Here is a 72,089-nt window from a genome sequence, read left to right as displayed (position 1 = left end):
CTGATTTAGCATGCTTTAACTCTGTTTTGAGTAGTCTTGGTCATATGAGACTTGTTATGCATGGTTGTAGTGCAAAGGCCCTTGCTAGCTTTGAGTTCTAAGGCCTCTAACATGTTGTGAATGTGATGATTGCATGTTTTGGATCATTTAACATGTGATTTCAGTGCTTATAGCTAAGTCACACTCTCACATATTCTCATCTTTCATTACTTTTGAGAGTTGTGTTTTGTGCTTTGTTTGTGAGCCAATACAAGAACATGTTTTTCTTGTTTTTCATGCTACCATCTCAGCACATTTTAGCCTCTATTTTGGCATGTTTGAGGTCTGTCCAAAGCTGGTTTGGCCATTTGAGCTTGATGTTGCATGGTTCTAGTGTAAAGTTCTTCACTAGTTGTAATGCTTAAGTCTCTAACATGTTGTACATGAGTTGTTTGCATGTTAGAGTCTTGTGTTTCATGCCATTTCAGCACTGAAATTCTGCCACCTCCCTCATTTCTTCATTTTTCTATTTGTGTTGAGGGATGGTTAGTCTTAAAGTTGTGTTTAAGCTTGGGATTGAGGCTTGTGCTTAAATGGCTTTAACCCTCTTTCGAGGGTTCCTCCTAGTCAAAGGCATGGTCTCTCTCATGTTTTAAGTTATCTTTTGATTGACCTCTCTCTCATTAGAGGGCTTTCACATTTGGACGAATCAATTAAAGAATGGTTTGGTAACTTAAAATGTGTAAACAAGAAATGAATCAAGTAAAACATGACCAAGATAAGCATGTTATGTGTGCATTGCATTATGTTCAATCGGACATTATATTGAACACAAGATAGATTGGTCCATTTCATACTCAAAGTGATGAAAATGAGCCAATCCTCTTTCTCTGTATTGCCCTTGACCATGCATGATAGGGTAGTGTTCCTAGAGTCTTGTTTTGTGCATTTATTGAATGTGCGCAAGTTGGATCTTTGGCCATCATGCATTCAAAATCCTTGATTGGTGGTCTTGGATTCAATAGCGCAACTCCTTTGATGTTTTGAGATGATAAGGAGGGGCATAGTACAAACATACCCTTGGGAGACCCTCTATTTTCCTCTGGTTTGAGCTCTGTTGCAGAATGGTGATACAACACACCAGTGGTCGGCAGTGCCTCACTGATGGCCGGCACTACTTCATCCTTGGCCGACAGTACACATCTTTGGTCGGTAGGTGGCTGGCAGCAAGCTCCCATGGCCGGTAGGCCACTGGTGCATTCCTCAGCATTGGTTTGGTAAGGTGGAGCAGAAAGTTCCTGGAGACACCCTGCAAACAGAGCCTCTCAAGAGCAAACCGATGGGCTTTTTCGGGCGAGAAACCGAATGCATGCATGTTCAATTTCCTATAGCAGAGTTGAGGCAGCATTATTTAAAGTTTTACTTGTTAGTTAGCATGAATTTGTAATGTAATTAATTTGTTAATTAGTTAAAGTGTTGTAATAATTAGTAAGTAATTTGCTAGTTATTCGTTTTTGGTTTGTAATAATTAGTCTAATTAGTTTAATTAGATTAGCTTAGAGTAGCTTAGCTAATTATTCATTCGGACACTCCTTCGTGAAGGCGCAATGTTGTAATAAGGGTGCGTGTGTGTGCATGTCTTCCAATCCCACTTCTTTCTTCCTTTTAGTTAACCGCTTTCGATGGTTAGTTTTAGGGCATTTTTCAATTAGCATATCTTATGCTTTGCATGTTTGCATCATTCATTTGTTTTGCATGCATCGGGCTCGGCACATCATTCAAACTGCATCGTATTTCAATACTTATTTGAATACGTGTATCAAATTGTCGCATTCATATGCCATCTTAAATAGCCAAGCCTATTAGTTGCATATTTCATGTATTGCATTAGGCATTCTGTATAGTTAGGATCATGCATGATTTCTAACTAGCTTTTGTTTTGGCTTGGAGTACACTGTAAGTGTTTACGCTTTAGCATACTTGCATGAGTGTGAGTGTTGCCATGATAGCATGCTTGCCATGAGGCTATTTGCTTAAGTGATTAACTATATGAATGCCTGTGGGTGAAAGCTTTGTTGCTTGAATTGGGACAATTTGATGATTGTGACCCACTTGAGGGTGGAAAATCCGTGCTTTAGCCCACTTGTGAGTGGCACTTTCAAACCATTTTCAAAAGCAAACATGAGTCGATTTGTTCCAAGTCTTGCAACTTAGTCTATACTTGCTTGTGTGTGCATCACGTAGTAAAGTTAGCTAATAACTAGTTAAGAACACATAAGGTTTATAAAACAACATATCATGCTTAGTAGAGGCTGATCCTTTGATGGGCGAGCGGGGGTGCTCATTTCAGGACCTTCCCCTCTCGTACCCAAGTTCCTAAGCCGAGGTAACTTTGGTGATGACGGACACGTGGCTTTTGGCAAGAGTCAGGGTTTCCTAAATTTTCCAAAAATAAAATATTTAGGTGGCGACTCTGTAATCTGGCAAAGCAGTCCAGTTTTGGCATTATTTGATTTAGAATCTGATTTTCCAAAATGATTTGCCGAATTGGACTCTTTGGTGATTTATCAGTCTTACATTGCACTTTGTGAGATTAGATTCAGAACCGTGACAGGAGTCCGAACTACAGGAGACCAATTTGCACCTCTCCGAAAGGGGGGCGCGCGAAGAAAGTCGAGTCTACAAAGTGAGTCTTAAATTACTTGAGAGCTTACACTTTCATATCCATCTTTTGTGAGAGAATATTTGTAAAAGATGACAGTTGTACCTCTTATTCATGTTCATTATTTTCTGAGTGACACACTTGTAAAATGAGGCATTTAGTTGAGAAGTGCTCAACAGATTGAAGTAAGTTCTTGTAAAAATCCACAAGCTAGGTGAAGCTTGGTGGTGCATCTATTCATAGGAAAGAAATTCTCAATAAGGTGTCTTGCGAAGTGGACATAGGCCGGTGAGCCGAACCACTATAAATCCTTGTGTTAAGCTCTTTTCCCTTTTCTTTTTATTTTCTGTGCATTCATTTATTGTCGTCTTTTTTTTAATCACTAAGTCTTTGCAATTTAATTTTTGGACCAAAATTTTAAATTACCCAATTCACCCACCCTCTTGGGTTGCCTTCATATATAACACAATTGTTCTGTGGTTCACTTTGTTGGTCGGAACACTTGTACATTTTTTCCTTGCCAATACAATGTAAAAACTTATGATTGCGGGACTATTCCGTAATGACAAAAATTTCCAATCCCCATTATTCGTGTTGTACCTTCTTGAAGAACTCAGTCAGACTAAGCCTGAAGCCTCAGCCAGACTAAGTCAAGTAAGCCTCAGCTAGACTGAGCATTACAACTCTCAGCTAGATCGAGCCTGAAGAGCTCAGCCAGACTGAGTCAACTAAGCCTTAACCAGACTGGGAATTACAAGCCTTAACCAGACTGAGCCTGAAGAGCTCAGCCAGACCAAGTCAAATAAGCCTCAACCAGATGTAGACACCCCATTTTGACCAGCCCTGAGACTTGGGCGCTTTCTTTTGATTACCCGATGATGACAATTAGAATGTGTTTCTCACAAAATCCTCAGTAAAAAAGATGAAATTTGAACTTTAATCCCAACCTTCACCATTATGGCCAAATTGTTTTAAACTACTAAATATTTCATTAGTTTAGTATTTTGTAATTTTGCATAATTTTATGTGGTTGTTCATATTTTTGGTGTTTTTATATAAATTAGTATAAATTATATATTTTATATATTATATATATTATATAATAAAAATAATAAAAACATTTGTGATGTCGATTAGCTCAACTGCCGCCATCAAACATATATTATATAATAAAAAACATTTGTGATGTCAGTCGGCTCGGCTGCCGACATCAAACATATATATATTATATATTATATTATATTATATTATGTTGCTTATATAAAGCAAGGGAGATGTTAAAAAAAGGAAGAGGAATGATTCAAGAGAGTTAGAGAAAAATGAGAGTAATTTTGTCTACATTTCAACCTTGAGCCAAAATACTTCCAAGCTTCCATAACTACTGAAATTCCTCATTTCCATATACCAAAAACACTCCGTAATTTCAGATTAAGGATTTGAGAACACACTTCCCACACTTGACGGTGATCAAGAGGGAGTTTGTGAACTAAGGAGTTCATCATTTTCTTGAGAGGTGAATTTCACAAACCTTTCATTTTCTTGCATTTCTTACTTATTTAGCTCTTTTGCTTTGATTTATTGTTATATTGTATATTGTTGTGATCTAATTGAAAGTGATGAATTGATGTCCCATATATGTTGTTTTTAGCATGAGAAAGAGAGCTTCCCTACTAAATGATTTAATCTCTTTGAAGGTTCATTACCCGGGCATTACATCTCTCTCATGCCAAGAACAACTCCTTGTTTGACGCTTCTTTCCATTTAGAGGACTTAAACTCACCATTGGACTTAATGAATTAAATAACGGATGGTAATTTAAAATTGAGTAACTAAAATTGAGGCTAAAATTGTGCAAAATAATAATTTGGTTGTGTTCAATTGGACATTAATTGAACACATGAAAACTTGCTGCAATTTATACTCATTAGTGATGAAATAATTCAAGTTTCCAAGGTCACCACTCCCCTTGATCAATTCATGAAAGGGAAGAAGTTAGAGTCATATTTTGTTACATTTATTGAACTTGCACACTTTGATTCACAAGTCATCATGCAATGAAATTGCTTGAGTTAGTGGTTTGTGGCTTAAGTTTACTTCTCCTTTGATTCATTCATGAAAATGAGGGATGAGTTGTGCTAACAACCCTAGAGAATACCCTGTGCACGCTCTGTTTGTCCTCTGTTGCAACAAGGTGAACTGGGCAACAGTGGCCGGCAAGCTATTTTCCATGGCCAGCAGTGGCCGGCAGACCACCTTTGATGGCCGACGTGTAACACGAGTGGCCGGCCGGCCACTAATGCAAAATTCAGCAATGTGTTCCTTTGGCAGAGTAGAGTCATTTTGGAAGTGGGCAACAGTGTATATGTTCTATTATGCAACAGAGGCTCTCTAGAAGCAAAATAGTGGCTTTTCGGGTGGAAATCGAGCATGCGCATGACCATTCCTCGTTTCCCGAGGCGGAGTAATTAGTTGTTTAGCTTACTTCTTTTAATTATACTTGTGTTGTAATTATTTAATTAGCTAAAGTAGTTAATTAGTTGTGAGTTAATTTATTTCATTTGGTTTGTAGTAGTTAATTAATTAGCTTAGCTTAAATAGTTGGCTAGTTAGTTTATTCATTCGGACTCTCCTTCGTGAGAGCACAATGTTATAATAACGTGTATGTCTTCCAACCCAACGTCTTTCTCCCTTTTATTTAACTGCTTATGATGGTTAGTATAGGGACATCGCGTTTAAATTAGCATTCTTCATGTTTGCATCCACTTGTATTGCGTGCACCGAGGCTCGGTTCATCATTCCAACTACATTGTTAGTTTAATACTTATTTGAATACGTGCTTAAACCACATGCTATCGATTGATTCATATGCCATGTTAAGTAGCCGAGCCTATTTTAGATTGCATATCGCATGTGTTGCATTTGTCATATCGCATAGTTAGTAATCGTGTATTTTTTTTAACTCTCTTATGTCTTTTTGGCTTGGAGTGCGAGGTGAGCCTTTACTTGCTTTAGTATATTGCATGAGTGTGATTGTTGCCATGTCTAGCATGCTTACCATGGGGCTAAGTGTTTAATTGATATACCTGCTTGTATGCTTGCGGATGAAGGCTAATTGCTTGAATTGGAATAATTTGAGTCATGCACATTTAAGCCCACTTTTCTAGTAGGAAATTCAAACTCTTTTCAAAAAACAAGCATGACTCAAGTGTTCCAATTTTTCCAAGTTAGTCTGTACTTGTATGTGCGCATCACATAGTAATGCTAGATTAATAACCGGAACAAGAACATATAATGCAAAGTAAGATTCATATCATGATTAGTAGAGGCCGTCCTTTGATCGGGCGAGCGAGGGTGCTCAATTCATGACCTTTCTCTCTCGTACTTAGGTTCCCAAGCCGAAACAATCTTGGTGATGACAGACATGTGGCCTTTGGTACGAGTCATGGGTTTCCTAAATTTCTCCAAAATAAAACATTTAGGTAGCGACTTTGTATCTAGCAAAGCAGTCTATTTTTGGCAATTTGATTCAAAATCGATTTTCCAAAAGATGAGCTGAATTTGGACTCTTTGGTGTTTATCTATTTCACATTGCACTTGTGGAATCAGATTCAGAACCGCGAGAGTTCGATGCTGTAGGGCTTTTTTCAACTTCTGAAAAGGGGCTTGAAAAAGTCGAGCTACACCAAACTGAGTGTTACAAATCTCAGCCAAACTAAGCATCACAAGACTCAGCTAGACCAAGCCTGAAGAACTTAGCCAAACTAAGCCAAGCACACCTCAGTAGACTGAGTCTCAAGATCGGTCTGGCCAAGTCCTGTAACCCTCAATCCAATTAAGCCTACCACAATTAATTTTATATAACCATGATTGTTTTCAATAACACGATTGTTTTATAAATGATTTTCTTTCTTTCAAGTAATATTCTTTTTTATACAACACCACGCACACAGCTAACTCACCCTTGCAACAAAAAACAAAACAAAACAAACCATGACAACCAACATAAAAAAAATTTAATTCCACAATTAGGCAAACAATCTTTGTAGTTTAAGCACAAACTTCTTACAAACTGTACTAATCTTTACAAAAGCAAAATCAAACTTTACACAAGTAACTTAAGGCAAAAAAAATGCACAAGGCTAGGGCACGTCTTCACTCTGTCCCATCTCCATCTCCTTTGCCCCCGCTAGATGTTAGGTCTTTCTCCTCAATACCCTTATCCAGTGGAGTCTGGGCCATGTCTCCTTCCCCTGACCTCACATGGCTAAAATCCAAGTCTGGAAAGAGTTCCTTCGTCTTTTTCTGGCAGCACATCCACCTATTATCCAAGTACAGGCTCAACTGATTCTTGTAGACGTTAGACTATTAAAAGCTTTTTATTATCTCTGCCTTAGTCTGCCCTTCCACCAGCTCAGCCGCCACCGTGTTAGAAGGACCTGCCCCATCCTCTCCCTCCCTGGCCAGACTAGCGGCTACAACAACATCCGTGGCTATTTGGAACTCTGTCGACTGCTTGTATTGCTCCACAGCTACGCCATAAAGGTCAGGGCAGGCAACTCTCTCTAACAGCAAAGTTCTACTTAGCTCTATCGATTTCTCTCTCTCTTCCTCCAATGCTTCTTTTGCAGCAGCAAGGCCCCTCTCCAATTCTGCAATTTGTGCATCTGTGTTCTCCTTCTCCTTCAGAGTATGATTACACAGTTTTTCGTTATTGGCAAGGGCTGCTTCTAACCTCTCATTGGTAGTGGTGCAGGCATCCTGGACCTCACCAATCCTTTCTTGCTCGGCTGCCAAATTGAACTCCAGCATCACCACCGTACGACACGCCGCCTCTAGCTCAGACTTAGCGCAGTTTAGTTCAGCCTTTACAGTCGCCAATGCTACGGCCATCTCCATCTGCACCACCATGGTTCTCTCAGCCATGAACCCCTGTACCACTGCCAATACCTCTATGTTTTTAGCCTGCTTCGTATACATCAGGCCTCTGGCACAGGCACTTTGTGCCATTTTTTGCCACCGCCCATCTTCTATTTTTGCTGCCTTCAATTGTTCCTTGAGGGGCTCCATGTCCATCCTTGCGTTTACTTCTTTGCCTAAGAGAGCAGCAGCCAACGTTAGGGACTCCATCTGTGATGAACAGAAGGCCCTCATCTGCTCAGCCTCCCCAAACATGGAGACGCCATTCACAGTAGCATCTTCTATGGTGCCCAACAGACGCTCCGCCGCCGCCGCTGCTCGCGCGGTCAATGTCACCCCTGACGACTCCCCTTTCAGCCAGTGACCGACCAACCACTATACTCAAGTGGCAAACAACGATATCCTTGATCCCCACGATTGGGCTTACTTCCACATTTCCCCCTTGTGTTAGGGCAGGAGGTCTATTTTCCACATCTTGCTTTGCTACACCTTTCCTTTCGACTGAAGGGTCTCCTAATTTAAAAAAGGTAAAAGACATTAGGTCCAGTAGATAATTTTTATTAGTGAGAGGTCCAACCTTTGTAAAATAGTTTGGTGAGAAATCCTTTTGTTTATTTTGAAGGATATTTTGTTTCCAATTTTATTCATTAATTTATCTATTGACTTTTTTTTATCTGTTAACTATCTGTTCAAATTTATTTTCTATTTGTTCAAAATGTTTCCTATCTGTTCAAAATTTTCCTCTGTCTATTCATTTTTTTCCTACCTGTTCAATTTTTTTACCCTATCTATTCAAAATCTGTGAGCTTTTCTCTCTATCTGTTTAAAATCTATGAGTTTCTTCATCTCTCTATTGGTATATCTATTTGTTAAAATTCCTTATCTATTCAAATATCTATCCAAATTTTATTATCTGTTCAATTTTTTTTACTTATTAGTTCAAATCTATTTGTTCAAATATTTTATATATTTAATTTTTTATCTGTTAAAAAAAGGTATCTGTTAAAAAAAGTTACTTGTTCAAATTTTCTTTGTGTTCAAATTTGTATCTTTATCTGCTTAAATTTTTATACATACACACAGATCTGTTTTATCATCATCATCATCATCAACAACAACAAAAATAACAAAAGCATGAACAAAAACAAGAACAACAACAAAATTCAAAGCCAAGATTTGTTCAATCTTAACAAATCTGTTACAAGAAGAAAAAAAATCAAAGCTGAAAGTATATAATTTGTCAAGAGACCAAAAATAAGACACTAAATCAGAGATTGAAACCCTAGAGTGCATAAATTACGAAGAAAGCTCTGTCTAAGGTTGGTGAATTCGAAATATACGATTCTAGATAAGGTCTCGTCTTGGCGATTGAATTCGAAATATACGACTCAACGACTTCGACAACTCAGCATTGTTGATTTGTGCAATGGCAGAGTTGTGGTGGTTGAACTCAGATCAGAGGTCAGAGATAGTGACGAAGGTGATGGTGTCAGCAGAGAAGGAAGATGGAACGGTGAGAGAGAGAGGCGACGGAAAAATAGGGCCTATGTAGTTTGGTTTGCTTTGTTTACGGCTTTGGAAATAATATATAGCTGGGTAATTTGATCTTTTTGTGGGAGATTATCCTTATGAACAAAGAAAATTTAATTTTGGACTTTTGGCTTGAGTGTCCAATAAACAATCAAGAGGAGAGTCTAATTCTTTTTAAAAAAATAAGTTAATTTTTTTTTTATTATTTGTCAAAAGTTAAAAAGTCGAGGGCAGTACTCTCAATTTATCATATCTATGCCAGCATGTATGATGTTAATAAAAAATATTTACCTTATTAACTGTCAATAATTTGAAAACTAATAATTTAAATTGATAGTTTGAAAACTAAAATGATACGAGTGTAACAGTTTGAGAGCCGTTAAAATTTTAATTTTTTTACTTAATTTTTTAAATAAAAAATTATGACAATGAGACATTTATAATTTTTCAAACTATAGGGAACAATTTATATTTCAAGTAAATTTCAAGGGTGTATCTATAATTTATATATATTAAAAAAATGATTGGGCCTATCCTAGGTAATGTCTGGTCCAACATAAAAGATATCCGGAGTTGCCTTCTAAAAGCCCAAAGCTTCAATGATTTCAATAGATATGGAAAAGCATCAAATTTGGTCAATCAAGCTCAACACTCAAATTCGAGTCACTGTTTTATATATATATATATATATAATTATTAATAATTATGAAATATAACAATAAAAAAATTAAATGAAAAAAAATAAAATCTAATGCCAAAATTAGGTAAGGATCCAATCTACAAATAAAATCAAAGTTTATAGTGAAAGAAAGGAGGAAGGTCAATGAGAGAGAAATCGATACAGATGACAGGTAATAAAAAAAATTAAACATTTTTTTAATTTATGATTATTACAAAAAATACTTTATTTTTTAAAATTTTAAAAATAGGCACAATATATTTTTTTCAATTCTAATATATTTTAAAAAATATATTTATACCTCCATGGATCCACAAAGTACCCAAAACGTATCCATTATGTACTCGAACAATGCCCATGCCCATGCCCATGTCATATTTGAACCATACTTAACATTCACAAATATATATATATATATATATATATATATTAGATACATATTTTGCATATTCAGTACACGTGCAATTGTATTAGTATTTGTCCTCGTAACGACTAAATATCCAGTACTCGTACAATAATATTTTTAGTATACCCATGCTTGATAGAAGTTGAGGTTGAAGACTAAGTTTGACAAGAGTTTATTTTTCGAATAAATATAAGGAATGAGGATGATATTATATATAATGGATATTATAAACTAATGATAAAGTTTACAGTATGATAAGGACTATATGGTTGAGTTGGTGAGAGAGAAGGGATATCTCACCCAACTCATTTATAATTTTTTGACTAATGACACCATATAAAATAATATTACTATTGTAATATTTATTTATATTTTGGTTATGTTTTTCACTATGCCTTCCATGCACTATTTTTGCTCACCAGAATCAAGTTTTTCATATTGATGGGCATAGTTCAAATAGGTGATCCAATGGGCCGTCCAAATAATTCCTAACCTAACTTAGACCCAGTGGCCAGACAAAAAGAAGAGATAAGCTGGCCCTTTTTGTTCCGTGATTTCTATGACATGGTGACGCTGTCATGGCCGGCTACAGATAGCTATAGACTTATGGCTGATAAGACAGCGTGAAAAGACAAAGACAGCGGAGCAATCATGAGTGGGGGCACGGTAAGCCAAGAGGCCAACAAAGGTATGAAAAACATTAATACATACATACTCTCTTTAGCGATTTCTAAATTCTTCTTTCTGATCTAACTTAATCATCAGAGGGTCCTCAGGAAGGAACTCCATCCCTTGGGTCCTTTCTACTGGACTTGGTGTAGGTACTACGAGAAGACGAAGTTCGGCCAACCTGTGGAGCATCCAAATCCTGTCTGACCCATTTCTCGTCCGACCAAACTGTATCATCAATTGGTGCCATCTCTGGGAACTCTCTGGTTGACAGTTGTGTTCATTGTCGTCGGAGTGAATGGTTATGACGAGATCCATGGCTTCATAACACAATACCGGTAACCCTCAAGCTGAGTCCCTCAACCTGAACAACCCACCTCCATATTTCACATAACTTAGTAACAGCATCAATCGCTTGGCTAAGCAAAACCAAGTTCTAATCAATGTTTTGTTCCAGCGTGATTTACTTACTACGAGAATCCACCGTCGTCAGACTAGCTTCATGTTAGCAAAGAATGAGGCAGCACTATAACAGCAAAGTCAGACCCAGAGAATTCGCAGTGGGAGACCTAGTCTTAAAGAAGGCAACTCTGGGTACCAAAAACCCAACCGAAGGCAAGTTAGCAGCTAAGTAGGAGAGGCCTTAAATTGTCAAATCTCAACCATATCCAGGCACTTACCGTTTACAAGATATGAAGAGCAGAGATCTACCTCATCCATAGAACACTAAGCACTTGAAACAGTACTTTCAATAAAATGAAGCTCTTTTTCCATGTCTCATTTATTTTATTGTCCTGTTCAACTCCGATCACTTGTTGTATTCTGTTTTTTCAATACCACGTGTAAGTTAACCCTAACAAGACTTCATATCAATGAGAAAAACATTCAACTTCTGCTATCTGTGTTGCACATTTTGTAAGTTTTAAATTAACAGAAAGAAAAAGCCTCAGCTACACTGAACACAAAGACTTCGGTCAGACTGAGTCCAAAAGGCTCAGGCAGACTGAGTCCAAAAGGCTCAGCCAGACTGAGTCCAAAAGGCTCAGCCAGACTGAGCACGAAAACCTCAGCTAGACCGAGTCCAAAAGCCTTAGCTAGACTAAGCATGTAGACCTCAGCCAGATTGAGTCCAAATGCCTCAGCCAGACTGATCATGAAAACCTCAGCCAGACTGAGTCCGAAAGCCTGACTAAGCAGGAAGACCTCAACCAAACTGAGTCAAACCTTGCGGTAAGAGCTAATCTATCAACTGGCCTTCTAAGGCACCCATTTGGGGTATGTGACCTTGCGATCTTGAAGACTTAAAAGCAATAAATAAATAGTTCTCTAAGATGGGCATAAGAACAAACGAAGAAGGTCAACATCATAAAGTGGAACCAAGCACTAATATATATCAGACATCCATGTGGAAGACCATGCGAGAGACCTCCATATAGAAGACCATACAAGAGACCCCCATGTGGGAGACCACCATGTGGAAGACCGTCATGTGGGAGACCACCATATGGAAGACCTCCATGTGGAAGACCATGCAGGAGATCCCCATGCGAGAGACCACTATATGGAAGACTATGCGGGAGACCTCCATATAGAAGACCATGCAGAAGACCACCATGTAGAAGACTATGTGGAAAACCGCCATGAGGTGCCATATGGAAGACCTCCACGTGGAAGACCATGTAAGAGACCCCCATACGGGAGACCACCATGTGGAAAACCATGCAAGAGACCTCTATGTGGAAGATCATGTAGAAGATCACCATGTGGAAGACCACTATGCGGGAGACCACCATATGGAAGACCTCCATGTGGAAGACTATACGGGAGACCCCCATGCAGAAGACCACCATGTAGAAAACCGCCGTATGGAAGACCATGTGAAAGACCACCATATGGAAGACCACCATGTGGAAGACTATACAGGAGACACCTATACAGGAGACTACCATGTGGAAGACTATACGGGAGACCTCCATATGGAAGACCATGCAGAAGACCACCATGTGAAAAACTGCCATATGGAAGACCATGTAGAAGACCACCCTGCGGGAGACCACCATATGGAAGACCTCCATGTGGAAGACCATGCGGGAGACCCCCATGCAGGAGACCACCCCATGTAGGAGACCACTATATGGGAGACCTTCATGTGGAAGACCATGCGGGAGACCTCTATGCGGAAAACCATGTGGGAGACCCCCATCCGGGAGACCACGATATAGAAGACTTCCATGTGGAAGACTATGTGGGAGACCACCATATGGAAGACTTCCATACGAAAGACCATACCGAAGACTACCATGTGAAAGACCACCATGTAGAAGACTATGTAGAAGAGTGCCATGCGGAAGACCCTCATATGGGAGACCACCATATGGAAGACCTTCATGTGGAAGACCATACCAGAGATCCTCGTGCGGGAGACCACCATATAGAAGACCATGCGGGAGACCACCATGTGGAAGACCGCCGTCTAGAAGGCCATGTGAAGATCGTCATGTGGGAGACCACCATATGGAAGACTTCCATGTGGAAGACCATGTAGGAGACTTCCATGCAGGAGACCACCATGTAGAAGACCTCCATATAGAAGACCATGCGGAAGACCACTATATGGAAGACCTCCATGTGGAAAACCATGCAGAAGACCCCCATGCGGGAAACCACCATATGGAAGACCTCTATGTGGAAGACCATGAGGGAGACCACCATATGGAATACCTTCATGTGGAAGACCATACTAAAGACCACTATGTGGAAAATCGCCATGTAAAAGACTATGCGAGAGACCTCCATGTGGAAGACCATGCAGAAGACCCCCATACGGGAGACCACCATATGGAAGACTACCTTGTAAAAGACCATCCGGAAGACCTCCATACGGGGAGACTGCCATGTGGAAGACCTCCATGCAGAAGGCCATGCTGGAGACACCTATGCGGGAGACCACTGTGTAGAAGACCTCCATGTGGAAGACCATGCGGAAGACCCCATGCCGGAGATCGCCATATGGAAGACCATGCGAAAAACCACTATGCGAGAGAACCCCATGTGGGAGACCACCATCTAATCAGCAGCTTGAATTCCATCAACATCGAACGGAGACTGAGCAAACTGTAACTTGGCATATGCTATCATACTTGACATTTGCTTTTCTAAATTCCATCAAATAGGGCTATTCCAACAACAACTCGAATATACAAAACCTTAGCAAAAGTGCACGCCAATGTGCTCTTGCTTGGAGTCACCATTGTTGGATCAACTGATTCCATCTCAAAAAAATCATGAGAAATTGATACTCTTCAGTTTTTCTTCATCATCATCACACTCCACGACTTCCTTCGCTCTCCACACCCAAAACCAAACCCAAAAAAATCACAAGTTTCTGGGTATATAGATATAACGAGAGAAAGTGAAACAATTTTGCTTCTCTCTCTCTAAATAAGTCACTGTGATTCGAAGGATTGTCATAGTGGGTCTCTTGAAATCTGAGAAAAAGAAAAGTTTTTATGGACTACTTGACAAAACATCAATCAAGCATGTCATTCAACAAATAAATTGGTAGGGCCAACTAAGCAAAGCAAAGCAGCACAATAACTCCAAACATGGAGATAAGTATTGAATTTTGGAAAAAAGACATGAAAACTAACCAAGCAAAGCAGTCAACAATCATAAAGCTAGCGGGTCCCATAGTGATCATAATACAACAAATATCAAAAATCAGATTCACGTGAATTATTTTCAAACAACCAAACAAAAGTCTTGCATGAGCTCCACCCAAAAATCAATTACTACCTCGAGTGGGACTAAGTTGTTGGAATAATGAAGCCCAACAAATCAACAAGCTTATTTTACTAATCACACACAATGTGCATTATTTTGACCAAGCACTATCACATTAAATCAAGCAATGGACCGAGCGTGTGTCAAATCAGGATCAAGCAATACAAGCACAATTGAGCATAACAAATAAGGCAATTTTGATTCCTTTCGTTGGACTAAAACTGCACTCGGGAATGAGGGACTACTGATGGGCATAGCCCAAATAGGTGGTCCAATGGGCCATCCAAATAATTTCTAACCTAACTTAGACCCAATGGCCAGACAAAAAGAAGAGATAAGCCATAGACAACAAAGGTATGAAAAACAAATAGTTGTTGACATAGCGATGCTACCATAGCCGACTACAGATAACCATAGACTTATGGCTGATAGGACAGCGTGAAAAGACAAAGACAACAGAGCAATCATAAATGGGGCACGATAAGCCAAAAGGCCAACAAAGGTATGAAAAACATTAATACATACATACTCTCTCTAGCGATTTCTAAATTCTTTTTCTGATCTAACTTAATCATCGAAGGGTCCTTAGGAAAGAACCCCACTCCTTGGGTCCTTCCTACCGAACTTGGTGCAGGTACTGCTGGGAAGACGAAGTTCAGCCAACCCGTGGAGCGTCCGGATCCTCTTCGAGCCATTTCTCGTTCGACCAAACTGCATCATCACATATGAAATTCATATTATGTTGTCAAAAAAAGGACATATTATTTAGGCTTTGAGCAAAGCTTCCAAACTTTCACAAAAGAGGTGACAAGTTTTGCTATATAAATGCTTAGCATGCCTATGTACAACACGACCATTTTTTTTTTTTTTTTTTTGCCTAGCTATGTCTTCAATTATTCATAAGATGGCCTTTGCATGAATAACCAAATTACATGCCCATGGCAAGTCATGTATGGTGAAATGTGAAAAAATTTGCAAGGTAACAAAATTAGCTTGTAATTGTTTATAAAAAAAAATTTCATATTAAGAATTTATGCCAAAGTATTTTGTATAACTTCTGATAATGTTACTGATCTAAGGGAGGGCAAGTCGGGCCGACCCATGCTTCCAACACCTTTCACCGGTCTCAGAGCTCATTGGTGATGCTTGCAAAAAGGTCCAACAGGGAATGGGAGTCCCCCAGCGGACCCTCCGACGATCAAGTTAGAAAATAGGAGTTGACTATGTAGAAAGAGAGAGAGAGGAAGAATAAAGAACTTAACCTTTGATGTGTCTTGGAATCCTCCTTATATCCTTTGTCCATCATTTTCTTGTCCACTTTGACCTATCGTGTTGACCGAAAGTCTATGCTCTAGCTTGCATTGTTCACAATGAGGCTTCCTGTTTCGACGTGAAGGGGTTGTCGCATTTAATGCTTTAGGAGCCTCATTAATGGCTGATGTGTGGTGCAATAACTTTGCAGGATCTTCGTCTACTTACGTGGCTGGTTCCCTGCTTGACAAGTGTTTAGATGCCATTGGTTCCTGGTTCAACATTGAGTTCTCAAGGGTGTTGGGCTTTAGTACTTGAATCGTGAATTGGGCTCTAAGTCGTGGGCAAAGCCTTTTGTGGGCCCACCGATGTCAGTAGTCCCTCATTTCCAAGTGCAGCTTTAGTCCAATAAAGGGAATAAGAAGGAAAATGAGAAGTGTGGGGAGCCGAGCGAAAGGCTGATCGTAAAGAGGAACGATCGTGGAGAGGGCTAACCGCAAAAAAGGGGGTCGAGCAAGAAGATCGACCGAGAGGAGGGTCGACTGCGAAGGGGGAGTCGAACGAGAAGATCGACCGAGAAGATAGCCGATCGTAGAGAGGGCCAACCACAAAGAGGGGCCAAGCGAGAGACCGACTACGAAGAGGACCGACCGTGGAGAGGGCCGACCGTAAAGGGGGGCCGAGCGAGAAGATCGACCAAGGGAAGGACCGATCGTGGAGAGAGCTGATTGCGAAGAGGGGACCGAGCGAGAGGCCGACCGCAAAGAGGGGTCGACCGTGAAGATAGACCAAGAGGAGGCCCAACCGTAAAGGGCGGCCAAGCGTGAAGACCGACCGAGAGGAAGGTCGAACGTGGAGAGGGTCGACCGCAAATGAGGCACCGAGCGAGAGGCGGTGGCGGTGCGCGTGGCTCGAGGAGCGGTGAGGCACGTGGTGATGTCAAGTGGAATAGACGGGAAGGGAAAATGGGTGGGGAATCGTGGTTGTACATATGGCATGATCAAACCAGTGGTGAGGGAGACGATGCGTTAGTAGGAAGCGAAAGGTTAGGACTAGGATAGGACGTGGAAAAGGCGGGGGTTATAAAGGCGTTAGGTGAAGACGATGGGGTGGAGTTAGCGGAGCAATATAAGATGGAGAGGTAGGAAGAAAGACTGGCAGAGCACGCGGTGCAACCTCACCCATCCACAATGATCGTGGTGGCGAGGCCAATTAGCCAAGTGGAACCTGAACACTGGCACACCAAGGCTGACAAATCGACGTTTACGGCAGAAGAGTTGGAGAAGGTGTAAGAAATACCAGATTCCAACGAAAATAGAGTTGAAGTTGCCGACGTCGAAGGAGAAGGCGGCGGATGCACGTCCAATGGAGTTTACACTGTACGAGGAGGCGTTGCGGGGGGGGTTTGAGGTTGCCGCTCCCACAAATAATGGTGGACGTGTTGAAGCGGTTGGAGGTGGCGCCCGATCAACTTATGCCTAATGCGTGGAAAATATTATTGGCCTGCGCGATTGCATGGGCACAAGCGACCGGGGGTGCAGCAATGACAGTGGATGAGTTCTTTTCTTGCTATAAAGCCTCCGGTCAACAAGAAACGTGGGTAACCTTGCAGACGGTGGCGGATAGAAGACTAGTGGCGGGTTTACCATCGTCGGTGAAGGGGTGGAGACTAAGGTGGTTTTACGTATAAGCAAATGGCGGTAGGGGGGTGCGCATAATGTGCAAAATGCCCATCAAGTCGATGGAGCCAAGGCTGGAGACAGAGGTAGAAAATAGGGTCAAACGAGTGAAAAAGTGGAGAAAGAAAGAGGGAGTGAAATGGGATGACCTTATCCAGCCTTTAACCTTGTTTGCCTTAAGTGTAGGGCCACAGCTGACCGAGAAGGACCCTGAGCTGAAAAAGTTAGAGGCGAGGAGGAAGATGCAGGAGGCAAAGGATGAAAGGACATTCGCCAAGGCAGACAAGCACAAAGAATCACAGTTAGGTCATGCGCATAAGCTGGTCATGAAAGAGCGAGTCTAACCATGCCCCAAGACTCTGGGAGACAAGGATTTGACCAACTTTGCGCCGCTGCCACCCCCAGTGGATCCACTGAATGAGATGAGCAAAAAGGAGGTGTTGTGTTGAAGAAAATGAGGACGGCTGTGAAGGAGAGTGAGGGTGGGCCAGTGTTGAAGAAGGTGAAGGAGGGGATGGCGGAGGCATCCCCAAAAGTAGAGGTGGGAGTGGGAGAGGCCATCAGCCTAAGTGCCCAAGTGGTGAGTAGAGTAGCTGAGCCAAGGCAGTTGGCAGAAGGCGAGCGGTTGGAAGACCAATCGCCCAAGAGTGTGCCTGTACAAGAAGTGTCCCCTAGTCTTGGGGTAGGGAGGGAGCGAGCAAGTAGAGTGGAGACGAGGGCCACATTGAAGACCGCCACGTATCATGTTCGTGTGGTGGCCGATCGTTCGGCAGAAGAAAAGGGCGAAGCTAGGGTCGCCACAAACCGTCTCCTAAGGGTAGTGGAGGATGCAACCGTGCGGTCGATGGCGCAATTTATAGAGGCTGACCTCTTGAGAGGGTTCTGCTTAGCACAGATGGAAGCGACGGCCTTGGCGGTGGCCCTGCTGAATAAGGCGACGCAGGCGAAGGTAGAAGTAGAGCTGCTGAAGGCTTAGCTGGAAGGGGTGAAGGCTGAATTACAAAACTTAAGGATGGAGACAGCGGGCTGGAGGAAAGCTGCGCGTAGTGCCTGTGCAAAGGGCCTAGACTATGTCCAAAGGGTGAAGAAGATGGAAGTATTAGCGGTGATGCAGAGCTACTTGGCAGAGTGCGCTGCCTCCAAGCTCGCCGTCGCCAAATTGAGCTGGAAGTGGTGTGCCATAAGGCAGTATCGCTGGAATTTGAGCTGGCGGGCGAGCGAAGGAAGGTAGACGTGATCCAAGAAGCCTGCAACACTGCCAGAGAAAGGTTGGAAGAGGCCCTCTCCAACAACGAAGATCTGCGCGACCAGGCCTTAAAAGACAAAGAAGAAACAGATGGGCACATCACGGAGTTGGAGACAACTCTGGAAGAGGAGAGGGCCAAAATGGCCTGTGAGAAGGCGGCGTACCCAGACCTCTGTGTGGCGACAGTGGAGAAGTTTAAAGGGTCTGCCGAATCCCAGATGGCCATTGACGCAGCAGTCGCGAGGAGTTTGACCAAAGAGGGTGAGGAGGGTGCTGGGCCATTAAGAGTGGCCGCTAAAGGTAGGAGCGAATAAGAAGTGATCCAAAGTTTTCAACGGTCAAACTTCTACAAGCACGAGATGAGCCAGTACTGGGACAGTGGCTGGATGAGCTTCAAGTATAAGGTGCAAGAGCTATTCCCAGATGTGGACTTCAGTCTGGTGAAAGTAAGAGAGGACGACGTCGCCCAAACTCCCTTGGATGAGGGGATGGAAGAAGAAGATCTGGCGTCCAACAAAAAAGAGTGAGAGCTAGGTGTTTTCTTATTTTTTGGTTGTTGTTGTTGTTGTTTTTTTTTTTTTTTTTGTAATGAAGTAAATGTGATTTTTGTAATAAAGTGTATAATGGTGCAAGTTGTTAATAAATAAAAGTGCCAGTTCTGATATGGTTTGTTGTTGTTGTTGTTGTTGTTTTGTTTTTTTTTTTTTGTAATGAAGTAAATGTGATTTTTGTAATAAAGTGTATAATGGTGCAAGTTGTTAATAAATAAAAGTGCCAGTTCTGTTATGGTTTGTTGTTGTTGTTGTTTTTTTTTTTTTTTTTTTTTTTTTGGTGTGTGTGTGAATGGTAAAATTGGATAAAAATCTGGCTTAGGTAAAAATGACCTGGGATAAGAATGAACTAAGATTTAACTAAGCAGTGGCACTATGTACAACTCAGTCTGGCTGGGTAGGCTCACTCAGATTGGCTGAGCTCTTTATGCTCAGTCTGGTTGAGACTTGGAGGGCTCAATCGGGCTGAGGCTTGGCTTAATTCAGTCTGGCTGAGTTCTTCATGCTCAGTCTGGCTGAGACTTTGAGGGGTCAGTCGGGCTAAGACTTGGCTTAACTCAGTCTGGCTGAGCTCTTCATGCTCAATTTGGCTGAGACTTTGAGGGTCCAGTCGAGCTGAGCTCTTCATGCTCAATTACTTAGTCGGGCTGAGGCTTGGCTTAACTCAGTCTGGCTGAGCTCTTCATGCTCAGTCTGGTTGAGCTCTTCATTCGGGCTGAGTTCTTCATGCTCAGTCTAGCTGAGACTTGGCGAGCTCAGTTGAGACTTGGCATAACTCAGTCTGGCTGAGGTCTTCATGTTCAGTCTGGCTGAGACTTAGAGGGCTCAGTCGGGCTGAGGCTTGGCTTAACTCAATCTGGCTGAGCTCTTCATACTCAGTCTAGTTGAGACTTAGGGGGCTCGGTCTAGCTGAGACTTAGTCTAAAACTTGTCATTGAAGCACGACACAGATAATGGAGATGTGAAATTCTTGTCATTAAGGCAAAGTCTGTCGATCACAAATTTACACCGTGTATGGAAAAGGCAAAAATGAACAAGTGTTCAGATCGGCAAAAGAGAACATACAACAATTAAATGATGCAAAAATAGGAGACGCCATTTTACTGGAAATAACGCTTTAAATGTTCAGCATTCCATGGATGAAGGAGGTCTTTGCCTTCCATATCTTGGAGACGGTAAGTACCCGGGTAACGCTTGGCCATGACGACGTAAGGTCCTTCCCATTTGGCTACTAGCTTGCCCTCAGTCGGATTTTTAGTGGCAAGGGTTACTTTGCGCAAGACGAGGTCTCCCACTGCGAACTCTCAAGGTCGGACTTTGTGGTTATAATGTGTTCTCATTCTTTGTTAATATGATGCCCGTTTGACAGCAATTGCCTCTCGGAGCTCTTCAACTAGGTCCAGGTCAGCCCGACACAACTCTTCATTTAGTTCAAGATTCGGATGTAGGACCCGAGGGGTCTATAGGTCGATTTTCACTGGGATGATTGCCTCGGCGCCATACGTTAGCGAAAAGGGGTCTCCCTAGTGAGGGTGCAAACTGTCGTCTGATAAGCCAAGAGAACATTTGGTAATTCCTCAGCCCAGAGTCCTTTGGCAGCTTCCAACATAGTCTTGATGATCTTCAGAAGAGAGCGATTGGTGACTTCAACTTGCCCATTGGCTTGGGGATGGCCTGGGAAAGAGAAACTTGGTCTAATATTGAGCTCTTCACAGAATTTCCTGAACTTGGCATTGTCGAATTATTTTCCATTGTCCGAGACAATGGCTTGGGAGATACCAAATCGGCACACGATCGACTGCCAAATGAACCTGGTGGTATTTCTCTCAGTAATTGTAGCAAAGGGTTCTGTTTCCACCCATTTGGTGAAATAGTCAATGGCAACCACAGCGAACTTGGTTTGGCCCCTGCCAGTAGGCAAAGGACCAACTAAGTCAATGCCCCACTTAGCGAAAGGGTATGGACTGCTGAGTGTAATTAGTTTCGTTGGTGGAGCATAGGGGATGTTAGCAAAGCGCTGGCATTTATCACACTTAAGCACAAATTCGTTGGCATCTTGATTGAGTGTGGGCCAGAAGTAACCAGTGCGGAGGATTTTATGAGCCAGAGATCTTCCACCTGAATGATTACCACAAATGCCCTCGTGTACTTCTCTCATCACATAGGTCACTTGAGCAGGACTGAGACACCTGAGGTATGGGCGTGAGAATCCCCGTTTGTATAATAGGCCACTGTTAAGGATATAATTGAACGATCGGGCTCTGACTTTAGCGGCCTGCTGTTTATCATCTGGTAACTCCCCTCGTGTCAAAAATGGAATGATATCTTCAACCCATGGGATAGGTTCGTTCTAGAGGAAGTGGATCTCCTGTGGATTTGGCGAAGTCGCCGGATGGGTCAAATATTCAATGCGGATGCCATGACTGAAGTCTGACTGGTCGGCCGAGGTTAATTGAGCCATTTCATCTGCCTTGGAGTTTTCGGACCTATGGATGTGCCTGATCTGGAAAATATTGAAGAAGCGGAAAAGATGAAGGGCAATGTCCCTGTATGCTCGCATCGTTTCCTCATTTGCATCGAACTCCCCAGTAATCTGTCTGACAATTACTTGCGAATCACTAAATACTTGGATATGGCTTACGCCAATGTGTCGGGCCAGTCGAAGACCTGCTATCAAGGCCTTATACTCGGCCACATTATTGCTTGCGTCGAATAGGAAACAAAGGGCACACTTGAAGTACTCACCCTCTAGGGTGGTAAGGATTAGACCGGCTCCACTACCCTCTTTGCGGGATGAGCCATCAACACTAAGCGTCTAGGAGTGAGGGTCTTCTACATGAGTAGTGAAGTGTGCTGGTGGAGAAGGTACGTTTGGAGTGAGATTGGTAAACTCGAAGATAAAATTGACGACAGCTTGGCCTTTGATCGCAGTTCGAGGTCAGTAGAAGATTTCAAATTGACTCAGCTCGACGGAGTATTGCATAAGTCTTTCTGACGATTCTGGTTGTTGCATGACCTTTTTCAGAGGCTGGTCAGTGAGAACCACTATGGAGTGAGCTTGGAAATAAGGTTAAAGGCGTTTGGAGGCTATGACCAAAACGAGGGCCATTTTTTTTCTAATAGAGGGTAGTTCTGTTCTACACCCTTGAGAGTGTGGCTAATGTAATAGACTAGACGTTGTACTGAGCCGTCTTTCCGGATGAGAGCAACACTGACTGCAGTATTTGACACAGCTAAGTAAAGAAAGAGAGTTTCGCCTAGCAGCGCTTAAGAGAGGAAGGGAGGGTTGGCCATGCACTGCTTCAGTTGTTGAAGGCCTCCTCGGATTCGGTGCTCCATTCGAACGCCTATCGGAGGATTTTGAAAAATGAAAGACACTTATCGGTTGCTCGGGAAATAAAGTGGTTGAGGGCAGCAACTCTGCCTGTAAGCCGTTGAACCTCATTGACCATTCTGGGAGACCGCATTTCTATCAGGGCCTTGATCTTTTCGGGGTTAACCTCAATGCCTCGTTGGCTAACCATGAAGCCTAAGAACTTCCCAGATCCCATGCTGAAGGTGCATTTCTCCGAATTCAACTTCATCTGATATTTGCGTAAGGTTTCGAAGGTCTCTCGCAGGTCTGCCAAGTGATCGGAGGAGAGTTTACTCTTGACTAGCATGTCATCGACATAGACTTCCATGTTCCGACCTATATGGTATTGAAAGACAGCATTAACCAGGTGTTGGTAAGTTGCTCCGGCATTCTTCAAGCCAAATGGCATAACACGATAGTGATAAGTCCCTCTGTCGATGATGAAGGAGATGTGCTCCTGGTTGGCCAGGTGCATCAGTTTATTGTAGCCGGAGAAGGCATCCATGAAGCTAAGCATCTGATGTCCTGCAGTTGCGTCGACCAACAGATCTATCCTGGGAAAGAGACAACTATCTTTGGGGCAAGCCTGATTGAGGTCGGAATAGTCGACGCAGAGTCGCCATTTACGATTATTTTTGCGAACCAAGACTACATTGGATAGCCACCTGGGGTAGTCCACATTTTTATGAACTATTCCTTCAATAGTTTGTCCGCCTCAAAGGCGATGAGATTATTGTGTTCCAGGTGAAAAATATGTTGCCTCTGTCGGAAAGGTCGGAAGTGGGGCTCAATATTAAGACGATGAATGATGAAAGAGGGATCGATACCTGGCATGTCTGAATGGGTCCAAGCAAAGAGATCGTTGTGGTCAACTAAGAGAGCCATGAGATCAGCCTTGGCCTGAGAAGACAGTTGGCTGCCAATCCTGGCTGTTTTGGCTGAATTGATAGGATCGACAGGCACTTCGACAAGTTCCTCCACTGGTTCCCCTCTGACTAACTCCTCCTCGTCTCTGACGTCAAGACCTTCGATGATCATAGCCTCCTTCATTTTGACCTCCTTTAGTGAGGTGACGCAGCTTTCTCAGGCCATCGTCTGCTCGCCCCTCGCGGTGCCAACCCTGAAGTCGGTCGGAAATTTCATGGCTAGATGGTATGTGGAGGTGACAGTTTAGAAAGCGTTGAGAGCCGTGCGTTTGAGGATTATGTTATAAGTAGAAGGAAAGTCAACGACGAGGAAAGTGAGTAGCTTGGTGGTCTACCGTGGATATTCTCGAATTGTGATGGAAAGATCAATGGAGCCTATGGAGGTCACCCGATCACCAGTGAACCCAACTAGCTGGGTTTGAAGAGCGAACAACTTTTATTCTCTAACCTTGAGTTGGCGATAGGCGTTCAGGAAGATAATGTCTAAAGAGCTGCCGTTGTCGACAAGCACCCGTCTAACTTTGTAGTTAGATAGGAGAGTGGAGATGACGAGGGGTCATTGTGGGGGTAACGAATGCCTGTGCAGTCGGCCTTTATAATGGTGATGGGTTCAGACCATTGCTTAGGGTGTTTGAAGGGCGCGATCTAATGTCGTGACTTCCTTATCGGAGCCTTGTCTGATTTTTCTGAGTTCGGCTCGCTGGGCCGAACGAGATGGCCCTCCACATGCGATCCCGCCAGCGATGACTTTGATCTCTCTGACCAGGGAGGGGGGTGGGATTGCCTTGTGCCCATGGTTGTGGTGGGGGCCGATCATTGTCTCGCTTAGGTTGTAAGGATTGTCGGGGGGTATGTCAGTGGTGGTCCCCCGGCCGGTCAGTCCTTGGTTGTTGCCGGGACGAGCTACTGTGAACTGACTGAGGTGCCACTGGCATATCAAATCCTCTACCTGGTCTTTAAGGTTAACATATTCCTCAGTGTTGTGGCTGTGGTCCTGATGGAAACGGCAGTACTTGGATTGATCTCGCCAGTTGGAGAGAGATCATGATACTTGGGGCCATTTCAAGTTATAATCTCGTTAAATCTGGTTCAAGACTTGTTCCATGGGGAAATTGAGAGGGGTGTATCGTTCGAGCTTACCAGGCAGTCGGGGAGGTACTGGTCTGTCAGCTCGAGCAAGTCGGTCAGTATATTGAAGGGGTTGTTGTGTATATTAAGAGGATTTGGTTTCGGGTTCCTTTCTTTTGTCCTTAGGGGTTAGATTTTTAGGTGTGGTATTTTGGCGGGTTGCCAAAGAGTCTTCGGCATTCATATATTTTTGGGCTTTGAAAAGGAAGGTGGCCATAGCCATCGGAGGGTTTTTAGAAAAGGAGAAAAGGAAATCGGATGGTCGTAAATCGGCCATGAAGACTGTAAGGATGACCTGGTCGTTGTTTTCCGCCACCTGTAGGGCCTTAGTGTTGAAACGGGTGACAAAGCTGCATAGTGACTCCCCTTCCGTCTGTCGGATATTAAGCAGTTGAGTTGTCGGGCGCCACTAGCTCTAAGCACCAATAATGGCTCAAGAAGGAATCACTTAAGTATTGGAAAGTAGAAACAGAGTCCGGCGGTAGTTGACTAAACCATAGTCGAGCTGACCCTTTAAGCGTCACGGGGAAAGCCTGACACATGATCTCGTCAAGAAAAGCATGGAGGACCATAAGGGTCCTGTAGGTCTCCAAATGGTCAACCGGATCCGTTATGCCATCGAAGGTGTCGATCGAGGGCATTTTGAACTTGGGAGGTAAGGGTTTATCCCTGATGGAGGAGACAAGCAGGGAGTTAGCTGTTGTGGAGGGCTTATTCTGTATGTTCTGCATGACTCCTTGAACCTGGAGTTTCATGGCTCAGAGTTCCGCATCCCAAATAGGAACATTGTCCCCTCTAGAGTGCAGTGGGGCCTGAACACTACTAGCCTTTCCTTCAGGGACAGGTGCTTGAATTGATGGATGTAAACCCCGAGGTAGTGGGTTCATGTCTTGAGGTGGGGCTTGTAGACCCTCTAGGTTTAAAAGGTGGGCTTGCTGGAAAGGATGGCTCAGGGTCTATTCTCCATTGGCAGGGATGTCTTGTGGTGGTGGAAGAGGTATAGGGAGATTTTGTTGGAGTAAAACGTTGATCAAGTCCTGGTTTTGCTCGGCTAAGCGGTTGATGCTGTTAGTGAGCTCTGTAAAATACTGAGGTGGGTTGTTTGGGTTAGGAGGGTCGGCTTGGAGGTCGACGACATTGTGTTGAGAAGCCATGGATCTCATTGTAACCATCCACCTTGATGGCAGGTAAAGAGAAATTATTAGGAACGGGTCTCCGGCAACAATGAGCACAACCATTACCTGGAGTGGCGTTTTCCACAGACGGCAACTGATGATGTTGTTGATCCAAGAGAGGGCAAGTCGGGCCAACCCACGCTTCCAACACCTTTCACCGGTCTCGAAACTCGCTGGTGGTACCTATAAAAAGGTCCAACGAGGAATGGGAGTCCCCCAGCGGACCCTTTGACGATCCAGTTAGAAAAAAGGAGGTTGACTGTGTAGAGAGAGAGAGAGAAGAAAAATAGAGAACTTAACCTTTGATGTGTCTTGAAATCCTCCTTATATCCTTTGTCTATCATTTCCTTGTCCACTCCAACCTGTCGTGTTGGCCGAAAGTCTATACTCTAGTTTGCATTGTTCACGGTGGGGCTACCTGTTCCGACGTGAAGGTGTTGTCGCATTTAACGCTGTAGAAGCCTCATTAATGGCTGATATGTGGTGCAATAATTTTGCAGAATCTTTGTCTGCTTACGTAACTGGTTCCCTACTTGATAAGTGTTTAGATGCCATTGGTTCCTGATTCAACATTGGGTTTTCAAGGGTACTGGGCTTTAGTACTTGAACCGTGAATTGGGCTCTAAGTCGTGGGCTAAAACCTTTTATGGGCCTACCGATGTCAACTTTTATTAATCGCTTATGAAGCAAAAATAACTTAAATAAATTGAAAAAAAAGGGGTGAATTTTAGTTTTACTTTATAATTATTAATTTTCAGCTTGTAAAATGCTGCACTTTCTTTTCTAATACAAGTGCACACTTACTGTTCATTCTTTTCCTTTTGTTTTGAGAATTTAGTTGACAGTGCTGTTTGGCAAAATAAATTTGTAGCTTAAAAAATATATAATTTAATTTTAAAAAAGAATATACTTTTTAAGGTACAAACAAGTAAGACAAAAATTTATTTTTTTTTACAAAATAACCTAAAATTTTAAAATACAACTGAATAAACATGAAAATAAATTGCAAATAAATTTTATTTTAGGGGCTAGACTGAAGATAAATAATAGAATATTTATACAAATAAAATTTTATCCTTCGGGATAGAGCAAAGCTAAACAAATACTAGAATATTTGTACAAAATGATGTGATTAATTGTATTTTTATTGTTTCAATTTTAAAAAGGTTAGGACCTTTTTGGTAATGTTTTTGTTTATCATTTTTTATTTTGTGTGACTACAAAAATATTAGTTTCACTTTTTTTCTTTTTCTTTTTTTTTTTTGGTTATAAATCGAGAAGAAAATCATCATTGCAAAACCGATAAAAAATAAGATCAATCTCATATAACATTAGTAAGATCTCATAAAAAGATAACAAACTTTCATAAAGGAAGAATCCTAACTTCCATAGAGGGAAAAAAAAAAACTCTCACAAAAGAGGGACACAACCTCCAACAAGGAAAATTATTACAACAAATAATTAAAAAAAAAAAAAAAAGCAAACCAAAATCGACCATATTCAAGCCACCAAACGTATCCAAAATTCTATTACATCTCAACCTTCAACTTGAAATATGAAGACCCCACCTCCGTTGGTCAATATGAAACATTGAGGTTAAGGTGGTTACTTAGCGTGAAACAAACGTGTTAAACAACGTCGATCTTTGAATTGTGCAAAAATTTGAAACCAAATCTTACAGTTTTGGGCACAAGGGATGAAAGTTTGGGCACAAACCAAACATCAGAACTAGAAGATCGAAAAGAGGGAGAGACAACACCAACACAAGTGGCTAGAAGTGGATCTGAAGGAGATGTGGTAGATCTAGTAATGGTGGATCCATAAAGATGGGAATGTGACAGATCTAGTGGCGATGTGGTGGTAGTAGCACCAAAAAGGGTTGGAAGAACAAGCTTTCAATATTATTAAGCAAAAAAATAAAGAAAATGAGAAAAAAGGGGGTGAAAGGAAGAGATATGAAGGAGGTCAGCGGCCGGAACTTCTCCCCACCCCCGACAGCATACCCAGCATAAGGCTTAGTGAGAGAAACTTAGAGAGAGATGCACTAGTGTCTTATTTCATTTTATTAGTAAGTTTTAGTTCATTAGTTTCACTTGTTTATGGGGAAAAAAATGTATTTCGCATTTTCCTGTTCTTGCATCTACCTCTTATAGATCATCACTATTATAATTTATCTCCGCATTTGACCATCGTCACAAGTCACTTTGACAACCACCTCCTTGTTTGGCAATTACTTTGGGCCACCAATTCTTGTCGGAAACAATCTTCGGCTACTATCTTTGGACGTCACATCTAGCAACCAGTCACTCTCCAATTATTACTAACCAGTTTTGGGCATCATTTCCCTCATGCAATCAACAATTATATTTGTCAACCGTCAACCACCTCCTACTAACAACAATCACCTTTAGCGGTTAACAATTATCTCTGGCCGTTAACAAACTACCATTAATTATCACATCCAGTTAACCATTCCTTTTACTCAGTCCTGTTGGGGACCCCCAGCAGGAGAAAACCCCCAACACCCCCACCTCCATGTGGGGCACCAATGGATGAAAAAAAAAAAAAAAAAAAACTGTTTTAGACCAATCAAAAGGGACCCCAAGCACCCCCACTGGGGTCTCATGCATTTTCCCCTTTTACTTATTTTTAAAACAAAATTTTAAATTGCATACATATTAATTTTTTTTTTTTTTATTTGAGCATTACTATTCAAGACAAAAAATTCTAATTTTTTGGTTTAGTGATGTGATAATCAATTAGGATATTCAAGATAACATTCTATCTAGGTTAGGGATGTAAATTTGGCCTTGGGCTCGGGCTTAGGTCGTGTGGGATTCCGCAAGAAAAAATTGAATCAGGCCAATCCACTTGTGCAAAAATTACGGCCCAAGCTCAATCCGGGGCATAGGGGTACTTAGGTCTAGGGCTGTGCAAAATACCACCCAATCCGCTAAAACCGCACCGATCTGCATCAATTCGCACCGCTCTAACAGCTAACCGCGATTTAAACTTTAAAATTTATAATCTGCCAACCGAACCGCTCCACTCCATTATAGTTAATACATATATATTTTTTAACTTCCAATGAAATATCAATGTAAAAATGAATATGAAAGAGATTTAAGATATGAAATTTATTACAAATTAGTGGTTATATATATGAAACATATTATGTAAAATTACTTTGTGTTATATATCTAAAAAATATTATACAAATTAGTGTTATATATTATGCAAATATATGATAATTAGTTAGAATATTCTTCTATCCGCCAATCTGTCAAAAACCGCCCAAATCGCAATTTGTCAATCCGCTAATCCGCTAACCCGCCATTCAGTTTGTAATTTTACTTTCAAATCGCCTGAACCGCACTGCGCATACTCCTACTCAAGTCTTGGGCGAGGTAGCAGACTAGTCCTTGGGTAGGGCAAGCAGGCTTGGCCTTGGGCTGGAGTCTAGGCCAAGTCTCAGGCTAGGTTTACGGGTCAAACCAGCCTTCGAAACAGACGGCCCAAGCTAATTGGCATAGACTGGGAGTAGAGTTCAAATGGACCGTAGGCCATATTTACACTCCTAACTCTCCCTCTCTCTTTCATAATTTTTTATAATTATTAATCAATCATATCCCTTATACATAATTTGATCAAAAAAATAAATCTAAAAAATAAATTTATATTTTATTTTTATTTTTATAAAAAATAACAAATAACAAATGTTAAACATTACAAAAACGAGTCATCAATGTTGCAACGCAAAATAATGTAAATATTATAGAAATCATTATTGCAAAAAAGATGAAGATCAACAATAGCAAATCACTCTCTCATCAAATCAAATACAATTCCTAACTAAAATTAAAATCATAGAAATCATTATTGCAAAAAAGATGAAGATCAACAATAGCAAATCACTCTCTCGTCAAATCAAATACAATTCCTAACTAAAATTAAAATCATTAAAAGCTTATGCCTCCCCTTATCATCCTATTAACTGAATCCTCTCACCAAACATTACTTTTTCCTTTCCTTTGCCCTAATCCCCCAAGCCCTGAACCCTAAAATTCCAAAATTTACCAACACATCAAAATTCAACTTTTTACCCAGAAAAAATTTCAACCAAAGTCTTCCCCAATTCCTCGATTTTCTCTCTCATCGACGAACATGGTAATAGAGAGAGAAAGATGTGAATGATGGGTTGGACTTGGAGCTTCTTCAATCTGCTATGCTTCTCTCTCCCCAAACCCCATCCTTCTCTCTCTTCAATTCATTTTCCTTCTTCGTCTTCACTTTCTCTCTCCTGATTCCTCAATGCAACAATCCCATGGTGATGATGATCTCCGATGTGGCCCCTCCGTAGACAATCCCTGCCCTCCCGATCTCTCCACCATGCTCGAAGACGAAGAACCCTCCACTTTGATCCACACCCACGAAGAACCCAAACACCAATCGCAAAACCCAGAAAGCAATTACGAAAACGAAACCAAAATCAACGGCAATAGTGTAGTGAGGAGAGAGAGGCCTTCGAGGGCTTGCACGGCGAGGTCCGCCGCCAGGCTTTATGCGGCGGCAGAGGCGGAGGCGGCTTTGGCCGCCGCCGTACGGAGGCAGAAGGTGGCGAGGAAGGAGCGGATGAGGGAGGAGCCGCAGCCGCCGTCTCCTCCTCCGCCGCCGCAATGTAAGATAATTACACCGCTAGTGGCGGAGCCGCCTCCGTCGCAGTTGCCGCGGTGGAGTCTCCGGTCGATGTGGGAGCTAGCTTCCATTCTCAATTTCTTGAATGTGAGCTAAGAAAAAGTTGTGAACTTTGTTTTGGAATTGGTTTTTTCAGCTGGGTTAGGGCTTATTTGTTCTTTACTCTGTTTTGTAGGTTTTTAGGCCCTTTTTGAATATTAAAGTGGAATTCTCAGCAGAAGAGTTTGAGACCGCTTTGATTACCCCAAACAACACTTTGGGGGATATACATATTCCTTTACTGAAGGTCAGTGCTTTACTTTCAAGCAATTCTTTTGTGTTTTAAGTACCAAATATACTGTTTTTAGTGCATGCTGAGCTTTTTTTCTTGCATGCAATTTTGGGTTAGTGTAATTCTCATTGATGACGTGTGTGTTTTTTAGTATTCTAGGCATCATTTCATCACTGTTTTTGAAGCATTTCTATTGCTTATGAAATAAAATATTGCATTTTTTAGCTCCTATAAGTGGAATGGGAATTGTCATGGTACCTTAATTGTCTAAAAACTGGAGGCTTTAATTTGTTTTTGTTTTCCTGCGGTGAATGCTTATGCATAGTTTTTAACTTATCAATCAGACCGGTGTGGTTTTTGTTTTATTTATGCTGTTAGCTTGGAAAGCTGAACTAGGAAGTAATGAAGTGCCAAAACTACTGAGAAATACATATTCCTATATGATAATGTCATAGTTTTTTAAGTTTCAAAGCTTATTCACTTATTTGCCTATTTAAAAATAACATATGCAAGTGTGAATATTCTAAATCTGAATGACATTCACCTTTAGTTACGTGCAAGGTTCTGAAAAGCGGTTGCAGTTGCCGTAATGGTGGCGGTGGCGCAGTTGCGGTTGCTGGGTGTAAAGGTCGTACCTTAACGGTTGCGGTTACCGGAATCGTAAATTTTTTTTTTTCTCGCATAATTTGAAAAAAATTTACCGATACGCACATTTTTTTTTCCATGATCATATTTATTGGGTTTTAAAATAAGTATTGATCAATTTTCATAAATTTTTTAATTTGATCCAATATATTTCATATTTTTAAATCACTATAAACTGAGTTTTTTACATTTTATTTTAATAATTAATGACTTTATATTATACAAAAAATCAATAACTAACTATTATATATAAGATAAACAATGACAAAAGTAAGAGAAAAAATAAAAGCCTAAATATATATATATATATATTAATCAAGCCAAATAGATAACGATCACACTTATTATTATTTTCAAACAATATATAGATAGACACACACAAACAAAATGGTTGAGTGATAGTAGCTGAATAGAATAGCATAAGTCTTACAGTTTCAACAAATCAATAACATGCTCTTCATCTTCCATCCTCTCTCTCTCTATCTCCCATCTTCTCTCTCTCTATCTCTTGTTCCTCCATCTTCTATCTTCATTTTCCCTCCTCTTTCTATTTCTCTTCCCCATTTACAATTTTTTTTTTTTTTTTCTTTTTGTATTTTTTCGAAAGAAGCAATTCGGATCCGTCACGTAACGGTGCGTAACAGGCCGTTACGGTATTGTTACGACCGCTATAGCAGTCGCTACGGCCGATACACCTGTGAATCTCAATTACACTGCAAAAGCGGCCGTAACAGATGGCGGTAACTACCACAACCGTTACGCAACGGCATTACGTAACGGTTATGGCCGCTTTTTAAAACCTTGGTTACGTGGAAGCTTGGATTTTCCTTGAATTGTAATGGAATTGAAAAAGGCAGAGAGGTGTACAGTTTGTACTTCAAAGGAGGTTGAATAGGCCAAACCCTTGATTCAAATTGCTGACTAAAAATTAAACCAACAGTTATTATCAATTCAAAATTTTAATTCAATATTTCTTGAACAATCATATCACAATATTGCAGTAATAAATTAACTAACAAGAACATGCGAATACGTGGAAAATCTTGGGACCACGGGCACACAATTGACTAGATCAAGAGTTAACACAAACACTCAAGTAAATGACCTATAAGTGTGATAAAGAGAGTGGATAGTGTGAGGAAGGTTGTTTTGGCAGGCTCTTTCCGAGGGTCTTATTATTTGTGGCCTTGGAGGAGGAAATAGCTATTAATTATGTCATGAAGATAATTGGTCAAGGGTTTTTATGGGATCATACATTAATAGAAGCCTCTTGTATTGAGAAATTAGCTCAATCAATTCTCCCATGGAACCTCCATAATCCTAGAATTTTGATGACGATGTTTTTAGAAATTCTTGTTGTGGAGTGTATTCCATATGAAATTTTTGCTTTTCAGGCTTGTCAAATTTGCAAGGGTTCTGCTCTCATTTAGATATGTGAATGTTTTTTTTCCTTTCATTGTGTTCTTATTGATTAAACATTGGTGTTTGATACCTTATATTGCGGAACTAGACTTTCCCAGCTGGTGTAACAACTGGATCATATGTGGCTGTCTTGTGGAGTTGGTTATTTGAATGTTGAATTTCCTTGTGTTAAGGATGATCTTTTGGTCAATTTGATTGCTTGGTAATTTCATTAATTTTGCTACCGCAACAAGCTTTGCTTATTAATTTTATTTCATTTTCTACAGGCGATCCCTCCAATTACCCGTATGGCACTTGGACATAATACTTGGATTACAGTTCTCTGCAGAAAGTTGAGAGATTGGTGGCATTGGGTAAACATTATTTATGTGCTCCTTGAAACTAACGTTGGACAATGGTGCACATGAATAGATCCCTGTAAGTGATAACTTTTGAATTAACATGACTTTGGAACTTCTTTGCAGGTTGCAGAAGGGGAGCTACCAATAGTTGCATCACATGGGTGAGTAACCTTGAGTATTTGTAAAATTTGAATTTATGGACTTTTGCATGTTAAACAGTTAATTGGTTTATCTTGTTCATGTTGTTAGGGCTGAGATTGAAGCGTATAATGCACTTGATCCAGGGGTTCGTGTGGTGATTTTGAAAGCCTTATGTGATATTCGTGTTGAGGTATTATCATTGCCAAATAATTTCCCACTTTTGAATACCTGCTACCAATCCCATCTTTGGGCTTTGGTAGTATGCTAATTTGATTACTATTTTTACTTTAGATCATGCAAAAAAATTTATTTCACGGCAATGTTGATTTTTGCATGCATTGTTTACTATCATCTAATTATGAGGTTTATTTATATGCTGTTGTTATTTTAATGCTTAGACTTTATCTTGCAGTGTAATATGATAATTTCTTCGAAAACTTTTCTTTCCCATACCAGATTATAAATGTTGATCCATTGTAATTTTTTTGACAGACATGCCTTGTAGAAGTAGTTTGTTATTCAAATATATTATTATCATACAAAAGCATGTCTTATATTTTATTTTTCAAAACCACATGAATGGAACTGTCAAGTTATTTGATAGTAGTTATGTTTTCTTGTTCTTTGAAAGAATTACAAAAAGATATTTACATCTCCCTACTACTAGTACATGACCTAAAAGAAGGTTTTCAGTAGTGCCCTTAGAATCAAATCCTTTTGAAGTGTCAATAGCTGTAGCTGTGCGTAGGGCTTTCATCGTTATTGCTTCAGGTTTCAATCTATATGACAACTGGCAGGTTCAAAGTGCTCCTCTTCTGTATGAGCAGATAGTTACCTAACCTTCAAGAGTTTGTTCACCCGGGGGGGGGGGGGGGGGGGGGGGGGGGTGCACTAAGGAAATTATGGATATTTGGGTCCTCAAAAGTACAACAAAGAAGAGTGTCTGGGCAAGGAGAATGTTGGATTCCCCAAAAAGCATTTTGAAAGGATTAAATATTAGTTAGTTTTGAAAAAATTCATTTTTTTTTTTTCTAATTTTCTTTCATTGTTTTTGGAAGCATACAATGAAGGAATTGGAAATGATTGTCTTATTTTTGCAGCAAGAAGATATTCGGAATTATATAGACGATTCAATCAAACATGGTGTTCACCTTTCAACATTCCGTAAGGAATGTATTGGGGGTGATGCTTATGGAATCTCATATTGGTAAGATAGTTGTGCTTTTGGTGTGGATTTCATGCCATTTTTTTTAAGAGTAAAATACTGTGCGTCTGACCTGCTGGATTGTAACCAGTGACCTAAGGATTAGCTGTTAGGCTTAACCCCACTACAGTCCTCTGCTCTACCAACTGAGCTGAGGTCGGATTTGTGTGGGATTTCATAACATGTCACAGAACACAATTTCTTTTTATTAGATAAATAGAATAATACTGTTTTTGGTGAATTCTCATGTCATGTATTGTTGGGTAGTCACGTTTTATCTGCTGATATGTTTGTTGATATGTAGGTATGAAGATGATCCCATAATTGGTCACCGGTTGTACCGAGAGATTAGAAAGGTGGAGGTGAAGAAAGCAAAAGGAAAAAATGTACAGCCAATTCCTAGTTCATCGTACCAGTGGGAAATGGTTGCATCTAATTTGGATGAATTTGAAGATGTTTCTGTAAGTTACTTCAGTAATTCTATTGTATCTTCCATATTTAATTATGCCCAAATGCAAAATGTTTCTTTGGTTTTCTTTTTTTCTTTCAGCTTCTCTTTTTTTTTTTCCAGTATTATTATATTAGGGTAAATTATAAATACACCTCCTGAGTTTTGTTTAAAATACGGATTGCCCCCTATAGTTTGAAAAATTACAAATATTCTCTTGTTAGAAATGTTTTATTGAACAAAATTAACTGAAAAAACGAAATTCCTAATTGCTCTCCTATACCGTAATAAAATTACTTGAATTATTAATTGAACTCTATTTTTGACATCATTAAATACTGTTAATTAATTTGATAATTTATTAATAAAATGGGTCATTTGTTATGAAATTATAAACTTCTAGGGGTGGGATGCAATTTTTAAAATCACAAGGGCAATTTGTATTTTAAGCAAACCTTGGGGTGTGTGTTTGTAATTTACCCATATTAAGGCCTCGTTTGAGAACAGGCTTTTTTAGTAATTTTTTTTCTTTTTGGCTAAAATGTGATGTAAAAAAAACTAGTATGTTTTGGATGATTTTTTGGCTTTTTACGAAAAAATGTGCAAAAAATATAGAGAAAAAGGAATCTTTGACTTTTTGGTATAAGTTGTTGGCTTTTTTATTTTTTTAGTAACTTTTTGACTAAAAAGGGCACTTGCCAAACGAGGCCTAAGTATTATTTATTTTGGTTGGGTGTGGGGAGTGAGGAAGATCTGAATGGGAAGGAATTAAAAAATTAATTGATGAAGGAGCTGAAAACTTCCTATTTATGTTTCAATTGGATATATAGAAATGCAAAAAAGAAAAAAGAAAAAAAAAAAAAAAGATACCCTTATGAAAATAGAAAGTGGTCATGAAAAAAAATAAAAATAAAAAAATAACCCTTATGTAACTTATTTAATTCAAAGAAAGAGATCCTTATAGAATGCTATTGAGATCTGAACTCATTATGTACTTTTATCTTTTGTAGTTTCCCTTTGTATGTCTACTTTGATATATATATATATATATATTGTACAATTTGTGTGTGTTTAGTTTGAGTTTTTTGAATTAAGTTTTTTTGAAAATTGAGTTTTTTGTTTTTTATTTTTTTTGTTTTTAGTGAATATTTTTAAAATTTTAAGTATTTTTTTTACTTTTTTAGATGCACCTTACTTAGATGTATCTAAAAAGTGAAAAATTTGTGAAAAAATATTCTAAAAAATTAATAAATACATAAAAATATGAAAAATATATTGAATTATCATATTTTTTTTGTATTTTTAGTATTTAGTAATTTTTTAAAAGATTTTTTCACAAAAATTATACCTTTTATGTGTATTTATGTTTGGTGTGTCTAAAAATTAAAAAAAAATTGCTTAAAATATTAAAAAAATTCAGTAAAAACAAAAAAAAAAAACACGGAAAACAAGAAAGTAGAATTTTCTAAAATGTGTTTTTGGAAAACCAAAAACAAGCATTATTTTTTTTTGATAAATTATATATATTGTACTATTATATAAAGCGCACAACTCAAAAGATAGTTTGAAGCTTTGTAATGCTGTTTTCTTTTCCAATAATGCCCATAAAATAACTGGTAACTGGTTATAATAACTGCTAAACAGTTTACAAATATAAATGATCTTTCTCATTTCAAAGTGTCCAAAAGTTTAGATGTAAAATTGCTAGCACCATGTGTTTGCATCCATTGCTAGTATATATACATGACATGATAAATATATAAAACTAAATATTTTGCTTGTATATTCCACGTGTTGTATCCTACATTTTTAAAAATCTCCATGTCAACGTGTCCATGTTATGTTGTGTGTCCTTGTTTGTGCTTCTTAGTTCATAAGTAGATTGATTTGGTGCAGCTTTACCTTGTTGATACTCTATGAAGCTTGGGTACTTCGACATACATGTCGTACCCGTACCGGGTACTTACTGGCGTATGGTATCTCGTATGGTACTTCTGCATACGTACCGGGTACACAAAATACGTATCCAAATTTTTCTTTTTAATTTTTGGCGTACCCAGACGTACCTAGTATATACCCAAGCCGTACCGTACCTCAGTTGAAACAATATTTTCTTCTACTACAAAGATAAAACTCCTTTTACTAGACTTCTTTTTTATTTTTAGTTTTTTATGCTTAGCATAATTTTAAAATTACATTATGGTTTGTAAGTTATTTAATATATTGACATTTAATTTTAATTATACCTTTACTTTTGGCATTATATGTTAATTGTAGGTTGGATCTTAACAAATTAAACCATTTAATTAATTTTTATATTATTCTAAATTAAAAATAAATATTTTTTTACTAGCGTACCGAGCCGTACCCGTGCCTTACTTTTTTTAGATTTTACCGTATCGGCGTACTCGTATTGTACCTGTACCGGTACTCGTACCTGTGCTTCATAGTTGATACTTGAGTTTAGAGGTTTATGGAAATGCCTAACCTTTGGAGATATTGAAGTGCTAAAAACCAGTGAGGTGATGGTACATTAAAAGTGGAGTATTGGTGGTGGTTGCATGGTTTACAAAGTAGTTAAGCTAACTGCCTTCATTACGTTGGGAAATGACTGTGAAGTGCAAGTTGCATGTTGTGCGTGGTTACTGCTTTCATTTCCATAGAATGTGATGGTAAGGTGTGTTACATGTGTTGCATAGTTATTACTTTGTGGAGTGGGAATGTGATACAGGACCAATGTGGGGATTGTTTTGGGTGCTGCAAACTGTAACTCATAAACAGTAAATTCAGAATTTAGAGAAGCTAAGAGGTACTTCTATTGAGTGGGATGCGAGAGAAGTTGAAGCCTCACTCAGTGAATTGAGACAGGGTATGTCGCCTGATGAAAAGTGGGCTCAGTGATAGAATCTTGTAGAATTTTATTCAAGCTCTTTGGGAAAGTGTTTACGGAGGTTTGCTAACGAGAGTGGCCATCTTTGGAATAGTATTATTGTCTCTTAAGTATGGTTTGGTGGAGTGTGAATGCCTAAAGGGGGGAGGCAAGCAAATTGTATAAGGCATGTATATGCTTGAGAGTAGTCAATCTTTCTTGGATGATTTTGAGAAATGTATAATATACAAAATTTCAGCAAATTATGTCTTTGATTTTTTTGGTCATGTAATTTTTTTTTTTTTTTTTTTTTTTTTAAATATTACATATTAGACAACCATATCCTAATCATAAGCTGTTTTAGTTGTCTGAGACCATATGCTGCTACCTATTTTTCAACTCAAAATCAATATTATTGAAGATTTTAGCAGTCATCTAAAAATTTTGATACAGAAAGGGCTTTGTAAATCACTAATCCTACTTGTGACCATGACTTTTCTTTTACTGATCTTTGGTATTTAACACTCGTATAAATTTTAAACTTGTTGAAAACACTATTGATGTAGCCTTTCTTTATCTGCTCCTTGTCCTCTCACTTTCAGTTGTCCTGTCTTCTGTTCACAGGAGAAGCTTTTCTCTAGTAAAAATAGAACAGAGGCTTCACTTGGGAAGAAGTTGAAGAGTGACATGCTCCCTGAGATTGACAAGGTCCATAAGGTAGTCAACTATATCTCATCTGGTTCCGCTTTTCTCAGCTTTGCTCTATTTTACTCTTTTTTTTTTTTAAATTAAAATGTTTCTTGACTTGCTCTCATCAATTATTCTCTTCCTGAAAAAAATGCCTTCTGCATTATACTGGTGTTACCAAGGCTTAAAGTTTTTCAATTATCATTTGCAGAGGAAAGAGAAGCTGCTGAAAAAACAGCATAGACAAGCTCTTCTTCTTGATAATATGATCAACGTGGATGGGCTTGCTCAAGGACGCTCCCTTCGAGATAGAAAACCTGTCACTTATACTTTTGGTAAGAGCATGAAGTTTTTTTTTTTTTTTTTTTTCTCCCTTTTTTGGGTGGGTATAAGAGCATGAAGTTGACACACTTCATTTTCTCTAATAGTTGTGCTTGATATTATATGCATCAAAGTGAACTTTCTTGGGTATTTCATGATAATTGGTAAATCTATTCTATTATATAAAACACACAACTCAGAATATGTTTTGAAACTATGTCACATTTTCTCATACCCAAATTAGCCCTATGCAATTGTCCTTTTATTTCAAATTTTGATTTCTTTTGCTCTCCCCCGTCCCCCCTCTCATCTACATCGAGCTCTTTATTTTTAATTTCTTTTCTAGATGACATTGCAACCATAATTTCTGCACATGCATTGCAAGTGTGCATAGCCTTCTAGTATGGTTAGATTCAGTGAATTTTATCAATTGTTCTTTTACACATGTAGGGAAATAGATGAATAATATGATCAATTTGTAGCTAGATATCACACATCCTTGCATTGCTTTTGGTTAGAATGCATATGATGGTGTATTGTTCCTTGGTTGAAAATAAGTGTAATGAGATCTTTAGATTAAACTATTTAGTGCTGCATGATATGCCACATAGTGCACCAATTACGGGAACATTCATTGTGTAAGTTCTTCAGTTGGTCATGTGATGGAAAATATATGATAATAATACAATTTTGTCTGAAATGTGGAAAGAAAGAATAAGACTAATTGCTTAATTGTGCTTGCTTGTGTATTTGGTTGCAAATATTATTAAAATTTGTCTTAATTTTGTTAGAAACTGCCTTATTCCCTTGATTTATGGTTCTGTGCAACAAAAATACTATGTAGCCACATCATAGGGGCCTAATGTTTTACTTTAGTCATGTGAAATTTTCATGTGAGGTTAGATATTTGTATATTTTATTGTTATACTGCATCGCTTTGCAGATGATTATGACCGATCAATCAATGAGGCTATCAAGATAACCAAGTATGGATTTTGTCTCCAAGCAACATCATTTGATATTTCCATTTTAAAGGAATTTGCTTTCTAAATTTTTGCTACAAAGAGTAGACCTTTGTCTTTGCTTTTTTTTCTCATTTTACTCTTTAAATCAGGCGGAAACAGTCATCCCCAGAACCTACTGTCAGAAGAGAATTCGTTGCAAAAGCTGAGGCTTCTATAAATGGTAGTTGGAGTGGTCCTTCGCAAATTCCTGAGCAAGGCTCTTTCGACATGCCATCACCAGAGTCATTTGATTATGATGAAACTGATATGGACCATAAACCTGAACTATTGGATCGCAGGTAGACTCAACTTCTTTCTATCCATAATTTTTGTTCCGATAATTCATCCATACCCTTACTGGTGTCTTGTGGTATACAGTAATCGACGAAGACAAAGGCCTCAACGGTATTCAGCGAAAGAGTTTGTTGAAGCAGTTTCAGAGAATGAGGCTGACTTTGATAGTGATGATGATATAGTTGGAGAAGCTGTATACGATGAAGCATATTTGAGGCAGAGGAAGAAAATGAGGAAAATGTCAAGCAGCTCTGAAGGAGATGAGGAATACCATTGGGATGATGAAAATGCTGAAGAGGAAGAGGAAGAAGAAGATGATGTTGCTGATGATTCCTTAAGTAATAGCGACAGTAGTGATGAGCCCCGAAGATTTAAGAAATTGCCAGGCCGTACTAGGAGGGAAATTAGATTAAGGTCAGTTGATGAGCTCCAGTCAGGTCTAAGGCGTAGTAAAAGGGCCATGAAAAATCGTATCAATTATAAACAGTATGAAATGTCAGAGTCAGAAGCGGAGTCAACGAAACCTGAGAAATCAAATGCATTGGATGAACACACAGATACTGATAATGCAGAATTTTCATTGGAAAGTCAAGATTCCGAGGGCAACAATGATAACAAGGAGATAAAAGAAGTCGATCAACCTGTAGAAGAAGAGCACCCTGAGACGGTAGAGAAAGAGCGAAACCAACCACCTGAGAAATCAAACAGCCCAGGTCAAGATGAAATTGAAGGTGTAAGAAAAAGGCGATTTCTTGACCTAAATGAGCTTGCCCCGAGTTGCGGTTTTGAAGATGGTCCCAACACAACAATGAAAGATGAAGATCCAGCAGATGACTTCTAATGCTTCCCTCGCCACAGGAAGGTTTTAGTTTTCTGTTGGGAAAACCTTGGTTGTACGATAGATAATTTATAAATTTTGCTATGAGCCCCAGAAGTTGCAATTAGAGACTTACCACAGTTTCTTCATGATTTCCAGCGGGGAGCAACTTGGTGCTGAGAATATTATGTAGATTGAGTGGTCATTTTTTAGTATGCCTACATTCAAAGAAACAAATCTACGGCAAATGAATGGGAAATTTGTTGGGAGTTCTTTAGTCTTTTCTTATTGAGCCAGTGTACAATATATCCTTTTTAACTCATTGTAACTGAAAATTTTTACTTTCACATGTTCAAGCCCCATTGTTTTATCTTCTATGGTCATGACAATGGTCTGCTTCTGAGCATCAGGGTTGGTTGGTATCTATCTGTTGGTATGATCAAATCAAATTTTACAAACTGATTTCTTTGTTGTAATTAAACCTTCCTCCCTTGAAAGGTAACTAATCCTCTTACTTTTTCTAGCTTTGCATCTTCTTACACTGCTGATTAACAGCTTTGTGATTGGTTGCTCTGAATATTTATTCGTATGTATGAGATACATTGATGCAGTGCTCTATTTCAGAACGAAACTGATGTTTTAGATAGCTGCCATTAACATACATAATTGACAATTGAAAATATATTTTTGCGTCCTTAAATCAGTGGTTTTTCAGTTTCTTGCTTATCTTGAGATGTTGAATCTTCCTTTTTTGTGTCCTCCATTCTTAGCTGCTCGTTTGCTTTCTTTTCAGCTGCTTCTTTCTTCGCATCCTCAAGAGCTTGAATCAGTTTAGACAAGCATTTCTCTGCATCATCTCTTGCAGACTTGGGCATGAGGTTCTCTGCAACATCAGCGGGCGTGATCTTCGTCTCCTCCATCAACTGCTTGATTGATTCAAACATTGGGTGATCTTCTACCGACAGGTAATTCTTCGCTAACACCTTAAATCCCTCAAAACTACAGTATGAAAGCTCAATATGCTTGTCCATACGTCCTCGTCTTATCAGGGCAGGGTCTAATTTCTCCACAAAATTAGTTGTGAAAACAATTATTCTCTCCCCTCCGCTGGCAGACCAAAGACCGTCAATGAAATTCAGAAGCCCAGAAAGCGTAACTTTGCTAGAACTCTCTGCCTTCGGTTCTTTCACAGGAACTTCGTTCTTCCCGTCTTCATTCTTGTCTTCTGCAGATTTCTCCGGTTTCTTCTTTCTTTGGCCTGTAAGATCAAGTGAACAGTCAATATCCTCGATTACAATGATTGATTTACTCGTAGTCTCAATCAAAAGCTTCCTAAGGTCCGTGTTGTCCTTAACAGCCGTAAGCTCGAGATCATAAACATTATATTCCAACAAATTTGCCATTGCGGCAATCATGGTGGACTTTCCAGTGCCGGGGGGACCATAAAGTAGATATCCCCGTTTCCATGCCTTCCCAATCCGAGCATAAAAATCCCTACTCTGGCTAAAAGTCAACAGATCTTCCATGATCTCTTGCTTCTTCTCCGGCTCCATCGCCATCGATTCGAACGTCGCCGGATGCTCAAACGGAATGTGGGTCCACGTAGCCTTGTTGTGGATTGACCATTTATAACTGGAATCGTTCATGTAGAGCTTTCTCTGCCTATTCTTTACCCTAATCTCTTTCCCTCTCTTCACCACATGTTCCAAGTAAGACTCCGTTATCATTTCCCTATCCCGCTTATGGAATGTGAGCTTGTAATACCTTTTCTCTGGCTCCGGATGGTACCCCATGGGCATGGCCCGAGGCGATGACGCGGCTTTGGTCAAGACCCACCAAACTTTCACACCTTGAAACTCGTCTGTAGTTTTTTCATATTCATCCATGCTGAGTACTAGCTTCTTGTTGTCCTTTCCCATCTTGGCTTTGAGCCTCTTGGCACTGTTTGATGTATTCTTGCTGAGGTATGCCTCGACTGCGGCATAGGCTTCGCTGCGGTTTAGCCGGGTCTCGTTGAACTCGTGGATTGAAACCCGGATATAGGGATCGAAGAAGCTCCTGATACTGTGAGTGTGCTTCTCTAGGAAGTGGCGGAGCTCGTAGGGACAATATTGGCGGATCATGGCCCAAACAAACATGAAACTAGCTAGGGCTGAGCCCACTGCAGTCCATGTCTCTGCCATCGTCGGCAACATCGTTGCTGCACCCGCCACCATCTTTTTCCTCTCTCTAGAGTAGAGAGAAGCAGGGTGAGTTCTTGGTCTTACTCTTACATCAAACATCTAGAGACTTGTTTGTGGAGAGAGAGAGAGAGAGAGAGTGTGAGAGTAGATAGAGCATGTGTGAAGACTTAAGACTTAAGGTAGTTGGACATTTATAAGACTGGTTTGAGCACCAACTCTTCATAAATTCAAGAGCTTTGATTGGTTGAACTACGTGGACCTAAGTCATCAATAATGCTGAGATTGATGACGTCTTGAGTAATCAATTGATGTGAGAAATTTCCAAGAAAGTGACCAAGAAAATGTGTATATGGCTTGGATGGCCTGGTCTTGTGGGGTCTTTTGATGTTGATTTTCTTCCTTTTGGGGTGTTTGAGACTTTTTTGGTTTGGAATTTTGGAGTTATTAATCCTTGAAATGACAAGATTGTACCCTTGTTCTGAGATCAATTTATGAATTATATGAGGGTAATTTTGTCAACTCACATAAATTAGTACCATGCTATCTTATTTTTTTACAACCTTCTATTTTTATTTTTTTACTATAGAGAAACATAATAATGTTTTTAGGTTTGTGAGATGGGATATAAGAAACACGAATACTCACATGAACATAAATACAGAATATGGTGATTTAAACAAAATAAAGACAGGTATGCAGTAGGAATATGACAATTATATATTTTTATTCGTTTTATATATATAATATCCATAAATAAATAACTAAAATTTCTAAAAGAAATAGTACTAATTGAACATAAGAAAATTAAATTTAAATTAGTTAGAGACTTTAGTGCTTGTTTGGCATAGTTTATAAAAGATAAAAAGTCAAAAAGTTATCACTATTTACAAAAAATATATATATATATATATAAACAACAAATTTAAACAGAAAAAAGGTACAAGCCAACTATGGCTACTGTAGTGATGGTACAAATTTACACAGGACGGTACTGTTCGGCCCGTGGTGGCTCATTACGGGTTCCGTTTTGATAATATGAACTGTTCAATTTGTAGAATTCGTCGAATACTATATGTCTGTAAAAAATCATGTTGATCGGATATCGATAGCTATATGATCAAATTAATTTTGTATAAAACAAAATGAACGGTGAACAAATTAACGGTTGACAAAAAACTAATTCGATGAGATAGTTATCGATATCCGATCAACTTGATTTTTTATAAGTATATAGTATTCGACGAGTTCTACACATTGAACGGTTCGGATTATCAAAATGGGACATGTGGTGGGGTCCCACAGGCTGAACAGCACCGTCTAGTCCACTACACAACCTGAAAGCAACGTAGCTAATTGGTTTCCTAAACAATCACTATCAATATACGCATAGGGGGCATTAGGGGTAATCGGATAATTTTGTTATTTTATACAATATTTTAATGTACATTTTTTCGTAAAATGTTAAAAAGTTATCCTAAATAACCTTTTTTGTTACTCTACTTTTTTAATTCAAAAATTACATTTATATAGTTTATCTCAAACAACCCTAAATATGTGTTGCATTAGACTCTCCAAATCATTAGAAGTCATTCTCTTAAACCTTGTTTGGATTTGTATTGCCTTGTAGATAGTTTGATGAGTTTTTTTTTCTATTTTTTTTTTAAAGCAACATTCATCTTTTTGAAGGGGCTACCTTCCCTCATATCTATGATTAGACTGGAGGGTATCTATGATTAGACTGGAGGGTATTGTTGGGTCTGTGGGGGTTCACCACGGATCCCGATTTGATAATATGAACCGTTGAATATGTAAAGTTTGTAGAGTACTATATGTCTGTAAAAAATCACGTTGATTGAATATCGATAATTACATGATCAACAATTTTGTATATAAAAAAAATAGACGGTGAAAAAATTAACAGTTGACAGAAATTTAATTCGATGAGATAGCTATCGATATCCGATCAACGTAATTTTTTACAAGCATATAATAATTGACGAGTTTTACACATTGAATGGTTTAAATTATCAAAACGGGATTCATAATGAGCCCCACGGCCCATCAGTACCCCCTGTGAGACTAGAGGAAACCCGACCCCTTTCTGAATATTATAATATGACCTTTTGATTTATTAATCTTAAAAAATGAAATGAAAATAAGATGAGTTCTTGTCCTGAAGCGTGCTCTTATGTGTGTCTGCCTGGTGTCTACGTGTCTGTTGAAAAACAATTTATTAAAAATATAGACACGTACAAGCCCTGCATTCTCATCATGTCATGGCAATGTATCATAGGTGTTGCAAAATGACAACATCTATTTTAAAAGTGTCGATGTGGGCTAAATTAAAGACAAATGGGGAAGCCTGTGAATTGAATTTGCATCTTTGTTGTCTGTTCTTGATGATTTTACTTATCTCAATCCTCTGAGGCTGTTCACATACCAAGTTTTCTATTTTTGTTTGTATCATTGATAATCCAAATGTTCCTGTTGTTTATTCATTCATTTTAAAAGAATGTAGAAAACGGTTGTCTCTTATGCTATGTTTGGTTAGGAGATTTGAGGAGAAATTTAGAAAATGAAATGAAAAAGGTATGTGAAATGTGCATAAAACATATCTATATTTTATCTAGTTTCACACACACACACACACACATATATATATATATATATATATATTTTAAATCTCTCTTTAAATCTCCCAACTAAACACAACGTTAAGGTCAAGGTGCTAAAGTATTTATGTAAGCATTGACTCGTAGTAGTCTCATGACTATTGATTGTTTTTGTCATCGTTTTTGTACATTGGTTTCTTCTTCCCACACGGATTTCTCTCTTTGTGATTTCTGATAATGATTGGAGGGCAGTATGTGATGCGTAGTTTGAAATGTTTTCTTTTTTCTTTTGGATTTTTTCTTTGGTTTACTTCTTGTTTTCTGGTTTCTTGTAATCTTCCTTTTTTATTTAGTAAAATCCTTTTGTAGCAGCCAATCAAAAAATAAATAAACAGAAGACAGACTTGTGGCTTTGTTTTTAATTTTATTGTTCTTTGCTCTTGAGGTTATTTTGAGGACAATTTTGTTGGTAAAAATGGACCTTATATCCACTAAACTATTGGGTTAAGAAAGGTGTAAAAAAAATTATCCAATGGTCCTTTGTTTTTAGGGGTTAAGAATTTTTTAAAATTTTCTTGTACAAGTTATTTGAGCACTTAAGTTATATATGGATCCCACCCGCTATACTAACTAAGTAAAAATTATATCAACTATTCTAACACAAAAATAAAATGCATGCATAACCCTTATAAGCCAATTCAAGATATGTATAAATGAACAAATAAAAAAGCATAGCAAAGAAAAATTGCTAAATGCACATATATATATTTGTGTAATTAAACTAAAAAGTGTTTTTTTTTTCAAGCAACAAAGAAAAAAATAAATATTTTATTACTTGATTTTTTTTCTTTGCTTTTCGTTTACCTTCACAATTTTAAATTTGAACACAGCAAAACAGGATGAGTTTCAAATTTACTCTTTTTGATAGTAAAAATTGCACATTTCTAGATTTTGTGTGACATTCTTTAGTGTTTGCACTGTACACAATGATATAAATTTGAGACCCATTTGTTTGAGGAATAATACAATATTACAGTTGCCCAAGTGAAAAACATGTAATTTTAAGGTGTTCAATATATTGTTTTTCTATACAAACCAATATATATATATATATATATATATATTTGGGTTCTTTGTTGTAAAGATGAAGTTTAGATCTTGTTGGGTAGGACCGTTTGTCTCGGGTATGCTTGCTGGTTCCAGTGATTCCAGCACTGAACCAAACTCCATAGGAGGGGCTGCCCCCAAGTTGGAAATGGGTTATGGTTGTATGTATTTTTTGTGGAGTATATTTTTGTTTCATTTTATAAAATTCGATTAATTTGATTTTCTTTTGTTACGAAAATAATCAACTCAGCGGGTATTATTATAAACTATTCGGAACATGCGAAGAAAGACTAAAAACAAAAATCTCTAACTCATCAAAACCCTCTTCTCTAATAATCAGTTAAAAGGGAATAAGAGAATGAGATATTATATTACACGAAATTCAAATTCAGACATCACATTTTGTAAGAGAGAGCGTCAAACCCCTACCTTTTTTTGATACCACCTATTCCTTCGCTATCCAGAATGGAGAGCTGACTATTTCATCTTTTTTCTTTTTGCCATTTTTCTTTCTTTCTTTGTGTTTTTTTTTTTGGGTGTGACTTTTTCATGTCAACCTGGATTCATATTGGTAATTTTGAAGCCAAGTCACAGATGAAATTTTATTGTTGAATGAGTATAGTATGATATAGTAGGTCAAAACAAGTCTTTTGCGAGGCACAATAATCTTTGCCTTCTCTCTGACTTTGACTAGTCATATTATTGCAAGCCAACAATTGTTTACCAGTCTGAAAACTAGGTTTTCCTTTTCTTTTTCCTTTTACCTTTCCCTTTTCCTTTCCCTTTCCCTTTCCCTTTCCCTTTCCCTTTCCCTTTCCCTTTCATTGCATCATCTTTTAAACTAAAACTGCATCAGCTATGATAGACACATGATACTCTCTCAAATCCTTTAGTTACAAACGACTAATAGTAATTAAATCATGAAAAATGCTTCGGAACTCGAAATTCTTGGGGCTCGAATGCCCCGAATTCAAAACGACGTCGTTTTTTAAAAAAAAAATTTCCCTCTTCTATTTGTCAAACAAAGGAAGAGCAGAAGAGATAAAGAGAGAAAAGAAAAGCAGAGAGAAGAGGGAGAGGGAGCCGATCTTCTCACGCCATCGCTGTCGCCGCCACCTCCTCTTCCGTCACTGCTGCAACCACCACTGTCACCGTTACACCACCTCCGTCGTCGCCCTCTCTCTTCTCCTCTTCTCTTTTTCTATATATATATGTGTGTGTGTGTGTTTCATGTTGATTTTCCAGATATGTATATGTGTGTGTATTTCATAGATTTGTGGGTTTGATTTGTTTCATGGATTGTGGATTTGATTTGTTTCATGGATTTGGATTTGATTTGTTTTGTTTCATGAATTTGGCTTTGATTTTCATTCCAGATTTGGCTTTGATTTTCTAGATTTGGCTTCTCCTCTATCTCTTTCCTCTCCTCTCTTCTTCTTTCTTCTGCCTTCTACTTCTGCGAGTCAAGGAAGAAGAAAAGAAAGAATGAAAAAAAAAAAAAATCCAAAACAACGTCGTTTGAAACCTCAGGACATTCGAGCCTTCAATTTTTCGAACTACCCAGCGGGATTGTTAAATCATATGCCTTTGAGATTTTTGTGTCATGATATACTCACGTAATCTAATAATTATGAATATTATGAGTTAAGAATGAAAAAATTGAGCACATAGAATTTGACCATAAATCAACTGCCCCACAGTCGCCATTATAATGCACAGCCTCATAGACTTCCAACCACAATTTCAACAGTAATTGTATACAATGCCCTACCGAATTAATGGTACAATGCCCTGGAGTTCGAAGAACTGCTTGATCGGCCTGAACCCTTACATTTAAGAGTGGACCCTATATAATCAAGGAACTGCTGGACATTGCCCCAAAAGTACTATGAGCCTGTTTGGTGCAATTGTTCTCGAGATAAAAAATTATTATTTAAAAAACAAAAGTTAAAAGTACCCGTTCCCTAACTTCCAAATAATAAACATTTTTCAACTTATTTAAGTTATTTCTACCTTAACAAAAAGCATACCAAACATTCTAACCCCCCCTATGCCAACCAAATCCGTTTACTTTAGCCATGTGGAGATAGAAGCTCCCGCTATTTCTCTTTGGTGTTAAAATCGTTTACTTATGCAACTGCGGTTCTGTAAAATCACAGAACAAGGATTTGTGTAGAAATGTTTGCTGAACATTTCACCCACTTGATTGTTTTCTAATCCAAAAAAACAACACGTCGAATGGAGAAAAGATGATGAATGAATATTATAGGGTCCTAAATAACCCAGTTCATCTAACAGTCAATTCTCCAAAGAATTTACAGTATATAGGATACTATGACTGCAAAACTTGTACCCTTTTCATATACTCACAGATTTTCCATGTCGGAACTCACTCCCTTTTCATATACTCTCCGATTCCCCACCTTGCCAACTGTCATCTCATGTTGCAGCACTGAGGCCTCCCTAGCTGTTGCAATTTGTTCCACATGCAGATCATCTGCCTTGGAGACTGGTAATGCGCTGTATAATAATCGTCGATGCAACCAAACTGACAGAATTTCAAGCTGTGTACATACTCCACCGGTCTTGAGCTGTTGAATTTTTCCACCCACATTCCCATACTCACATCCTCCATCTTGAACAACTGTACAGAAGATAAAACTTGTTAACAATCACAAAGAGACCATGATCGCCTGCATCAAGTATCTATATGCATGTGCATGCGTGTAGGTGGGTGGGCACGTGAAACAGAGAAAAAGCAATTTATAGTAAGCTACCCTTAATCTATGTTTCTCAAATTCAGATACAATAAAGCGTGCAATGTCTGATGTCACGATGTAGCCTGGGCCATTTGCATAAGGTGGGTAATCTTCTTCTGGCCATTCCTGAACCACCAAAAGATGAAGAAAAGGTATGAGAACATAACATAAATAACAGCTCCGCAGAAACGAGTCACGCAAATCCCAAATCACATGTCTAAACAATGATGACAATATGTTGGATGGTGCAAGAGAAATTATGAATCATGCCGAATTGTAAGTAGAAAAATCAGTGAAGTTTTATGATATCTCTGGTGTTCTAAAACAGTCCATTTCTAATAACAATGCAAGTGACAAACAGGTTGAATAAGCAGTAATAAGCTCCAACTTCTTTACAAACTAAAACAAGATTAACAAATTATAAAGAGATTTGTACTTTACATCCAGCCAACAAGTTTCACATCAGGTGCAGACCATGTATACACATGAAGACACACATATCCCTATAAACAATAGGCTATTTTCTGCATCAATAAATCCATTGCGAAAATTGTAGAAGCAATAATATCCATAAATTAGAAGCAAAGCAGAGTAGAAGATTTTCCTTTTTGAAGTAATTATATCCGCACAAATCAGAATATCTTAAAGCTACTAGGTTGATAACTCAATACACGCAAAAGCAACAAGAACAAGAAATCATGGCATCAAGGGAACAGAACCAATGTATTCAGTGATACCTCATATGTGACTGCCCATTTACCATAACGCAGGGGCTTATGGTAGTAGTTAACATTTCCTATATAAAAGCTTTTATTATCGGGTACTTTCTTTGCTTCCTTGATAACTGCATCCAATCTAACAAATGTGTCATCATCACACTTCATGATATACTTTGCAGCCACTGTTCGAACCTGTAACCAAACAAAGACATCAAATATGATTAGCTTCCAGTTGTATATATAGCATTGCCACCTCCAACTTTTACCACATTCTACTACTCACCCCATATTCAGAGATGGCAACAGTTTTCAGAACAACAAGGTCATAATTATCCATATATGGCACTATAACAATGTCACCGAAGAAATCTGCTTCTTTCTTTAGCTCCACATTGACTTCTATTCTCGCATGCTGTCCAAAAATTAGTTTCAACTTAGATTTCATACACAAGAGATCGATAATTTAAACCAGAACTTCCATCATTGCCTTCACCTACCAGAGCTACAAAGAAACGAACGACTACATTAGAGGACTTGATAAGCCTATGTTGCATCCAAGACTTTCTTACAGCCATCCGTTCAGCAAAATGGTTTCCTGCTGAAAGAACGCCAATGAATAATTCCACCGGTCCATCCGGAATAGGTGGGGCCTGCCACCTGCTTGACATTTCAAGAAGCCTCTGAGGAGCGAAACTGGGATGTGAATTGGGCAATGATGCAGCAAAAACAGAGAGAACATCAAGGTCACCATTCAAAGATAGCCCCGTAGCATCTTCAAGTGCAAATCCCTGTGAACATTAACGACCTTAGGACAAATCCACATTCATCGTTAAATCATTGGTTACATGATTTTACTCACAGTGCGATAAGGAAACGAGGTGACATGCCTCCCGTCAACATTTACATGATAGCCCTCCAAGCCCGCACTAAGAGTTAGGACAAATAGCTTGTCCTCTGCAAATGGGAAAGGCCAATCAAAAGTCACCTTCTTGGTTCTGCCAATTAGCCGGTTCAACCACCATGTTGCCTTCGACTCCTCAGAGTGGTCATCATCATCACGGATCCACTTCTCACACTTTACTTGACCGTCAACTGCACATAGTCCACAGAGTACACGATGGATAACAATCAGGGTGATGTAAAGAGCCGAAGTCCCGAAACCATTTCAATGGTAGTATACAGAAAAAGAAGGCTTTGATACAGGTCAATAAAGGTAATCAAATTGACAATAAAAAACACAAAATCAGATAGAAAACAACCAAGAAGATGTTCTCTTTTGGAATTTTCTTTTCATTCATCTTCAGATAGCAAGGAAAGAGTAAAGGAAAATAAAAATTCAGAATCTCACAACCACAATTCCAACTCTTTTTAAGTTTTTTTGCCCTTCTTTTTCAAACTCAATCAATATAAAGATGCAAATCATTCACCCCCAACATTAGAACTCAAGAAACTCAATCAATAGACAGATGCAAGTACCTCAACCAATCAAATCAGATTAAATCAACCTACAATTAATTCTTTTTTCCCCTAATAAAGTATGATCATTTCTCGCATAATTTTACTCATCTTTCAATAATTCAAGTCAATCATACATACTACGAATTTTGAAGGCGATTTTATGACTCAAATTGAAAAGTACTTATTTTCATTTATAATCAGTAAAATCACAATAAATTTCACTCACCAGTCTCTTCATCAGCCTTAGATTTCCATCCATCACACCGTAACCCCGACCCCCATTGCATCCTATAACAAGTATTCTGCTCAATCACAGGCTTTCCACTCCAATCCCCCTTCAACCTAGGATTGAAATGCAAAATCCTTGGTGGGTCCTCTCCATCAACAGTCTTCAAACCTTGCAATTCCATCATAAACTGTGAAACCATCACATACTGACCATCGTTCAACAAAGATATCTTCGGGTCGTGCTCGGCGTGAGCTTGTCTCGGCTTCCCCACAACAGTTATATGAGAACCCAATGTCAATCCACATGGAAGAACAATGATTCCTCCACGGTCTGTGAATTCAGACCCTGACAATGAAATCGAATTTGCGCACGACTCGGTTCGATTCTCTGTAGTCTTTTTCACATCGTTTCGAGCTTTCCCTGATTCGAGATCATCCCACAGCTTCTTCCCCAATTCGAATGCCTCTTTCGCCGACTTCAAAATCCCTGAAAACCCATCTTTACTACTACTATTCTTAACACTATTCTCGAAATTCAAACTCGATAGAGTTTTGTACTCTCTGACTCGCCTCTCGGGCCTTCTCGATTGTGAAGGTTGGTGATTCAAATCTCTTAGAGGGACCTCCAAGGGCCGAATCGGAGCTTCTTTTTCTACCAATTCTTCTTCGCTTTGAAGCTCTAGAGGCCGAGACAATGCGTCGTTGAAGAACCCATTCAAACCCTCTTGTGACACAGCACTGAACCCAGTTCTGAATACAAAAGGAACTTCTAAAGTGACCATGAACACATACAAAAACCCAACACAGATCAAAATTTGAATCGATCTCTGTCGACTCAGATATACGAACAAGTCCAACTTCTCTCTCTTCATCTCTCCTAATCTCTCTCTCTCTCTCTCCCTCTCTCTCTCTCTACAACAACCCTGAATTCACAGAAAGCGTAACCCTGATTTAACAGACTCTGATCATGCAAAATACAACGGAAGTTTCTAGAGAGAGAAAGAGCTGAAACTGGTTCGAATTTGAATTCGATTTTTGCAGAACGTTGCCCTTAATTCTCAAGCTCAAGGAGAGAGTGAGAGACTCAGGTTATCAACACAGACGCGTTTAGAGAGAGAGAGAGAGAGCTGGGTTGAATGAGGCTTGGGAGGTCGGTGCGGTGGCTTTTCTGGAATGAAAGACCAGACTTTCTTTGTTGTTGTTTTTTTTTTTTCAAAATCAAATGGAAGAAAAAGAGTTGGTTTAAATGGAGTTAGGAATATATTCAATAAAAATTAATTAATTACTACATAAAAATATTTGAATGAGATTCGGGTGATGTGTCTTTTGCTTTGCAATATGGTAAGAAGTTTAAAATTTTATGTAATAATAAAGAATGTATAATATTCTTTAATTTTTTAAGTACCCATTATTAAAAGCACAACCTAAATATTGATAATGTTTAATTTTTAAATGATCTATTAAAAAAGAAATGGATCATTTTAAATTAAATATTAATTCTTTAATCACTTTGAAAAAAAGGAATAAATTATTTTGTCTCTTATTTTTAATTCAATTGATAATATTCAATTTCTAAATGGTTTCTCTATTAGAATAAATTGAAATAATATAAAAATTTTAAAATAAAGATGTAATTAAATTAAAGCAATGATTGAGATCATCACCATTCTCACAAGATTTTTACAAATCTAGATTACTCATGGTGTGAACTCCCTACATATATGAGTAGATCTTATACATATATGGAAGGCAAAAATCACTTTTGAAGGTGTGAGAGTCATTTTCAAAAGGGGTCCCAAATATTTTCTTTAGAATTATAATAACAAAATTGATAAAAAAAATTATAATCTAATGTGGCCATTGTTCATTACAAGATAAAATATTTGTTAAATAACAAATTCGAAAAAGAAGTTTTGTGGGTTTTTGTCATACTTGTCTGAGTATGTTAAAGGATTGAACTCGCTCTATTGGCCCATTTTTTCGGTTTGCTTACGGAGACTTTCCGTTTGTGAATAGAATATTTTAATTAATTATTTTATTTTTTATAAAATTGTATATAAAAAAATAAAAAGAGTAATATGATGTGATATTTTATTTTATTGGTTATTTTATAATCCATCCCAAACATTGAAGATTATGAGAATCCAATTACACATATTATTTGTTAAAAAAAAAAAAAAAAAAAAACTTACATGCATTAGAACATTGTTGTGATTTATTAATAAGTCTAAAATCAAATACACAATATAATACAGCGCAATGGTAGAGGGTCACAATTTTTGTGGCTCAAATGACTCAAAATTGCCAAAACAACGTCGTTTTGGCAATTTTGAGCCATTTGAGCCACACAAATTGTGGCTCTCAAACATTATTCTATAATACAAATGTCTCACAAAAAATAGAGTTCACGTAATGTGAGACTCATCCTTTATGAGATATAGGGTAACTGTTGTGCTTTTTGCTGAGTGGTCGCCGCTGTAAGCGCAATAGGGCCTACTCTGGGTCACATTTTAATGATGCGAATCATTCATTTTTTAAAAAATATTGAATAGAATCTCTGTATAAAAATTAAGTTAATTAGACAGTGATAACCAGTAGCGGAGTCAGAAAATTAAATTAAAGGGGGCACTTATTAATTATAATATTAAAAAATTTTACAAAAATATTTCATGTAAATTTTTACGATTGATTTCAAGAAACATCAAAAAAAAATAGTGTTATTTGTAACTAGTGAATCATGGACAATACAAAAAAAAATATAGATATAAGTCTTAAAATAAATTATATAATGATAAATTTTTTTATACAAAATTTGATTAAAAATACAATATAATAGTAATATCACGTCATTATTGGTATGTAATATCACCAACTAATAGTACATAAACACATAAAAAGTGAACTTCACATATCAAATGTAACTAACAATCTAATAAATTTCATATCTTTATAGGGAGATTACTTATACTTGCATATCAATAATAATGACATCACTGTTACATTCAAAAAATTTCTTAGATAATATGGTTTATAGTAAGGGAAAATCGGTCTAAGGTCCCTATCCAACTTTTAGTAATGGATTAGGTCCACAATATGTTCTTTTGTAGTCTAAGGTCCCTCACCCCCGTACCCTTATATTACACCTGCACTCTCATAGCTAGAGAGGATAAACAAGTCAGGAACATAAAGGTCTGAATTTGATTCTCGTTGGTCGAAATCCCGAGAAACTCAAGAAGGTTTCGCAGTCGATCGGAGCCAAATTCGGGAAAATCCAAATCAAGACTGTGGTTGTTGATTTCTCTGGAGATTTGAACGAAGGGGTTAATCGGATTCGTGAAACCATTGAAGGTCTGGATGTTGGAGTTCTGATCAATAATGTTGGAGTTTCGTATCCTTATGCGAGGTTTTTCCATGAGGTGCCTACTCTCTCTCTCTATATCAAGAGACCCAACTTCTTCTTCTTCAAGCACAAAACAGAAGCTGAAGAACAAAGCTGAATAACAAAACATCCAGAGTTCCACGAAATCAGCTAGCTGGTGTGCCTACAGATTCAGCAAGTTCTTCCAGTAGTTCCTGTTGTTCCAGAGCAGCGCAAGACTGAAAGAACATCACAACTTTAAGATTTCTATTTTGCATTATACACACACAGACACACAGTCAACATCCATACACACGTGTACCCACAACATGATAAAAATTAAGATCCACATGTACCTAAACTGCTGTCTCAATGTCACCATCAAGAAATCAAGAAATGAAGTGAGCTCAAAGTTCATCTTTGGATGTTTAAAAAGAAAAAATAAAACATGATACCAAAGATTCAAAAAAACATGATTTCCAAACCAGAGAAAATTCACAGAAATTTCTCTGGACAACACTTGAGGAATAGTTCAATCCAAATCAGAGAATTTCTCTGGATCAATCCAGAGAAATTTCAGTTCAAACCATAGAATTTCTCTGGATCAATCCAGAGAAAATTCAGTTTAAACCAGAGAATTTCTCTGGACCAACCCAGAGAAATTTCAGTTCAAACCAGAAAATTTTTCTTGATCAATCCAGATAAATTTCAGTTCAAAGCAGAGAGAGAAAATCATTTCATTGAGTGAATAAGCAACAAAGCAACCTCTATATATATATATTAAAATGGTACGGGTTGTGTTCTATCTGCCATGTTTGAGGCTTTCTCTGAAAGGTCTTTTCATAAAAACATTGCAGTTTTGGAGGAAATGTTGTCAGCTTTGACATTGATGCTTCTAGTTGATGAAAATGCCAAGTTTCATCTAGGCCCATGTGTATCTTTGAATTGCATTGTTTGGAGGAAATGTTGATTTTTATTTGAATGATCTTGAATATATTATCACATTGAACCCAATATATATAGTAGAGGATATCTATATGTTAGACTGTGAGACATTTAGTACTCCTACTCAGAGATAGAATACTGAAAGCAAATTTAGTTTGCCTATCAGAGAAATTTTTAAAATTTCTCTGGAAAGTCCAGAGAAATTCTAAGAATTTTTCTGAACCAAATTTCTCTGTGATATGAATTTTCTCTTGGACTAATTTTTTCTGAACCAATTTTCTCTGAACATAAACTTAAGACAAGGGGAAAAAACTGCAAGAGAGAGAGAGTACTAATCAATACCAAACAAAATCATGGGCATTTTGCATGCTAAAAGTAGCAGCAGATCTGAAAATTTTCTGAGAATAATTAGATTTTCCAGAGAAATTTGGACTGAAATTTCTCTGGACCAATTTTCTCTGGACTGAAATTTCTCTGCATCAATTTTCTCTGGACTGAAATTTCTCTGGACCAATTTTCTCTGGACTGAAATTTCTTTGGATCAAGGTTGAGGGACCTTAAACATTATGAAAATATTGTTGATGGACCTTAGACATCATAAAAATATTTGATGTCCTTTATGCTATAAAATCATAATATCAAGGACCTTAAAAAAAAAAACCCTTATAGTAATCTCTTCATTTTCAATTAAAATAACCATTATTGTTCTCATAATTTTTAAAATTGCATTAACATTTCAGTCTAACAATATTTTTTGTAATTTTTTTTATTTAAAATATTTTTTTTATGTTTGCAAAATTTTTATAAAAAAATCCTAAAATTCAGGGGGCACGTGATCCCTTAGGCCTTCACTCCCTCCGCCACTGGTGATAACCCTATAATCAAACCAAATTTGTATTCAGCTTTATACGTAAAATTACACCTATAATTTACTTTTGCAGATACAAATATGGTTTGATTTTAGGATTACTAAATCTGATCAATTTAATTTTTTATAAAAATATTCGATGCAACATATTTTAAAAAGTGAATGATTAAGATTCAGAATAAATCTCAAATCACACACACAGCAACCACACCACATCTTCCCTTGTGAGACATGTTTGATGTATGTGCTCCTAATGAGTAAGGTTACTGACCTATATATTTGATCTATAAATTCACTTATAATGATGTAATAAGGGAATTAAATCTTTATTGATGAGATGTATAATAAATTAAAAATTAATACATATCTTAATATATCATTATAAATAAAATTATAAAAAAATTAGAAGTCTCAAATATTTTTCTGCACCTAATATTTGCTTGTCAGTTATTATTTTCGGATTAATGGTTGTAAAATTGCTTTTTTCTAGATATTAATTTGAGTGGGAGAGTATGACTGAGAAAGGGCATCTTTTTATTGCAAATTCCACCATTTATTTGAAGTGCTCAAACTTGTTCAATAATAATGAAATACTTGCATCTTACGTAAAGGATACACACAATTTTAATGTATTTATTATTTCAGGCAACTTTAATGTTACTTTTTTTTTAAAATAAAAAAAAAATCATATTGGTCATGTTGACTCACAATAGTAACGTATTAGGAGAAATAAAAAAAAAAAAAATTTTTATAAAAAGTGTGTTTATATAGCACACCACAAACATGTGTATCTGATTAATGTCACTGTCCTAGATTTATTAACTATGAAAATTGTTAAGAAAATAAATGTGTAGTGTAGATGAAAAATTATTGTATTGTGGGTACTGTTTAGAATAAATCTCATCCACACAATTTGAATTATGAGTAAATTTTTGAAATTTTTTTTTTTGAAATTTTGTAGTAGTGTTGTGATTTTAGACAATGCAATATGATATTTTGAATTTTATTTATTTATTTATGATAATTATAGCAAAAAAAAAATAATATGCCGACTTATCTTTATTAGATAGTTAAAAGATGAAGAACGATAACTTGTGTGTTGTAATTTATTAGAGAAATGTCTCATCTCCCATTTCATCAACCCCAATTGCACCTCTAATGAAGTGACAAATAATACCAACCAGCAACTTTCTTCAAATTCTTCTCTCTCCTTTCAAAATTGTTTGCTACCTCATTAGAAGTGTAATTAAAGGTGATGAAATGAGGGATGTAACACAACTCCATTTATTATTCGTTAGGAATACCATATAGACAATTTTAAATAATATTATGAGTATGTCTAAATTTTTTATTTACGATAATATATATAAATATGTACATATAGCCCAACATTTAGGTTGTGCTTTTATTTTTGTTTGTAGTATGTATGAAAATTTGTTTTGAAATTTTTTATTAAAAAATGATTGCGACTTAAGAGTCTCGTAATTTTATTTATAATGATATGATATGTCACGTGTCAATTTTAATTTGTCACAAATTCAATCATATAAGGCTCAATTATCTTGTCATGCCATTGTAAGATTAAAATCACTAAATTTAAATAACTTTTTTCTCAATACTGAAGGGATGAAATGGGGGACGGGGGGAAATGGTGATAGTTTAAGGAATAAAAGTGAAATTAACCACAAAAATTGATAGTACAATGACAAAATGAAAAAAATATATTTATGATAGTTTAAAAGACAAAAGTGAAATTAAACCTAACATTTAAGATTTTCAAATTCATATTATTTTAAAATTTGTCAATTATCTTACAAAAGTGATGGTACCTACACCTAAGCGGGTTAGGATAGGTCCGCAAATCGTGGATTGTATATCATTGGTTATGCACATAATAGTAATATATATAGGTTTATTGTGCATGAGTTCGATATTTCATATATACACAAGAATACCATTATGGAGTCAAGAAATGCGTCCTTCTTTGAGGATGTGTTTCCTAGTCGAACCGAGAAGATGATCAAAGTTTTGAAAAGAAACTTGAAGATGATCCTAGTGATAATGATCAAGATAAGAAAGTAGATGAACCAAGAAAGAGTAAAAAGGGTAGGACTTCCAAGTCCTTTGGCCTAGACTTCTTGACTTATATGTTACAGAGAGAATCTCGAACTTTTCATGAAACCGTGACTTCACTTGAAAATCTTTTGTGGAAAGAAGCGATTAAGAATGAAATTGACTCCATCTTACAGAACCATACTTAGGTATTGGTTGATCTACCCCCAGGTAGTAAGGTCTTAGGGAGTAAGTGGATCTTTAGAAGAAAAATGAAAGCAGATGGGTCAATTGATAAATATAAAGCTAGGCTAGTTATCAAAAGATATAGGCAGCAAGAAGACCTGGATTACTTTGATACGTATTCACCTGTGACAATGATTACATCTATTCGCATGGTGATTACGATAGCAGCTTTACGTGGTCTAGTGATACATCAGATAGATGTAAAGACAGCTTTCTTAAATAGAGATTTAGATGAAGAAATCTACATGGAGCAACCTGATGGGTTTTTAGATCTAGGACAAAATAAGAAAACCTGTAGGCTTGTCAAATCATTATATGGTTTGAAGTAAGCTCCTAAACAATGGCATCAAAAGTTTGGCAACGCTATGTTGTCAAATGAGTTTAGAATCAATGAGTGTGACAAGTGCGTATATGTCAAAGACACTAACAAATGTTATGTCATTTTGTGTCTATACGTTGATGACATACTCATTGTTGGTAGTAATAATGAAATGAATAGAACTACCAAGAGATTGTTAAACTCTAAGTTTGATATGAAAGATAGGCCTTGCAAATGTGATTCTGGGTATTAAGATTACCAGAACATCTGGTGATATTGTACTTTTTCAATCTCACTATGTTGATAAGATACTTGAGAAATTTATGAGTGTGTCTGGGACACCGGTAGACTTGAGTTTACACTTGACCAAGAATATTCTTGGGTCATTAGGAGTTTGATGTGTCTGATGAGTTGTACATGACCAGATATAGTTTACTCTGTTAGCAGGCATCGTAGATATACAAGTAATCATAATGTTACTCATTAGAAGGGCATTATGTAGGTGTTGGGTTATCTCCACTACACCTGGGATCATGGGCTGCATTATACTAGATACCCAACGGTATTAGAAGGGTATAATGACGCTAATTGGACATTTATATAAAAAAACTCCAAATCCACTAGTAATTATGTGTTTACCCTTGGAGGGGCAGCCGTGTCTTGGAAATCTTCTAAGCAAACATATGTATTGAGATCGAAGATAGAATCTAAGTTTATTGCTTTGGATAAAGCAACTAAAGAAGCGGAATGGCTTTGCCAATTCGTTGAAGATATTCCACGTTGATCGAAACTTGTGCCAGCTATTTGTATTCATTGTGATAGCCAATTAGCAATTGGACAGGCACAGAGTAATATATATAATGAAAACTCTAGATATATATGTCGTTCAGATAATTCCATACAACAATTACTCTCTAATGGAGTTGTCTCTCTAGATGGACCTGCTAACCAAAGGGTTTACTCAAGAGTTAGTAGAAATGTCGTCAAGAGGAAAGGGGTTAAGGCCTTTAGTAATGTTACCAGAACGGAAAACCCAACCTAATTGACTGGAGATCCCAAGATCTAAGTTCAAATGGACAACCTAATTTCGTGTAATGAGTGAGTCACTAAAAAGGTAAATCCTCTTGCTCATTCCTTTGTACAGTGATACCGTGTGGATGTGGAAGGTTAAGCTAATGCTTTTAATGACCTAAGTGATATGAATAATCAACCGTAGTATAATAAGATACCTTATATAGGTCACCTATGTGAATGCAAAGTGGGGCTGCTTTTTTAAGAATTGGTAAGGCCGAATTCTTTAAAAACACTCATTGAACCAGACTAATGTTCCAGGGCCATACCGGTCACACTAGTGAGAACAAGAATAATGATTAGACTAACTCCTGTGTGAGGTCTATTGTCTCGGTTTACACAAACGATAGAACATTTCAAGACATCACGTTCACTGGTCAGCTAGTAAATCCGATAAGCTTTCATTACGAAAGGTTCAAGGCCAACGGTTACCTTTTCTGATGTAGGGTTAGTTTGTGTGCTCTTTCTCCGAGTCTTTGTTGTAAATGTTGTCCATTTTCTGCATTCGGTCAATTTTTATTCATTTGGAGATTGTTAGAAAAAAATAGTTATATGGTGACTTTAATGTGAAATTAAAGTAGGTCCCAACCATTGGTTGAGGTGGGATTAACTGGGTTTAGATTATTTGTAATAAGATTTTGACACCACAAAAAGAATGACCAAAAATCATTAAGAATTGAATGAGAAGTTGTCTCATAAAGTTGGCCTCATGAATGAGGTATTGAAAATTGTGTATAACTACCAATCTCACATTGAGAGGAAAGCTTTGATAGGTATTTAAATCTCAAGATTTTGATAAGGGTATGAACCCTTTAGGGTATCCAAATTTTCCTAAGGAAGAAAAGAATGGATGCTTTAAGGATGGGCTTGGACCAAAACTATGGTCCAAGGTGGTTATGCAAAATTTGCAACATGCGCCACTCGCTCGGGCTGGGCCGGGTCCGGGTCCGTGATTCGTAGGTTGTGGGTCGTAGACCGTGGATCTTGGGACTTGAGGCTTGAGGCTTGTTGGAATGAGTTAGATTGGGCTGGGCTGGATTGGTGGCTCATCAGCCTAATCTTTTTTGGGCCGAGTCTGTTAGGTGGTTACAGATATATATACATGTGTATATAGAGTGTATAACTTATACACTAATTGTCTCATCAGTTTTGATTGCATTTGTTGCCACCCTTTATGGTTGAGAGGCTCCTCATCTTTCCCTCTTTGTGCATAAATAAAAATCAACTTCTTTGGTTGTCAACACAGAATTTTTGACTTCCATATTATATAATCAGTCTGTTCTTATATTTTTCTTTATGTGTGAGAGAGTAGTGCCATTGTTGATTCGCCAGAGCTAAACAAAAGGTGCTTCTGCGTTAGCTTGTCTAAACTGTCGTATCGTGGGAGACGGACACCGACATACCTCCAACACTCACGGTAAGACGGCAAATCAATTTTAAGAAGATTGTGATACCACACAGGTTTCGATTTGATTTCTCTTCTTCTTATTATGTATTTCTGTTCATCTAATTATAATTTCTAGCATGAGTTCTTATTCTGTAAATTAAGTTATTATATATGAATCTGGTTGGTTTTATTTAATTAGACAATTTGTGCAACAACTTATGCATACACTATCTGTTTGGTAGGCACATCTACACTCTATGTTTGGTTGATAGGAATAGAGAGGTCCAGCTACAATCCGTTAACAACGGTTTTCATGTATTGTGCACTTAAAACTTTGAAAATAGAATTATTATATCAATTATAGTTATAAGCAGATTTAATTATTTGATCACAGTGCGTAATAAGTAGAATCAATTACAGTAAAAAGTATAATCCGTTCAAGTAATAATTAAGATTACAAAAAATATTTTATCATTTTTTTTTCTCTATATATGATTTTTTGTTCATTATTAATCAATGGTTCAAAAATGTATTCCATAGAAAAATCAACAAAGGGATAGGAAAGAAAGATGTATACTTAACTCCGAAGGCCTAACTGCTGATCAAAAAAGAAAAAAAAGAAAAGAAAAAAAAAAAACTCCAAAGGCCTAACCATAAATAATATAAAAAAAATTAATTAATTAGATGGGTTATAGGTTATATATAGAAGGCAACAAGTTTAGGTAACCCCTTCTACTTTCTTTGCACCATAGCATTTATTGATGAAGCATTAAAGTATTAATTAGTTTCTACTAGGTTTGCCAAACAACTTACCCTTTTTTAGACTTATAAAATTTAATGTTGTGTTTAGTTTATGAATAATACTATAAGTACAATTAATGCATTAATTAGTATACTAACATATGATGTGGCATAATTTCAGAGATTTTAGTTATTTATAATTTATATAATAAGTGGGGTCAGTAATAATGACATAACACTAGTTGGTACACTAGTTTGTGTATTAATTAATGCATGTAGTATCACCATTAGTTTATTGGAATGAAATGAAAGGAAATATCATTTTAACATAATGTATATTTTCACGTTTGGTTCATTGAAAAAAAATATAAAAAATGTATATTACAAATGAAATTATCATTCATTATCATAAGAAAATAATTATTTTGTAAAAAAACTAAGAAATGATTATTTCACTTCTTTCCAACAGACAAACACTACATAAATGGAACTCAAATTTCCAAAGCATTAAGGATTAAAAAAAAAATTACGGTAAATAATATATAATATAAGAAGACCTTCAAATCTTTTACCCCAAATTTTCATTTCCAACTTCCTAAATAATGACAAACTAAGCTAAAATATTAAGTATTTAGAAAAATATCTAAAAAATATTCAAAATTTGAAATGTTTTGGATTAGATTATCCAGAGTGTGGTTCACAATAGATCAAGTTTAATTTTATAACATATATTCAAATGATGGATATTTTTTCAAGTAATTTTTTCTTAACACATAATTTTTTACAAGATAAAACATCATATTTCAACGTAATTTCTAAAAGAAAATTGAATTAAAGTGAAAATTATATAGGTATATTATATTATTTTTAAACAATTAGAAGCATAGAACAATGTTTGTGGAAGTCATAATTTGTAGTATTGCTTTTGGCACATTTTACAAACAGTATTAATTAAAAAAGAAGGGGGAAAAAGCATTTTTAAAATTTAAAAGCAACGGACACAAATCAAATATGTCGCTGTTTTTGTGTGCACCATGCTTTGATGACAGAGATACCACCATCATCCCATCACTCACGCACCAACACCACCATAAAGTTACCATCACATTGATGAACATACTTTTGTATGGGAAATTTTTTTTTTATTAAAATTGAAAAGCTCAACTTGTTTGTTTCAGTTTTTTAGAGATAATTTATAGCTTTTAGCTTAAAAAAAATTATTTTAAACTGTTTGGTTAAACTTATTTCAAACAGCTTCTTATTCTAACAGCTTATTTTAACTCAAAAAAGCTGATTCTAAGAAGCTGCTCACCCCTTCTGATTATCAGCTTCTACTGTGGACATGTTAATTTATGATTATACTCTTAAATTTTTTTATTTTTTTAAAAATAGAAAAAGACCCAAATGGACTATAGATTATTATTATTATTTTTTATGAGAAATGTAGACAAACAAAAAATAAAAATGAATTGAAAAAACTATTTCACAGCTTATTTAACAAACACTACTCAGCAACTTAAATCTATAATCCAACAGTTACACCAAACAGATTAACAACTTCTGATTAAAGTCATAATCTATAATCTGTTAAGCTATAATCTATAAGTTGTTTTAACAGTTACACCAAACGGGGCCAATGAAATTGACTCATTGTAGAATTACTTTGGATCCATTTTGATGATTTAAATTGTTCATCTCATATAATCGATTGAGAAAATTATTGATACGAAAAAAACAAGTTGATTCAATATCGATTGTCATACGATCAGATCATTTTTATCTATACAAAATACATGTTTTCATGAATCGATCGCCTATTTGTCATAATATATATATATATATATATATATATATGTGTGTGTGTGTGAGAGATTTGATTATATGATTATTTTATATTTGATCAACCCATTTTTGTATACATATTTTTTTCAACTTGTCATATGAGATGAATAGTTCAAATCACTAAAATGAGTACAGATTGGTCCTGCAATATGCCAACTTCACCTGTGGAAATTTTTGCAAATCCAAACTCATTTTTACATTAATCATAGTTTTTAATATCATATTTGATTTATCATATGAGTTGTTACTTCTGCATTAGCAGAAGATATACATGGTATAAAAGTGCTGGTCGATCTAATTTTTTTTTTAATTTAAACTTTTTTAGATGGAAAATTAAAAATAAAATTTAAACCATATCTAGATTGCATCTAATTTGAGATTTAAAAGAATAGTCCAAATAAAATTTATTTATTTGTAACTTAAAAATATTTTAATAAAAACTATGAATGAAATTTTTAACTATATATAATTAGACAAACTTTAACATAGAATAAACTAAAACTAAAAAATTTATTAAACAAAATGTATTTTTATTTTATCATAAATATATTTTTTGTAATTTATTTTATTTTTTTCATCTTTACCAATTAAATTATAACATCTATTTCTTGTGGTGAACTTAGAATATACAATTAATGACATAACAACTGTAATATATATTCTAATAAAATGATTAAAATTTAATTCATTCTAAATCATTTTTCTATACATTTTAAATAAATTTTATGTTATTATTTGATTTTAAAATTATTTTTAATTATTTGTTTAGAGCGTTGTGCATTGCACCGGTTCATATAATACATAAATGATGAGACCTACTAAACCAATATGATAACTCATATGATATAAAAATGCAATTGTTATAGTATAATTGACTGAATCAATCAAGAATTCAAATACAAAAATATCAACAACAAAATATATATATATATATATATATAATATCTAGAACTCCACTAATATAAATTAAAATTTAAACCACGCACTACTTTTATTAATATTTTTCTGCATTTGAATTCTTAGTACTTTAGACCATCTCCAACGGTTCATCAAAGTTGACATCAAATTTAAAATTTGGTGAAAAAGTTACTGTTTGGTGCTTCAACGGTTGCACCAAATCGATATCAAAATGAGATTTCACCAAACAATTCATCAAACTGATGACAGAATACTGATTTCATCAAAACACTGTTTGTGACCGTTAGGGGAGACCAACCGGTCAACCAGCCAGTTGCCCGGCCGGTTGACCAACCGGTCGACCACCAAAAGGTTCAAACGGTTCTGAGAAAAGGTTCAAACAGTAAAAAAAAAAAAAAAAAAAATTCGCCTAACCGGTCCGGTCGACCAACCGGTTGTCCCGGCGCAAATTTGATAAAAGTTCACCGTTGGAGCGAGTAATATCATATTTGGGAAAATGGGTCATTTTTTACTCAGATTTGATGAAAAAAGAAATGCACCGTTAGAGATGCTCTTAGTTAAAAGTCAAAAAGTTAATTTTTTAATTTTTTTAAAAATTATATCACCTTTTTATTTTTTTACACATTTTTAAAAAAAAAAATTAACTTTTAACTTACTTCCCAGAATAAGCAAAACATGTCCACTACTTTTTTTTCTTTATTCTACTTTCAAACACCATGAAAAAGGGCATTGATTAATGGAAACATTCATTTCTTGTATGATTTTTATAGTACTTTCAAGGAATCCTCTCTAAAGCTTTAGTGTGTGGTACTATTTGCAAATTCCACTTCAATCAAAGTGATCATAATAATAATGAAGTACAAAGTTCTTTTAGGACATGGGACACCATTAAGGTTGAGAGATTAAAGCACTTATGGGTTTCCTATTTGACAAGAAAAAGAGGAAAATTTCATTAACCTCTTTTCACTAATAATGAAATTACAGTCCTCTTATTTTTGACAAAACTTTGATTTTTTCTCCATAAGAACGATAACTTTGACAATGAATTTTGTATTTAACTATGTATTAATATCAAATGGCAATTATCACCAATTTACTTAATTATTCTCATTGTCTTGATGTGAATAATTTTAAATATGGAATAAGCAATGGTTGGATATAAGGATAATGAAGTATACATTAGGCATTTAAAATATTTTCCAAAACAAAAATAGCTTCAAAACATGTAATTTTCAGCTTTAAAATGAAATATATGATCCAAGTTAGAGATGGCAATCTGAAACCGGCCCGACGGTGACCCGACCCCCCGTCCCCGAATTTAATGGTTATTCACCGAAAAATATCCCCTACGGGCCGGGGACGGTATTTAAAATTTCATCCCCGATGATATCCGGGCCGGGGACGGGGATATATGTTTCATACCCGGACCCGGCCCGGCCCCGGCCCCGCTCCCCGGCCCCGGCCCCGCCCCGCTGATTCCCCGAGACGAAATTACCTTTTTATCCTTGCATATATATATATATATATATCATATATGCTTTGTATTTGATTAGGGTTCCTTTCCTTTTATTCAGACACCACACCACACCAAACTCCCTCTCACACTGTCACACACGGCGCTCCTCTCCCTCTCTCGCAGCTCGCCACGGCCCACTGGTCTCTCCCTCCTCACCGGCGATCCTCCTCACCGGCGACCCTCCATCACCACCGAGCCTCTCACTCACCCACGGCGCTCCTCTCTCTCTCTCTCGCTCACCACTGGTCTCTCCCTCTCTCTTTCATCTGTCACCGCCGAGCCTCCCTCCTCACCGGCGATCCTCCGATCGTCCCTTACCGCCGCTCCTCCGGCTCTCTCTGTTTCGGTATCTCTCTCTCTCTCTCTCTCTCTCTCTCTCTCTCTCTCTCTCTCTCTCTCTCTCTCTTTCTAGGGTTTACATATGTATATATATATATATATATCTAAGGTTTGAATCATTTTTCAAGAGGAGAATATATTTTATATATATATAGATCTGTAAATATTTTGTATATTTTAGAGGTTTGAATCATTTTTCAAGAGGAGAATATATTTGGTGGGTCTGTCAACAATGGTCCAATGAAATCAACATTCCCTTTCACACTAGATCATTTAGTATTTTTGTCAAAGGAATTGGTTGTTGGAACATATTGGCTGGTTGATGTCTGAGTTTCAAGTTCATAAAATTGAAGATAAGTGTTTTCTGTGCTTCTGACAATTTATATGCATTTATAAATTGGGATTTTAATTAATGCAATTGGTATGTGCTGCTGACAATTTATATGCATTCATAAAATTGAAGATAAGTGTTGCATACATGCCTTATTGAATTGTTGAAATCAGGATGGTTTTTGAATGGGTTCCTATAGATATGATGTTGGCAAACCATATAAACAACTGTGATGTATGATGTGTGCACTATTCTGTTAAAAATTATATGAAGAGATTTTATATTTAGTTACTCCACTTGTCTATTGTAATTTGTAATAATTAAATGATATATTATAAATACTGTCTAAATGCTGAGACAAATATTGTTTAGGTAACCTTAAGGTGGTGTGGAAACTTAGTTGAGGAGTTCAATTGTTGGCAAATCTTGTTGGTTTCTTTTGTTTTAGTTGTTGGTCTTGGTTAAAAAATATTGATTGTGTTAATGAATTTAAGCATTGTGATATGGATTATAGGTTATATGACTCTTCATCTCATAAGCATTTTGTTTAAATATTGCTAATTAGCTGGATCATTGATATTGTAACTATTTTATTTCTATTGTCCCATGAAGTTTGCCTTCCTTTCTATTTTTCTCTTTTCTCTGATATATTCATCATCAGAAGTCAAAGCGCCGAGTTTTTAGTATTATACATCTATATTATCAGACAATGGAAAATGATTTAGATGCATCAAATGTAGGTGGATGGTTTTGGAAGTGCAAAATGAAAAGTGTGATTTTTTTGTTCATTAACTAATCTCTCATTACACAAGGACTATTCAAGTATGAAATCTGACATCATTTACCTTCTTCTTTTTTTTATAGTAGTACCACTTCTCCCATTCATTTTTTTCCTAACATTGTTCCTAACTTAATTCAATCCATATTATTTTTATAAAGGTTCAAAATGTCAGATGTTAACTCTGAAGCACCAGTTAACTCTGAAGCACCCGTTAACTCTCAAGTACCATTTGAGAGTGACGCGTCACAACATTCATCGCCACCTACGAACGCACCTATGAACTCACCGTCTCCCCTCTCTAATCAAAATGTTATTGATTTAGAAGAGTCTAATACTACTTGTGGAGGAACTAAAAGAAAATCAAGTGTTGTGTGGGAACATTTTAAAAAACAACAAGTCAATGGGGTGTGGAAGGCAATATGTAATTATTGTAATAAGCATCTAGGAGGTGATTCAAAAAATGGAACAAGGCATTTGCATGATCACCATAAGAGTTGTACTAGGAAGAAAGTGATGGACATAAGGCAAAAAGTGTTAACTAACAACTTTAATAGAGAGATTCCAAAAATGAATTCTTATATCTTTGATCAAGATTTTGCTAGGAAAGAGTTGTCACATGCCATAATCTTGCATGAATATCCCCTCTCTATCGTAGACCATGTTGGTTTTAAACGATATTCAGCAGCACTTCAACCATTGTTTAAAGTGCCTTCCCGAAATACGATAAAGAGTGATATTTTAAAGATTTATGATTATGAGAGGATGAAGACATTGAGTTTGGTGGAGCATAATAAAAGTAGGGTGGCAATCACAACTGATATGTGGACTGCTAGCAATCAAAAGAAAGGATTCATGGCTGTCACCGCACACTTTATTGATGATTCATGGACATTGCAAAGTCGCATTTTGAGGTATATTTTTGTAAATTTGCAAATCATTTAAAAATTCTATCTTATTCAGTTCAATTTGCATATTAATACTTGTTTATGAACATCATATTTTAGGTTTATTTATGTTCCATGTCCACACACAAAAGAAGTTCTTTGTGATACTTTGCTTGAGTGTTTGATGGATTGGAATATTGATAGAAAAATCTCGACTGTTACTGTTGATAATTGCTCCACAAATGATGCCATGATTACCATGTTGATGGATAAGTTAAGTAATTCATCGCTTTTGTTGGGTGGTACTTTATTTCATATGCGTTGCTGTGCGCATATTTTAAATTTGATAGTGAAAGATGGATTAGATGTCATCCGAGTTGGTGTGGAGAAAATTCGAGAAAGTGTAGCTTATTGGACAGCAACACCAAAAAGAGTAGAAAAATTTGAAGAAACAGTCAATCAATTGCGTATTCCACATACTAAGAAATTAGGACTTGATTGTGCAACTAGGTGGAATTCGACCTACTTGATGCTTCAGACAGCCTTATTGTATAAGGATGTCTTTCTAGGTTGAAAATTAGAGAGCCCCAATATAAGACTGTGCCAACTGAGCAAGAATGGGAGTTTGCTAGAGAGATCAGTGGGAGGTTTAAGTTTTTTTTTTCTATCACTGAGTTGTTTTCTGGTACAAAGTATCCCACAGCCAATGTTTGTTTCCCAGCTTTATGTGAGATTAGGATGACACTGTCTCAATGGCTCTCTTGTGAAATTGAAGTGATCAGAACAATGGCATCAAAAATGGTGGAAAAATTTGATAAATATTGGTTAGTGATACATGGTGTTATTGGGGTTGCAGTTGTACTTGATCCTAGGTATAAGATGAGTGTATTGGAGTTTTATTTTGAAAAACTTTATGGAGACAAAGCTGAAGATGAAGTTGATAGGGTTCGTCATATTTGTTATGATTTGTTGCAAGAGTATCAGCACCGAGTTGGTATGGAGACTGATGTTGTTGTTGGTGACTCTTCTGCTCATCCAGAAATTATTACAGAGACCCTTTCTGAATTTGATTTGTTTATTAGTAGAAAGAGAAGTAAAAAAATGAAGAATGTAAGATCAGAGTTGGACCATTATTTAGAAGATGATGTTTTGCCGAGAACTTTGGGTTTTGATGTTTTGAATTGGTGGAAAGCTAGTGGACCGAAGTATCCGACTTTACAGGCAATAGCTAGGGACATTTTAGCTATTCCTGTATCCACTGTTGCTTCTGAGTCAGCATTTAGTACTAGTGGAAGGTTGGTGAGTCCACATCGTAGTAGACTTCATCCAAACACATTAGAAGCATTAATGTGTGCACAAAGTTGGTTGTGGGGTGAAGAGATGAAAGGTATTATTTCATCCAATTTACATATTATTATTTCACTTTTTATTATTTATATTACCATGGAATAATTTCACTATTGAATTTATATTCTTTACTTTTTAGGAAATTCAACATTGGAATCGGTGGGCTATGCAACTATATATGATGATGATGAGATCGAGTTGGATCAGTCATGTGCCACTTTTGTGTTAGTTGTCATCTTTTTTGTTGTAATTAACATTTTTTACATTTTATTATTAGTATTAATTATTTATTTTTTTTCCTTTTGTTATTTAACAGGAGTTCAAGTTGAAGGAGATGATGGAAGTTGTGTGGTTTGTATGGGTTTGAAGAAACAATGGAATTGTTTTTTTTGTTGTAATGGATATTTTTATTTTTATTTTTAATTTCAATTTTTGGGTAACCTATCCCTTGCGGGTTGTGCTTGGGATTAATTATTTTATTTGCTACTTGTTTAATTTTCTTGTGTGCTGCTTGACACATGTTTTGGTTGTGTTATTTTGTTCATGTTATTTTGTTGCTACAGGATGCTTTGTGTGTGGGTTGTGTATGTATGGGCTACTGAATTAATGTTTATTAATGTTTTGCTACAAGATGTTTATTGATATTTATTGATTAGGATGGATGTTGTTACAGATTTATTGATGTTGCTACAGATTTATTGATGATAGCTTTGTTTATGGATGTTGCTACAGATGATGTTTTTTAAATAGATGTTTATTGATATTTATTGATCTAATTAATTAAAAAAAATGATATTCCAACTGATAGATGTTGTTACAGATTTATGGATGTTGTTACAGTTTTAATTAATTAAAAAAATGAAGCTATTAGGGTTGATATTGATAAATTTTAAAATTTATACATCCAGTATTGAAGGGTGATTGAGAATGTTTATTAATGTTTATAGAGTTTTACATTAAAAAAAAAAAAAAAAAAAATCGGG

General features: G+C 37.1%; 3 protein-coding genes across 3 annotated transcripts; 1 reads left to right on the top strand and 2 right to left on the bottom strand.

The window, feature by feature from the left end:
- The first annotated feature begins 29,690 nt into the window (after window positions 1-29,690).
- Window positions 29,691-41,465, top strand: LOC114316914 (DDT domain-containing protein DDR4). The gene is made up of 12 exons (XM_028263611.2): window positions 29,691-30,718; window positions 30,807-30,917; window positions 33,236-33,322; window positions 33,434-33,471; window positions 33,560-33,641; window positions 34,552-34,658; window positions 34,960-35,116; window positions 38,597-38,689; window positions 38,871-38,994; window positions 39,924-39,966; window positions 40,095-40,283; window positions 40,363-41,465. The coding sequence occupies exons 1-12, from the start codon at window positions 30,248-30,250 to the stop codon at window positions 41,117-41,119; spliced, it is 2,259 nt and encodes a 752-aa protein (XP_028119412.2). The 5' UTR covers window positions 29,691-30,247; the 3' UTR covers window positions 41,120-41,465.
- Window positions 41,466-41,713: 248 nt separating this feature from the next.
- On the bottom strand, window positions 41,714-43,825 carry LOC114316915 (AAA-ATPase ASD, mitochondrial). Its single transcript, XM_028263612.2, has one exon. It carries the CDS (start codon window positions 43,375-43,377, stop codon window positions 41,791-41,793), a length of 1,587 nt encoding a protein of 528 aa, XP_028119413.2. The 5' UTR covers window positions 43,378-43,825; the 3' UTR covers window positions 41,714-41,790.
- Window positions 43,826-49,105: 5,280 nt separating this feature from the next.
- On the bottom strand, window positions 49,106-53,405 carry LOC114316903 (hydroxyproline O-galactosyltransferase GALT6-like). The gene is made up of 7 exons (XM_082866567.1): window positions 52,160-53,405; window positions 51,335-51,567; window positions 50,973-51,263; window positions 50,759-50,887; window positions 50,494-50,667; window positions 49,775-49,882; window positions 49,106-49,641 (listed from the first exon to the last, which is right to left on the bottom strand). The coding sequence occupies exons 1-7, from the start codon at window positions 53,031-53,033 to the stop codon at window positions 49,432-49,434; spliced, it is 2,019 nt and encodes a 672-aa protein (XP_082722693.1). The 5' UTR covers window positions 53,034-53,405; the 3' UTR covers window positions 49,106-49,431.
- Between the last annotated feature and the right edge of the window lie 18,684 nt (window positions 53,406-72,089).

This window comes from Camellia sinensis, chromosome 4, assembly GCF_055761805.1.
Source record: "Camellia sinensis isolate YWXY chromosome 4, ASM5576180v1, whole genome shotgun sequence".
NCBI lineage: Eukaryota > Viridiplantae > Streptophyta > Magnoliopsida > Ericales > Theaceae > Camellia > Camellia sinensis.
Note: the sequence above shows the minus strand (reverse complement) of the source record. Positions and strands in the feature narration are given on the sequence as shown.

Bases quoted from the DNA above. Each gene is read 5' to 3' on its own strand.
- LOC114316914 (XM_028263611.2), top strand. From the start codon at position 30,248: ATGCAACAATCCCATGGTGATGATGATCTCCGATGTGGCCCCTCCGTA. The intron at 30,719-30,806 runs GTGAGCTAAGAA...TCTGTTTTGTAG, and splicing joins CCATTCTCAATTTCTTGAAT to GTTTTTAGGCCCTTTTTGAA. The intron at 30,918-33,235 runs GTCAGTGCTTTA...CATTTTCTACAG, and splicing joins TACATATTCCTTTACTGAAG to GCGATCCCTCCAATTACCCG.
- LOC114316915 (XM_028263612.2), bottom strand. From the start codon at position 43,377: ATGTTTGATGTAAGAGTAAGACCAAGAACTCACCCTGCTTCTCTCTAC.
- LOC114316903 (XM_082866567.1), bottom strand. From the start codon at position 53,033: ATGAAGAGAGAGAAGTTGGACTTGTTCGTATATCTGAGTCGACAGAGA. The intron at 51,264-51,334 runs GTGAGTAAAATC...TAATGTTCACAG, and splicing joins CCTCGTTTCCTTATCGCACT to GGATTTGCACTTGAAGATGC. The intron at 49,883-50,493 runs GTATCACTGAAT...TTGGTGGTTCAG, and splicing joins AATGGGCAGTCACATATGAG to GAATGGCCAGAAGAAGATTA.